We start from the raw sequence: 72,089 nt of genomic DNA on the forward strand, positions 1-72,089 counted from the left end.
ACTGTACACTTTATTATGGAAATCAAGTGACTAATATCATAAGGGGTGTCTTCACATAACAGTGAATCTAACTTTAAATAGAATCAATCATTATTTACCTTTTACTTTATTTTGTTAAACAAAAATCTTAAAAACTAAAAGTTGTTCTGAAAGAGACATTTTCTAGATAGAGAAAGGACCAGGCCCTGGGTCATGTAGTGTAAGCCACCAGGAGCAGTCCTATGGTTCATAGGATTCCCTTCCTCCTCCTCCCCCTCCTCCTTCTCCTCCTCCACCTCCTTCTCCTCCTCCTCCTTCTTCCTCCAATGACTTTGGGCAAGAAAGAGGTAAGTTTTATTTTTAAAGGAATTTACATTAGCTATAGATATGGAAAATGGGGAAAAGAGGAGAAGAACTTTCTGGGATAGGTGAGTAGTCCCTAAGAAAGAAGTAATTTTTACATCTGGATTGATTGTGGGAATAGTCTGAAACGTTCATGAGTAAGCAGAATGCAGTGGCCCGTGGCTGGTGGGATATTTTATTAAAGATAATTGCTGAAATAGCTGCCTGAAAGTTTATTCAAAGTTTCAACATACATTCAGGAGTATGAGCAGTATTTCCTTGGTTTCTGCCTGTGGTTGCTCACTGATTAACTTCAAGTCTCTTCCTCTCATCCTCTGGCCTATTGTAATTTAATTTAGGACATCTGAAAAAACATTTCTCTTATCAACTTAATGAATTAGAGGGCATTTGTTGGACTTTGCCCCCCTATCATGGTCATGCTAGTCTACTTATCATCACCTACAGGCCTGGTGCATGAAATTCGTGCATGGAGGTATGTGTGTCCCTCAACCCAGCCTGAACCCTCTCCAATCTGGAACACTTGAGGGATGTCCCTCTCACAATCCAGGACTGCTGGCACCCAACCTCTTGCCTGCCTGCCTGCCTGATTGCCCTTACCTGCTTCTGCCTGCCAGCATGATCACCCCTTAATCATTCCCTTGCCAGCCTGGTCAACCCTAACTGCCCTCCCTTGCTGTCCTGGTTGGCCCTAACTATTCTTCCCTGCAGGTCTTGTCATCCGCAACTGCCCTCCCCTGCTGGCCCAGTCACTCCTAACTGCCCTCCCTTTTCAGCCTGGTCGCCCCTAACTGCCCTCCCCTGACAGCCCAATTGCCCCTAACTGCCCTCTCCTGTCAACCTGCTCACCACTGACTGCCCTCCTCTGCAGTCCTGGTCCCCCCAAAACGCCCTCCACTGCAGGCGTTGTCCCTCCCAACTGTCCTCCCCTGCAGGCCTGGTTGTTTCCAACTGCCCTCCCCTGCAGTCCTGGTCACCCTTAGCTTCCCTTCCCTGCTAGCCCGGTCACCCCTAACTGCCCTCCTCTGCAGGCCTGGTCACCCCCAACTGTCCTCCCCTGCTGGCCTGGTCCCATCCCCTTCACCAATGTCCTCCCCTGCAGGCCTGATCACTTCTAAATGCCCTCCCCTGCTGGCCTGATTGTCCACAACTGCCCTCCACTGCTGACCATCTTGTGGTGGCCCTCTTGGTCCACATGGGGGTGGCCATCTTTGACCACATGGGGGAGGTCATCTTGTGTGTTGGAGTGATGGTCAATTTGCATATCACCTCTTTATTATATAGGATTATTATTGACAAATTATAGGTAAAGAATAACTATGGAGAGCCCTAGCTGGCTTGGCTCAGTGGATAGAGCATTGATCTGCAGACTGAAGGGTCCCAGGTTTGATTCTGGTCAAGGGCACATGCTTGAGTTGTGGGCTCAATCCCCAGTAGGGGGCATGCAGGAAGCATCCAATCAATGATTCTCTCTCATCATTGATATTTTTATTTTTCTCTCTCTCCCTTCCTCTCTGAAATAAATAATAATAATAATAATAATAATAATAATAATAATAATAATAAAGAATAACTATGGAGAATTTCTCAGTGAAAATGAAGTGAACTTTATAAGTAGGAACAAAACTTTCCCTATAAATTATATTATGACTGATAATATTTCCTTTCATAACTATTTTCATGTCCTATCAAATCTTTTGCCATGGCAAATTCAAATGCTTCTTTTTCAATGAAGAAGTTATGATCAAAGATCCTTTTGGACTCCCCCCACCTCAAAGGATTCACACAGCAAGGAAAGAAACTCTTATATGCATTTTGACTTTTGATTCCTTTGGCTCTTCCCCCACTCCCCTTAGTTTATATTCTTTCTTCCTTCCTTCCTTCCTTCCTTCCTTCCTTCCTTCCTTCCTTCCTTCCTTCCTTCCTTTCTTCCTTCCTTTCTTTCTTTCTTCTTTCTTTTTAAATCTAGAGCCTCTATAGTGCTCATGGAACTTGGCTCTGGGGCCTAGATATCTTAATAACTTACCTATGCTTCCTGTCTCTCAGGAGGATATCCTCCCAGAAGGTGAGGGAAACCTCAATGCTGCAATTATTTGAAAAAGTTACACTGTTTTGCTAATATCAAAGCCATTATAGATAGCTGCTGCTGGTATTTTGGCATATTATTAGAGATTCCAGATGGCTCATGGCCTCTACGTACATATTCAATACAATCTATTTTCCTTCTTTAAAAGCATTCAAGCATCCAAGAATGCAAGAGATAGGCAATCCTGCAGATTGAGTCCTCAGGCTCACTTTACATAACTATAAAATATAATTTCTGTGTTTATTTCAGTTTCTATCAGAGTATCATTTGGAAAATTTACTTTGCCTCTCTTCTGCAAAGGACTACAACATTTTTCAAGGAATAACCACTAAAGGAAAGAACAGTTAAGTAGAGCCATGAGGAAGAGAAGTCACTTTTTTCTATGGGAAGAGTATAACACTGAGATAATGAACATGCATTTGTAAATTTGTAGGGGGAGTGGTTCATTTTATCTTAAACTTAATGATTTTTTAGTACTTCTAGTCAGAACTTAGTTATTAATTATATTTATGTTTATCCTTTCTAGAATTAAAATAATAACAAGAGGTGAACATTGGAGTTCTGTTGCCTCATCTTACAGAATCTGACAAGTTATTAAACAACATAAGGTAAAAGTAAATTTTAAAACATGTGCGTTTTTGACAAATAATAAGTCACAAACTGACTGCTTGTTTATTGATGACTCTGGGAAAACTCTCTTTTCCAGGAAAACTCTCTTTTTCAGTCATAAACTTATTAACATTAGAATGAGTTTGATAGGAATAAATCTTGAAGATTAAAATGATCTAATTCTTGTGCCTAGGCATTTTTAAAAGAATATAGATAAAATACATTATTTTTCAAAAAATATTCAACAACTACTTCAGGCTCTTTTCACTGCTGAGATATTGTATACCTCTTCAGACTCTAAGTAAAATCTATTTAACATCTTGTTCCTTTATAATGCAGTTATTTGCATGCTTAATATTTGATGTAATTTGTGAATAACAAATGTATAACAATAAGTCACCATATCATTTTCCTGTTAGTCCTCTTTTGTCCAGGCAAAATATTACACTTCTCTCAGATTTCTTTATTCTTTTAAAACTTTTAATAGTTGCCCTGATTCCTTCTCTCAACTTAGAATGGTTTATCCAAAAAAGCTTATATAGATGGTATTAATTTTCAACCTAATTAGCACTGATTATTTTGGTGTGCATTGTGGGATTGAGCATGACAAGATATAATAAAATGGCTATAATAATGGCTAATATTTATACATTATTATTTTATTATATACTGAGTGCTTTGTCACCAATGGTGCTAAGTGATTTACTTGCAGTATTTCATTATATACTTTAAGGGTTATGTTAGTTTTATTCCTCTTTTATATGAGGATACAGTGGTATAGTAACTTGGTAAAATCACATCCATTATTTAAGTAAGTAATATATTAAGTTATATAAGCAACATAAGCAAGTTATGAAGATCTTGTCTAAGGTCCCAGTTTGAAAATGAGAGCAGCAACACTGGAACTTAACCTCTATGTAAACCTAAACCTGTGCTCACCACTTCAGTATTACAACCTTCAAGTTTTTCTCTGATTCTGCATGCTCAAATATAATTCAACTTTTATCTACATGATAAATATGCAATTATTAATTGCCATTTGTAAGGCACAGAACATAATGCTGACAATATATGAAGGACAAGTTGAAGTTTTGATCATACAGAAGTTATTGTCAAGTAAAGAATTATTAATATTTAACATTAAAATGTGGTGATAATAGCTTAGTAGGGAGCATGATGTATACAGAGATATTTTAACCCAGATTAAAGAATGGAGGAATGTATTTTGAAGATAATAAATTTTAACAGAACTCTAAAGTTGAAGTAGAAGTAAGTCAGTAAAGGAACATGAAGTGCTTGTTATCAAAGGTGGTATCTTGCAGTGAATAAGAGTGTGGATTCCAGAGCCAGGCCTCTAGGCTTAATTCTGAGTTCAACCCTAGTACGTGGCTTCCAACAGATTTCATTTCAATGTTTCCTTATCTGTAAACTGGGGCATATAATGGTACTTACATCATATTATTGTTGTATGGATTATAAAAACATTTAGAAGAAGTGTTCAGAATATAAATGGTGCCACATATATGTTTGCTATCATTATTATTGCATGAATCATGCATATAAAGGCATTAGGGGAGAGAGAGTGTGTCCATATTGTTAATACAAGGAATTCAAATTCTTAGTTGAGCTGTCTAGTAAATGAATTACTGATGGCTATGGAATTTATGTCCGGGTAAATAAACATGCAACCAACAATATATGTATATTTTGTTCAGTATTCATTCTAAAGAATTCATTTTTATTTAGACTGCCTATAGGCCTCTTAAAAACTATGAGCCATGGACTGAGGAAATGAGGGAAATTGTGTCTATGAAAAGGCTTTGGAGGCTCATCTGGGAGAGAAATCTTAGCAAGGGAGTGCTAATAATTTTTATGTTTGGCTGTACACAACTTTTATCTTACTAGAATATAAGTTACATCAGAATCTAAAGTTTCCATTACTCACAAAAAGTCATTGCATCTTGTAAGTAATTTTTAAATTCAGTGCTTACTTTACCTCTGCTGGTACTCTAAATTAAGCCTTTAAAATTAAATTTTGTGAAACTAGACTATTGCAACCGCTAATATATCGAAAGCCAAACGTCAAAATTGCTTTTCCAAATGTCATTTATTAAATCACTAGAGGCCCAGTGCACGAATTCATTCACCAGTGGGGTCTCTCTGCCTAGCCTGTGGGATTGGGCCGAAACAGGCTCTCCGACATCCTCCAAGGGAATCCCGAATTGCAAGAGGGCAAGGCCAGGCCAAGGGAACTCACTCAGGCAAGGTGCATGATTGGGGCCGGAGAGGGACACGGGAGGTTTCCAGCTGGGGAGGGACCATGGGAGGGCGCCATGGTGTGTCTGGCCCATCTTACTCAGTCCGAATTGGCCGGACCCCAGAGCATGTGCCCCCTGGTGGTCAGTGCACATCATAGCGAATGGTTAAGCAACCTGAGCACATCATTAGCATATTACACTTTGATTGGTTGAATGGATGACAGGACTACCAGACACTTAGCATATTAGGCTTTTATTATATAGGATTTGTTCTCTCTCTCAACCAGTGCTTCATGACATCAAATTTATACATAGATAATGAGTCAGAAATATACAGAGAAGTGATAGTTGCAAATGTGAAAGGCATTTGGATGGAATGACATTATGTTATCCTCACAGGAAAGGATCTAATCCCAGTTCTTATAGGAATTAGAACAAAAATTAACCATTTGGTTAATTATCAGTTGGAATTGCCTATATGGTTAAAATGAATAATGAGTATAAAATAGTTTTGTGAATCCTAATATTAAACAGATTATTTGTATCTAGGATCAAAGCCAAGGGTTAGTTTATTTATTTTGCCTTGTGCCTCTCAGCAGGTTTCTGCCATGGGTGACAAGGGAACAAGCAACCACACAGAAGTGACTGACTTCATTCTTATAGGCTTCAAGGTCCGCCCAGAGCTCCACGTTCTCCTCTTCCTGCTATTTCTATTTGTATATGCCATGATCCTTATAGGAAATGTTGGGATGATGGCCATTATTATGACTGATCCTCGGTTGAACACACCAATGTATTTCTTCCTAGGTAACCTCTCCTTCATTGATCTCTTCTACTCAACTGTTATTGCACCCAAGGCCATGATCAACTTCTGGTCTGAGAGCAAGTCCATTTCCTTTGCAGGTTGTATGACCCAGCTCTTTCTCTTTGCCCTCTTCATTGTGACTGAAGGATTTCTCCTGGCAGCCATGGCTTATGACCGCTTCATTGCCATCTGCAACCCACTCCTGTACTCTGTCCAGATGTCAACACGTCTCTGCACTCAGTTGGTGGCCGGTTCCTATTTTTGTGGCTGCATCACCTCAGTTCTTCAGACCTGCATGACATTTACTTTATCCTTTTGTTCTTCTCGGGCCATTGACCACTTTTACTGTGATTCTCGTCCACTTCAGAGAATATCTTGTTCTGACCTCATTACCTATAAAATAATTTCTTTTTTCTTAGCCAGCATCATTATCTTGCCCACTGTCATAGTTATTATTGTTTCTTACATGTATATTGTGTCCACAGTTCTAAAGATACACTCCACTGAGGGACGTAAGAAAGCCTTTTCTACTTGCAGCTCTCACTTAGGAGTTGTGAGTGTATTGTATGGTGCTGTCTTTTTTATGTATCTCACTCCTGACAGCTTTCCTGAGTTGAGTAAAGTGGCCTCCTTATGTTACACCCTAGTCACTCCCATGTTGAATCCTTTGATTTACTCTCTGAGAAACAAAGATGTCAAAGAAGCTCTAAAAAAAATTCTAGAGAAGAAAAATACTGTTCTTTGATTATTATTTCTCTTCCACTAAAGGTGCTGTGGCTATTCCTTGCATGCTCCTTATGGCCATTAAGGAAAGTAATTCTCCGGAACATCCTAAAAGTGTTATCAGTAGCATTTTCAACAGAGACTACCCTTCCCATTATTACTTTTTTCTTTGCTTCTGAGACATTGTTAATTTTGAACACCCTGATTGCAGGAGATGTCCTGGATGTTAGAGAAGCATTCTTCAAGATAAACCCTCCCACTGATTTCAAATAATGTTTTATTTCACAGAATTGTTTTCTGTTTATTTTTATGGCATGCTGCTTTAAAGTCTTTATATTTTCTTATAATGTTTAAATAATATTTTGTCTGGTGTTTGTCTTTGGAATTGTTCCTCCACTTATACAATCATTGATAATTGACAATAATGCCCAATTTATTTTTTTAAATAAAATATTTCTCAATTTTATAACTAGTTCCTTTACTGTGTTAAGTGGTCATTGAAATTTCACTTTGAATCAAGTATTTTCTATGTGTTATACTGTGAGAAAAGAGTAATAAGAAGGAATGGATAACAAGTAATCTTCACTATATACATTAACTTATATAAAACTGTATATTGAGTGTGGCAGGTATTGTGGAGTGCTCTGAGGCACTACTAGTTGCTGAATTCTAATATAAAGAACTAAAGTGGGAGATAAAAATTTGCAAGCATTTTTGAGCAATAATTCCTTCGATTTATAGCTTCATATTTTTTGTGTTAATTATTGTAAGAAATTATTTCATATTGGTATAGAAGCAAGCCAGTCATCAAAATAGAATGTGATCCAAATTTACTCATCTATATCTTTGACGGTTTATTTATTTTATGTTCTGGTTTTATAATACTAGTAGTCTCAGGTATAAATCATCTCATTTTTTAGGGAGTTTATAATTTACTGTGAGAGTTACATCCTTAGACAGACAATTAAAACCCAGAACTGTGTGTGCCAAAGGTAATAGAGATTGCAAAGTTGGGTGCTTGAGAGCAGGTGGTTGGTAATCAAGGAAAATCGTTAGGTCACTTTGAAAAATGTATTTAAAAGGTCATAAAAACACTGTCAGTGAAACTGCCATGTCAGTTTATATTATTGATTTATGCTTAAAGTATGTCAGTGTAAATGAAAAAAGACTGAGTTGAAAAATTCAGGTAAAATACACAGAACATGTTAACTGATTAACAGGAGGACAGTATACTGAAAAAACTGTCTCTCAAAATTTTTTAACTTGAATGGTGTGTGTGGTGATGGTACAAACAGAAAAACAGTAAAGGAATTCTCACTGAACTAGGAATAGGGAGGAATTTCCTCAACTTGATAAAAACATCTACAAAAACCCCAAGATCATATTTTAAAAAGCTAAGATAATCTTTAATTGTGAGAAACTGGAAACTTTCTAAGTAAGATTAAGAACAAGCAAGAATGTCCTCACTCACCACAACTTTCAACATCCTATTGGAAGTCTTACTAATATAATAGACAAAAAAAGAAATAAGTGTTGTGGGTTGAATTATATCTTCCTAAACTTGTATGTTGAAACCCTAGCCCTCCAGAACTGCATCTTGTGATTATATTTGGAGATAGGGCCTTCAAAGCGGTAATGTAAACAAGGCTCTTGGTGGCTCTAGCACAATCTGACTGGTATCTTTATGAGGAGGAGATGATGACACACAGGGAGACATCAGGGGTGCCTGTGCACTGAGGAATGCCAATGTGAAGAGGGAGCAAACAAAGAGAGAGGCCTCAGAGGGAAACCAAATCTGGGGGCACCTTCATCTTGGACTTCCAGTTTCCAGAATTGTGAAAGAACAAATTTGTTTTTTAAGGCATCCAGTCTGTGGTATGTTGTTATGGCACTTCTAGCAAACTAATTAAAAAAAAAAAGTATACAGAACGGGAAGGAAGAAATAATACTGACTTTATTCACAGATGATAAAATTGTGTGTGCAAAAAATCTGAATAAGCTGACAACAAAACTCCTGAAATGAATAAGGGATTATAGTAAGATTGTAGGATATATGGTTAATATGCAAAAGTCAATAGCTTTCTGTGTGCTAGCAATGAGTGAGTGGAATTTAAAATGAAAACACAGTTACATTTGTATTAGAACTCCTCAAAAATAAAATACTCAGGTATAAATCTCACAAATAATTACAGGATCTACAGGAAAACTATAAAATTTTAATGGAATAAATCTAAGAAGACCTAAATCTAAATGAAGAGGTATTCTATGTTTATGGAGAGAGAGAGACTCAATACCAAGTTGTCCGTTCTTCCTAACTTGATCTATACATTCAATGCAATCCCAATCCAAATCCCAGCAAGTTCTTTTGGATGCTCAGAAACGTTAGATATTGAATCTAAAGGTTACTGGTATATGCAGAAGAACTAAAATAACCAATACAATACTGAAGGAGAAGAACGGAATCAGAAAAGTGACATAACACAACTTCATGACTGACCATACAGCCACATTAAAACAGTGTGGTATTGGTGAAAGAGTAGAAAAATAGATCAAGGAGGCAGAACAAAGGGAATAGAAATAGAGCCAGATAAATATAGTTAACTGATCTCCAATAAAGGAGAAAAGATAATACAATGGAGAAAAGATAGTTTTTTCAACAAAGCGTACTGGAACAACTGGGCATCCACATGCAAAATGTGAACTAGATATAAACTTTATATCATTCCCAAACATTAACTCAAAAGGATCATAGACCTAAAAGTAAAACAAAACTATAAAACATCTAGAAGATTCCATAGAAGAAATCTAGATGATGTTGGGTATGATAATGCCTTTTAGATGAAATACCAAAGGTATGATCCAGGAAAGACATACTTAGTAAGTTGGAAAGACATTGTCAAAGAATGACAAGGAATGACAAATATTTTCAAAAGACATATCTAATAAAGAATTCAAAAATATGCAAGGGAACTCTTAATACTCAACTATAAGAAAACAAACTACCTGATTAAAAAAATAGACCAAGCCCTCAATAAACACCTCACCAAAGAATATATACAGAAAGCAAATAAACACATGGAAAAAAGTGTTCTATATAACATGCCATCAAGGGCATGCAAATAAAACAACGAGATACCACTATACACCTATCAGAATGGCCAAAATCCAGGACACTGCCATCACTGAATGATGACAAGCATGTGGAGAAACAGGAACTGATGGGAATTGAAAATAATACAGCCACTTTGGAAGACAATTTCGCAGTTTCTTGCAAAACTAAACATAATGTAACTATATGATTCAGCAATTATGCTGCTTTGCATTTACTCAAAGGAGTTAAAAGTTTATGTCCACACAAAAACCTTCACAGAGGTGTTTATAGCAGCCTTATTCACAATTATCAAAATTTGGAATAACCAAGATTTACTTCAGTAAGTGCATAAATAAATGTAGTATATCTAGACAATGGAATATTATTCAGCACTAAAAAGAGCTATCAAGCTGTACAAAGATGTGGTGGAAACTTAAATGCACATTGCTAAGTGAAAGTGTAAAACTGAAAAAATGACCTATTGTATGATTCCAACTATATGACCATTCTGGAATAGTCACTAGGGATTGTGGGGTGTAGGAAGAGTTAAATAGGCAAAACAAAGAAGATTTTCAGTGCAGTGAAAAGACTGTATGCTTTTTAATCCACTCATCTACAGTTGGGCGCTTGGGCTATTCCAGACCTTAACTATTGTAAATTGCACTGCTATGAACATGGGGGTGCATATATTCTTTCTGATTGATGTTTCGGGTTTCTTAGGATATATTTTTAAAAGTGGATCACTGGGTCAAATGGCAGTCCCATATTTAATTTTTTGAGGAATCTCCATACTGTTTTCCACAGTCTGAATTCCTACCAGAGTATACTAGGGTTCCCTTTTCATTATATCCTCACCAGCTTTTTTTCATTTGATGATAGCTATTCTAACAGGTGTGAGGTGATACCTTGTTGTTTTAATTTGCATCTCTCTGATGATTAGTGATTTTGAGCATTTTTTCATATATCCCTTGGCCTTCTGTATGTCCACTTTGGAGAAGTGTCTATTTAAGTCCTTTGCCCATTTTGTAATTGGATTGTCTTTCTTCCTTTTGTTAAGTTGTATGAGTTCCTTATATATTTTAGAAATTAGCCCCTTATCAGATGTATCATTGGCAAATATGTTCTTGCATGCTGTGGGCTCCATTTTAATTTTGATGATTTCTTTTGCTGTGCAGAAGCTTTTTATTTTGATGTAGTCCCATTTGTTTGTTTTCTCCTTAGTTTCTCTTGCCCTAGGAGATGTATCAGTAAACACATTGCTATAAAAGATGTCTGAGATTATGCTGCCTATGGTTTCTCCTATGATTTTTACGGTTTTACGACTTACATTTAAGTCTTTTATCCATTTTTAGTTTATTTCTTGTGTATGATGTAAGTATATTTACACCATGGAAAACAATGCAGCTCTAAAAATGAAGACTCTCTTACCATTTGAGATAGAATGAATGGACCTGGAGAGTACTAGGTGAAATAAGCCAATCTGTGAAAGACAAGTTCATATGATCTCACTCATACATTGAATCTATGAACAAAATAGATCCAGAGATATAGAAGCATAAAAACAGACTGATGAATCTCAGGGAAAGCTGGGGTGGGTGGGTGGGTGGGGAGAGATTAACCAGGGAACTTACATGCATAAATGCATAGCCCATGTAAACAAACAATAGTGTAGTGAAGGCCTGGGAGGGATGGATGTGGAGGGTCCTTGGAAAAAAAACAACGGGGGACATCTGTAGTACTTTCAACAATGAATATATTTTTTTTAGAAAGAAAATGCTCCATATAATACCATAATTATGGATACATGTCATTAGGCAATTGTCCAAACATATAGAATATACAATTCCAAGCGTGAACCCTGAAGCAAACTATGGATTTTGGGTGACGATAATGTATCAATCAGGCTCATCAATATTAGCAAGTGTATCAATCTGGTGGAGGATGTTTATAATGGGGAAAGCTATACATGTGTGGGGTCAGGGCATATGCAATATATATCTGTACCTGCCTCTCTTTTGCTGTGAGCCTTAAACTTTTCTAAAAAAGTAAAGTCTTAATTTTAAAAAACAAAAATAAAAAAATGAGATACTACTACATTCCTATTAGAATGGCCTAAATCTGACCATGCCAAATGCTTGCAAGAATGTGGATCAACAAACAGGGATCTTCATCAGCGCTAGGTGAATTCAAAATGGTATAACTACTTTGGAAGACAGTTTGCGGCTTCCTACAAAATTAGGCATATTCTTACAATGTGATTCATCAAATACCTTTCTGGTATTTACTTAAAGGAGTTGAAAACTTATGTCCTCACAAAAAGCAGCACATAGTTTATAGCAGCTTGATTCATAATTGCCAACACTTGGAAGTAACCAAAATATTTTTCAGTAGGTAAAAAATAAATTGTGGTACATCTAGACAATGGAATAATATTCAGCACTAAAATGAAATGAGCTATCAGCTTTGAAAAGACATGGAGGAACCATAAATCCATGTTATTAAGTGAAAGAAGCCAACCTGACAAGGCTACATACTGTATAGTTTAAACTATATTACATTCTTTCAACTCCTAGTATTTCTTTTTTTAAAATTTCTTTATTGATTAAGGTTTCACATATTTGTCCTCATCCCCCCATTTCTATCCCAAACCTCTCCCAACGCATGCCCCCACACCCCCGTTGTCCATGACCACTGGTTAGGCTTATATGCATGCATACAAGTCTTTTGGTTGATCTCTCCCCCTTACTTCCACCCTCCACTACCTTCCCTCTGAGGTTCGACAGTCTTATAGATTCTTCCCTGTCTCTGGTTCTGTTTTTGTTCATCAGTTTATGTTGTTCATTATTTCCCCTAGATGAGTGAGATCATGTGATACCAGAAATACACTTATAAGAACCGAAAATGAGAAAAAACAATAATGCTTATGCTGAGAGGCAAATGAATCAGTCTGTAGTGAGTTTCTTTCTGGGCCAACAGTTCTTTTGAGTCCCAATTTCAATGTCAAACAGTTCCTTATGTGTACATGTCAGCAATGATATTTCAGTTCTGGATGGTGGACAAATGGTGGTAATGCAGGTCCGACCCTCTCTGGTTTGGTCCTGGGCAACCTGCAGCGAAGCACAGCTGCTGACTGCTAGTATGGCAAGGTGTTGTCAGCATCTTCCATCACTGGACTGTTTCTCTTCTGTCTTTATGGCTGGAGCAGTCCTGTCAATTCCTCTCTGTTGCAGGAATCCACATGGTCTTGGAGTTGTTTTCTGAAAATATACAAACATATTCTCGACCAAAAGTTAATAAAGGAATATTTTCTATAAATTTGACTTGGGATCCTTTTTCTTTTTTTGCCCTAACGATTTTCCTTTGGCTTATTTTGACACCATGGTGTTTTTCATGGGTGTCTCTTGCTGTTAGCATTACAAATGAAAGTTAATTTTCTAAAGTAAAAATTTTCTAGATGTAACTTACTTATAGGATATTTTTCCTTACATGATATTCTTCTACTATTCCCCCTTTTTTGATTTAAATATTAGGAGGCTTTTGGAAATTTTATAATATAGTTTTGATAGCTTTTAAATTTTAATTTTTTGCACTAAAATATGATGATTGCTTTAGGTTCATTACATGTTACACAATTTTACCATGAGATGAACTACCAATAAAAATTTTAGTTAACACTTTAGGAACAGCTTTTTGTCCAGTACCATTAATTTTTCTAGAATATTGGCTTATTTCAATTAGCCAATTTAAATTATTCTGAGAACTTGACTACTATTTTACTGTCAAATTTAATACTCTAACAACAATCTTTTTTACCCTGTAAATATCAGTGGAAAGGATTTTTTGACTTCTTGAGTAGGCCCTGAGCATTCCTGGTGCTAGGCTGGATTTAGATATCAAAAACCCACTTCCCCACACCATGGTACAAGACAACTCAAGCAAGTCTCATTGTAGTGAGAGAGCAGCTGCTGTCGGCCAAGTCTCTGTCTGTTACCTGGGTCCAGATTTGAGCTGGGCATGGGAAGTGAAGCAGCCCTGGGGGCAGGAGACTTACCTCAGAAGGGGTGAGGGTTCAGGCCCCTGCAAAGTTGGGGGGGGGGTGAGGGTCTGTGCCCCACCTCTCTTGATCCCTAAGTTCTCTCCTGATGGCCCCTCTGCGACTGTGCCTGTCTTAGGTTGTTCCTTCCCTGAGGAATCTTACCCATCTCTGGCTAACCAGCCATCCTACGGGGCCAAGCAGGGTGATGTGAGGTTCAGTTCTGTCTCCTTGGTAGTCTATGCCCCCATGTCCTCCACACCCAGCACCTGCCTTGGGATCCCAGCACTGATCACAGATCTTGGGGAACCCAGGTTTCTACTCCAGGGAGGGCTCAGCTCACCCCACTGGGCGAGAGACAGATCCATGGTACCAGCCACCACGAGGCTTCAACCTTGACATGAACAAAAAGCTCAGGCCACAGATGTGGGCAATTGGATTGTGAGAAGAGGGTCTCTCTTGGCCAAAGGGGCAAGAGGGGCCAATATAAAATGCTCAGGTGCCTTATCAGGGGCACCTCTACACAGTGGAAGGGATTAAATTTTTTCATGTCCTTTTTAAATTGCTGCCAGACATTCGAAGAATTGGTTTGTAAGTTTGTTTGGGAAAATTGTACATTATGCTGTTGTAATTCTAAAATATCAAGAGATGGGTTACCTTTGTCTTCAAACACCAAAAAGATGATTTTTTTATTGATTCCCAAGGGTGCGAGGTACTATTATAGGTAATGGGGATAATACAAATCTGGGAAAAATTATAATGACATTGTAGAGTAATATCATGTAAGGATATTCTTTGCTCTAGGCCATGGCAATTCCATTTCAAACTGGCTGTCAATTTCTTTTTGTATAGACAGGGTCTTAGTTACATTTTCTGCACCTCTCCCTGGAGCAAGTAGTGATAGTCCCTTATTTTGGAGTCAACACAAGCCTGAAACCTCTCTTGAATTTTACACACAAAGGAGCAGTGGTTTGATTTTGTGTCATACAAAAATGAAGCTGGGTGGCGATCCCTGTGTAATTATACTTCCTTGCCCCACCCATGGTCATCCTGGATGACCAAGGTGTTTGGTATTATTGGTGACTACATTAGGCGGGGGATCAGCCCACATAAGGGCTCTTACCCATGAAGGGTCAGGAACATAAGCCCAAAATACTTCCCCATTTGTCCCAGGTAATATTACCATACAGCTGATGACTGCTAGCATGGCAAGAAAGACGTTCTCAGGCATTCTTGGGGTTCTGGTTACCTCATAATTTCTTTTCTATTTTTTTTTAATTTTTATTTTTTTTGTGCGGCCAGTTAGCTCAGTTGGTTAGAGCGTGGTGCTAATTTTTATTATTATTATTATTATTATTATTATTATTATTATTATTTACATATGTGTCCTTATTCGCCCATTACCCCCACCCCTCACACATGCCCCACACCCCTGTTGTTTGTGTCCATTGATTAGGCTCATATGCATGCACACAAGTCCCTTGGGTGATCTCTCTTCCTTACTCCCACCGACCCCCTCCTTCCCTGAGGTTTGAGGTTCTGATTGACGTTTCTAAGTCTCTGGATCTGTTCTTGTTCATCAGTCCATACTATTCATTATATTCCACAAATGTGTGAGATCATTTGATATTTATCTTTCTCTGCCTGGCTTATTTCACTTACCATAATGCTCTCCATCTCCATCCATTTTGTTGCAAATGATAGGAACTCCTTTTTTACCACAACGTAGTATTCCATTGTGTAGATGTACCACAGTTTTTTAATCCAGTCTTCTGCTGATGCGTATTTGGGCTGTTTCCAAATCTTAGCTATGGTGAATTGTGCTGCTATGAACATAGGGGTGCATATATCCTTTCTGATTCGTGTTTCTACTTTCTTGGGATATATTCCTAGAAGTGGGATCACTGGGTCAAATGGGATTTCCATTTTTAGTTTTTTGAGGAAACTCCATACTGTTCTCCACAGTGGCTTCACCAGTCTGCATTCCCACCAGCAGTGCAAAAGAGTTCCTTTTTCTCCACATCCTCGCCAACACTTGTAGTTTGTTGATTTGTTGATGATAGCCATTCTGACAGGTATAAGATGGTACCGCATTGTTGTTTTGATTTGCATCTCTCTGATGATTAGTGACTTTGAGCAGGTTTTCATATGTCTCTTGGCCTTTCTTCTGTCTTCTTTCGAAAAGTGTCTTTAGATCAGTTGCCCAATTGTTTTATTGGGTTATCTTCTTTTTATTAAGTTATATGAGTTCTCTGTAAATGTTGGAGATTAAACCCTTATTGTTGGTATCATTGGCAAATATGTTCTTCCATGCAGTGGGCTTTCTTGTTGTTTTATTGATGGTTTCATTTGCTGTGCAAAGCTTTTTATTTTGATGTAGTCCAATTTGTTTATTTTTTCTTTAGTTTCCATTGGCTTAGGAGCAGTATCAGTTAAGAAGTTCCTTCAGCATATGTCTGAGATTTTGCTGCCTGTGGATTCCTCTAGTATTTTTATGGTTTCCCTTCTTATGTTTAAGTCCTTTATCCATTTTGAATTTATTTTTGTGTATGGTAAAAGTTGGTGGTCTAACTTCATTTTTTTGCATGTTTCTGTCCAATTTTCCCAACACCATTTGTTGAAGAGACTGTCTTGACTCCATTGTATGTTCATGCCTCCTTTGTCAAATATTAATTGGGCATAGTGGTTTGGGTTGATTTCTGGGTTCTCTATTCTATTCCATTGATCTATATGTCTGTTCTTGTGCCAGTACCAGGCTGTTTTAAGAACAGTGGCTTTGTAATACAGCTTGATATCTGGTATTGAGATCCCCCATACTTTGTTCTTCTCCTCAGGATTGCTGCATCTATTCGGGGCCTTTTTTAATTCCAGATGAATTTTTTGAAGGTTTGTTCTAGGTCTGTGAAATATGCCTTTGGTATTTTAATGGGAAGTGCATTGAATTTATAGATTGCTTTGGGTAGTATGGACATTTTGATGATGTTGATTCTACCAATCCATGAACATGGTATGTTCTTCCATCTGTTTATGTCTTCCTCTATCTCTTTTTTTTCAGTGTCGTGTAGATTTCCACGTATAGGTCCTTTACCTCCTTAGTTAACTTTATTCCTAGGTATCTTAATATTTTTGGTGCGATGGTAAATGGGATTGCTTTTTTAGTCTCTCTTCCTATAAGTTCATTATTGGTGTATAGAAATGCCATAGATTTCTTGGCATTAATTTTGTATCCTGCTACAATGGCAAATTCATTTATTAAGTCTAATAATTTTTTGATGGAGTCTTTAGGGTTTTCTATGTACAGTATCATGTCATCTGCGAATAAGGACAGTTTTACTTCTTCTTTTCCAATTTGGGTGCCTTTTATTTTTTCTTCTTGTCTGATCACAATGGCTAGTACTTCCAGCACTATGTTGAACAGGAGTGGTGAGAGTGGGCATCCCTGTCGTGTTCCTGTTCTTATGGGAAATAGTTTTAGTTTTTGCACATTGAGTATGCTGTTGACTGTAGGTTTGCCATATATGGCTTTCATTATGTTGAGGTATGATCCTTCTATTCCCACCGTGCTTAGAGTTTTTATCAAGAAAGGGTGTTGGATTTTGTGAAATGCTTTTCTGCATCAATTGATATGACTATGTGATTTTTATCTCTCAATTTGTTTAAGTGATGTATCACTTATATTGATTTGTGAATATTGTATCATCCTTGCATCCCTGGGATAAATCTTACTTGGTCATGGTGTATGATCTTTCTGATGTACTGCTGGATTCGATTTGCTAGAATTTTGTTGAGGATTTTGGCATCTATGTTCATGAGGGATATTGGCCTTTATTTCTCTTGCATTGTATTATCTTTATCTGGTTTTTGGTATTAGGGTGATGCTGGCTTCATAGAAGAAGCTTGAAAGTTTTCCTTCCTCTTGAATTTTCTGGAATAGTTTGAGGAGGATAGGATTTAGTTCTTCCTTGAATGTTTGGTAAAACTCCCCTGTGATGCCATCTGGCCCTGGGCTTTTGTTTGCTGGAAGCTTTTTGATGACTGCTTCAATTTCTTCCATAGTTATCAGCCTATTGAGATTTTTAGAATCTTCCTGAGTAAGTTTAGGAAGGTTGTATTTTTCTAGGAATGTGTCCATTTCCTGCAGGTTTTCTAGTTTTTTAGAATAGAGTTGTTCATAGTATTTTTTAACAATCCTTTGTATTTCTGTGCGGTCTGTTGTTATTTCACCTCTTTCATTTCTGATTTTGTTTATCTGGGTCCTCTCTCTTTGCTTCTTGGTGAGCCTGGCTAGAGGTACATCAATCTTGTTTATCTTTTTGAAGAACTAGCTCTTGATTTTGTTGATCTTTTATATATATATATATATATATATATATATATATATATTTGGTCTCTATGTCATTCATTTCTGCTCTGATTTTATTATTTCCTTCTGCTCACTGTGGGCTTTTCTTGTTGCTCTCTTTATAATTCTTTGAGTTGTTGAGTTAAATGATTTATTACTATTTTTTCTTGTTTTTTGTGGTAGGCCTGTATAGCTATAAACTTCCCTCTCAGTTCTGCTTTCACTGTGTCCCATAGATTTTGGATTGTTGTGTTTTCATTGTCCATTGTTTCCAGGATGTTTTTTACTTCTCCTTTGATCTCATTGGTAACCCAATCATTGTTTAATAGCATGTGATTTAGCCTGCAATGTTTGAATATTTTTGATTGTCTCTATTGTAGTTAATTTCTAATTTTATGCCATTGTGATCTGAGAAGATGCTTGATATGATTTCACTCTTCTTGAATTTGGAGAGACTTTGCCTGTGTCCCAAAATGTGGTCTATCTTTGAAAATGTCCCATATGCACTTGTGAAAAATTTGTATTCTGTAGCTTTGAGGTGAAATGTCCTGAAGATGTCAATTAATTCCATCTGATCTAGTCAGTCATTTAGGATTGCTGTTTCTTTGCTGATTTTTTGTCTAGTGGATTTATCCAGTGATGTCAATGGGGTATTAAAGTCCCCTACTATGATTGTATTGTTGTCAATCTCTCTTTTGATATCTTCCTGAATTTTTTCTTTTTTTGTATTTTGTATTTTTTTGTATTTTCTTTTTTTGCATTGGGAGCATATATGTTCACCAGAGTTACATCCTCTTGTTGTATCGATCCCTTTAGTATTATGAAGTGGCCCTCCTTATCTCTTGTTATGACCTTCACTTTGAGGTCTATTTTGTCAGATATAAGTATTGCTACCCCAGCTTTATTATCATTTCCATTTGCCTGAAAGATATTTTTCCATCCATTCCCTTTCAGTCTGTGTGATTCCCTGGTTCTGAGTTGGATCTCTTCTAGACAGCATATGTATGGGTCATGTTTCCTTATCCATTCAGCCAATTGATGTCTTTTGATTGGAGCATTTAATCTATTTATATTTAATGTTATTATGGATAGGTATTTTTTGTAGCAATATTTGTTCTTTATGCCTGTGTTTCTTCTTCCCTTTTTATTTATTCTTTTTACAATAGTCCCTTTAGCATTTCTTGCATTGTTGGCTGGTTGTCAGAAACTTCTTCAGTGTTTTTTTTTTTTTTTTTTTTTTTTTTTTTTTGTCTGTGAAGCTCCTGATTTCCCCTTCAATTTTGAATATAAGCTTGCTGGATAGAGTATTTTTGGATTCAGTCCCTTGCCTTGCAAAGCTTTGTATACTTCATTTCATTCATTTCTGGCCTGATGTGTTTCTGTTGAAAAATCATTTGATAGTCTATTGGGAGTTCCTTTATTGATAACTTTCTGTCTTACTTCTTGTAGCCCTTAAGATTCTTTCTTTGTCATTAATGTTTGCCATTGTAATTACAACATGTTTTGTTTGGGGTCTTTTTGTGTTCTTCTTGTTTGGGACTCTCTGTACTTGTGTGAATTTTTTCTTCCCCACATCAGGGAAATTTTCTGTCATTAGTTCTTCAAATAGGTTTTCCAATTCTTGCTCCTCTTTTTGCCATTATGGCATTCCTATTATAAATATGTTACTTTGTTTCATGTTGTCCCAAAGCTCCCTTCGGCTCTCCTCCTGCTTTCTAATATTTTTCTCTAATTGTTGTTCAGATTGGGTGTTATCTGCCATATCTTCTAACTCACTAATTTTGTCCTCCACTTTTTCTAGTCTACTGTTGAAACCTTCCGTCATGTTTTTTACTGTAGCTATATCATGCTTGATTTCTTCTTGACTCTTACATATGTTGTTGATTTTCTCATCCATCCAGTTTATGAACTGTATGACCATTACTCTGAATTCTTCTTCTGACATATTGCATGCCTCCATTTCATTTAGTTCCCATTCTGGTGATTCCTCCTTTACTTTCCATTGGGGTTCTTTTTTTGTCTCCCACTTCTTGCTATCACTGGTCTGAGGTTTGCTGATGGATGCACAAGTTCAGTGGTGATGTTGTGGGCTTGGCGGGCAGGGAGCACAGTCCCAGGCTCACAGGAGGGATGCAATTGGCCCGGGGCCCACGCCACGGCCTGGTGGGCATGGAGTGCAGTCAGAGGCTCAGGTGCAGGACATGCAGGGCCAGGCCCGATGCCATGGTCTTGGTGGACGTGCTGGGCTCAGGGCTCATGCTGTAGGCTTGGCAGGTGGGGGAGCACAGTTAAAGGCTAATCTGTGTGAGGTATGTAGGTGTGGTGTCGGGGGCTTCAGTTCCAGACCCATAGGATCCAGCATCCGGGGAGACTAAAGTCCTGGTGTCCATGGGTCTGCAGCTGAGGTAACAGGTCTTTGGCAAGAGTGCCTAAAAGGTCTGGGTTGGAATCTGAGGACAGTCTGGGTGGTGGTGAGGCTGGGCACCTAGTTACAGCAGCTCTTCCCTTCAAGATGGCGTGGTTTCTGTCAGAGCCATCTGCCCCAGGAGTGATTTCAGTGGTAGCAGGGGCTCCCCATCTAGAATAACATTCTTCAGGGTCTAACTGTCTCTCTCTCTCACACACACACACACACACACACACACACACACACACACACACACCCCACACTCCCCTTTTGCTCCCTCACTCACTCACATTTCTTCCTCACTGCCATCTTGTTGGCTACCATCTTCCTCTAAACAATAGACATTTATTGTCTCACAGTTCTGAAGGCTAGAAGTTGGAAACCAAGGTATTAGCAAGGTTTGTTCATACCTTTCTTTTAGCTTCTAGTATTCCTAACAATCTTTGGCATCCTTGACTAATGGCACCATAGATATGATCTCTGTCTCAGTCATCACATGGCATTCTCCCTGTGTGTCTTCATGTCATCTTTCCTCTGTGCATATGTGTTTCCATGTGTCTTTTTATCTTTTTTTTATAAAGCTATCAATCATATTGATTTAAGGGCCCACCCTAGTCCAGAATGACCTCATCTTAAATAATTCTTAAATAATTACATTAACAATGACCCTTTTTCCTAGTAAGGTCACATTCCCAGATACTGGAAGATAGGACATGAAGAGATAATTTCTTTGTAGAGAGACAATTGGACCCATAACACAATCATATATATATATGATTTTTTCTTAAATATTTATTGTTGAGATTATTACAGATGTACCCCCATTTCCCACCTCCACCCAGTTCCTGCCCCACCACCCTATTGTTCCTGTCCACAGGTAATGCTTATATGCATGTAAGTTCTTTGGTTAATCTCTTCCTGTCCTGTCCACCCCCCCCCCTTCCTTTTGATATTTTTCAGTCTGTTCCATGTTCCCATGCCTCCGGTTCTATTTTATTTATCAGGTTAGTTTGTTCATTAGATTTCATATGTGTTTCTTTTGTTCAATTGTTGATAGAGAGTTTGTACTCCATATTCATTGGTAAGTCACATAAGTGATAGGGAATGTGAGATATAGCATATGAAAATTTAGGAATGTGCAACTCTGTGATCCAGTGAGCTGGGTCTTGTTTATCTATTCCTTCCAATGTGAAGTAAAATTTGCTGGATCATTCACCCCCTTAGTAGGAATAGTTAAATACTTTTTTTTGAATTTTGGAGGCAATATAAAATGCTTCTTAAGTGTGTGTACATCCATTATGCACTCATAAAATCGCACTGTTCTTCAGCTGATTCAGACTTTGAAATAAGCAGCATTGTCACTTGGAACTTATGAAGAAGAATACTCAATGATGCTCAGGGTTCTGGTGTAATATTAGATGTTTTGTGGAAACTGGCAAACTCTGATTGGAAAGTCAGAGTGGTGGCATCTAAGGATAATAGAGAAAAGCAAGTCTTATTCAGGTTCTTTTGAGAAACAGCTTGTATGTTGGGCCCTGGTAAAGACTGTATTCTTTATTATGGAAATCAAGTGACTAATATCCTAAGGGGTGTCTAATTCATCAGCCCTGCAGTTGGGGTTACAGAGAAACATTGTGTCATTAAGTGAAAGTTGTATATATGATGTCTGGCTTGAATGTATCTTAAGGTCATAAGTAATTTTATGGGCAATTGATTCATATTTTCAGTGTACCTATTCCTGCAGCATTGGAACCATTTTCCAGCCTACATTTATGATCATGTGGCTAATTCCCTACTATGAGCAGCTGGAAATGGACTCCTGAAACATACTAGTCCAATTCATGGTTGTTCTTTAAAGGATTCTGGTAATGAAAATATCGTTAATGGACATAATTTCCAGATGCATTGCTTGATGATTTAATTTTTAACTAGTACAGATTGATTATTTTTATACTGATATGGAGCAATTTTAAAACATATTTTTATTGTATACTGTGACTATTGAGAAATTATTAATGTAATACATAATCAACTGGATAAACAACTTTCAAACAATTAAAAAGTGAACCAGAGTGTGGGGTGGTTGTAGTGTGAAAGGAGTCAATGGGGGAAAAATAGACTTCTGTAATACATTCAACAATAAAAATAAAATTTTTAAACAGTGACTCTAACTTTAAATAGAATCAATCATTATTTACCTTTTACTTTATTTTGTTAAACAAAAATCTTAAAAACCAAAAGTTGTTCTGAAAGAGACATTTTCTAGATAGAGAAAGGACCAGGCCCTGGGTCATGTAGTGTAAGCCGCCAGGAGCAGTCCTATGGTTCATAGGATTCTCTAATGAGTTTGGGCAAGAAAGACGTAAGTTTTATTTTTAAAGGAATTTACATTAGCTATACATATGGAAAATGGGGAAAAGAGGAGAAGAACTTTCTGGGATAGGTGAGTAGTCCCTAAGAAAGAAGTACTTTTTACACCTGGATTGATTATGGGAATAGTCTGAAAGTTTCATGCGTAAGCAGAATGCAGTGGCATGTGGATGGTGGGCTATTTTATTAAAGATAATTGCTGAAATAGCTGCCTGAAAGTCTATTCAAAGTTTCAACATACATTCAGGAGTATGAGCAGTATTTCCTTGGTTTCTGCCTGTGGTTGCTCACTGATTAACTTCAAGTCTCTTCCTCTCATCCTCTCGCCTACTGTAATTTAATTTAGGACATCTGAAAAAAAATTTCTCTTGTCAACTTAATGAATTAGAGGGCATTTTTGGACTTTGCCCCCCTATCATGGTCATGCTAGTCTACTTTTTATCACCTACTGGCCCGGTGCATGAAATTCGTGCACGAGGGTGTGTGTGTCCCTCAACCCAGCCTGAACCCTCTCCAATCTGGACCCCTTGAGGGATGTCACTCTCACAATCCAGGACTGCTGGCTCCGAACCTCTTGCCTGCCTGCCTGATTGCCCCTAACCGTTTCTGCCTGCCAGCATGATCACTTCCTAACCACTCCCTTGTCAACCTGGTTGCCCCCAACTGCCCTCCCCTGCTGGCCTGGTCCCCCCCAACTGCTCTCCCCTGCAGGCCTTGTCCCTCCCATCTGCCCTCCCCTGCAGGCCTGGTCACCCCTAACTGCCCTTCCCAGCCAGCTTGGTCACCACTAACTGCCCTACCCTGCAAGCCTGGTCACACGCTACTGCCTTCCCCTGCAGGCCCAGTCACCCCCAACTGTTCTCCCCTGCTGGCTTGGTTCCCCCCACTCCAATGCTCTCCCCTGCAGGCCTGGTCACCCCTAACTACCCTCCCCTGCTGGCCTGATTGCTCACAACTGCCCTCCCCTGCTGACCATCTTGTGTCCACATGGGGGTGGCCATATTTGACCACATGGGGGAGGCCATCTTGTGTGTTGGAGTGATGGTCAATTTGCATATTACCTCTTTATTATATAGGATTATTATTGACAAAATATAGGTAAAGAATAACTATGGAGAGCCCTAGCTGGCTTGGCTCAGTGAATAGAGCATTGACCTGTAGACTGATGGGTCCCAGGTTTGATTCTGGTCAAGGGCACATGCTTGAGTTGCGGGGTTCAATCTCCAGTAGCGGGCATGCAGGAAGCATCCAATCAATGATTCTCTCTCATTATTGATATTTCTATTTCTCTCTCTCTCTCTCCCTTCCTCTCTGAAATCAATAATAATAATAATAATAATAATAATAATAATAATAATAAAGAATAACTATGGAGAGTTTCTGGGTGAAAATGAAGTGAACTCTATAAGTAGGAACAAAACTTTCTGTATAAATTATATTATGAAGAATAATATTTCCTTTCATAACTATTTTTATTTCCTATCAAACCTTTTGTCATGGTTAATTCAAATGCTTCTTTTTCAATGAAGAAGTTATGATCAAAGATCCTTTTGGACTCCCCCCAACTCAAAGGATTCACACAGCAAGGAAAGAAACTCTTATATGACTTTTGACTTTTGATTCCTTTGGCTCTTCCCCCCATCCCCTTAGTTTATTTTCTTTCTTTCTTTCTTTCTTTCTTTCTTTCTTTCTTTCTTTCTTTCTTTCTTTCTTTCTTTCTTTCTTTCTTTCTTTCTTTCTTCTTTCTTTCTTCTTTTTAAATCTAGAGCTTCTATAGTGCTCATGGAATTTGGCTCTGGGGCCTAGATATCTTAATAACTTACCTATGCTTCCTGTCTCCCAGGAGGATATCCTCCCAGAAGGTGAGGGAAATCTCAATACTGCAATTATTTGAAAAAGTTACACTGTTTTGCTAATATCAAAGCCATTATAGATAGCTGCTGCTGGTATTTTGGCATATTATTAGAGATTCCAGATGGCTTATGGCCTCTACTTACATATTCAATACAATCTATTTTCCTTCTTAAAAAGCATTCAAGCATCCAAGAATGCTAGAGAGAGGCAATCCTGTAGATTGAGTCCTCAGGCTCACTTTACATAACTATAAAATATTTCAGTTTTATCAGAGCATCATTTGGAAAATTTACTTTGCCTCTCTTCTGCAAAGGACTACAACATTTTTCAAGGAATAACCACTAAAGGAAAGAACAGTTAAGTAGAGCCGTGTGGAAGAGTAGTCAATTTTTCTATGGGAAGAATATAACACTGAGATAATGAACATGCATTTGTAAATTTGTAGGGGGAGTGGTTCATTTTATCTTAACCTAATGATTTTTTAGTGCTTCTAGTCAGAACTTAGTTATTAATTATATTTATGTTTATCCTTTCTAGCATTAAAATAATAACAAGAGGTGATCATTGGAGTTCTGTTGCCTCATCTTACATAATCTGACAAGTTACTAAATAACATAAGGTAAAAGAAAATTTTAAAACATGTGCGTTTTTGACAAATAGTAAGTTACAAACTGACTGCTTGTTTATTGATGACTCTGGGAAAACTTTTTTCCAGGTATAAATGTCTTCAGTTATAAACTTATTAACATTAGAATGATTTTGATAGGAATAAATCTTGAAGGTTAAAATGATCTAATTCTTGTGCCTAGGCAAGATTAAAAGAATAGATAAAATACATTATTTTTCAAAAACTATTTCACAACTACTTCAGGCTCTTTTCACTGCTTAGATATTGGATACCTTTTCAGACTCTAAGTACAATCTATTTAAAATCTTGTTCCTTTATAATGCAGTTATTTGCATGTTTAATATTTGATGGAATTTGTGAATAACAAATGTATAACAATAAGTCACCATATCATTTTCCTGTTAGTCCTCTTTTGTCCAGGCAAAATATTACACTTCTCTCAGATTTCTTTATTCTTTTAAAACTTTTAATAGTTGCCCTGATTCCTTCTCTCAACTTAGAATGGTTTATCCAAAAAAGCTTATATAGATGGTATTAATTTTCAACCTAATTAGCACTGATTATTTTGGTGTGCATTGTGGGATTGAGCATGACAAGATATAGAAAAAAGGCTATAAAATGGCTAATATTTATACATTATTATTTTATTATATACTGAGTGCTTTGTCTCCAATGGTGCTAAGTGATTTACTTGCAGTATTTCATTATATACTTTAAGGGTTATGTTAGTTTTATTCCTCTTTTATATGAGAATACAGTGGTATAGTAACTTGGTAAAATCACATCCATTATTTAAGTAAGTAATATATTAACTTATATAAGCAACATAAGCAAGTTATGAAGATCTTGTCTAAGGTCCCAGTTTGAAAATGAGAGCAACAGCACTGGAACTTAACCTCTATTTAAACCTAAACCTGTGCCCACAACTTCAGTATTACAACCTTCAAGCTTTTCTCTGATTCAGCATGCTCAAATATAATTCAACTTTTATCTACATGATAAATATGCAATGATTAATTGCCATTTGTAAGGCACAGAACATAATGCTGACAATATATGAAGGACAAGTTGAAGTTTTGATCATACAGAAGTTATTGTCAAGTAAAGAATTATTAATATTTAACATTAAAATGTGGTGATAATAGCTTAGTAGGGAGCATGATGTATACAGAGATATTTTAACCCAGATTAAAGAATGGAGGAATGTATTTTGAAGATAATAAATTTTAACAGAACTCTAAAGTTGAAGTAGAAGTAAGTCAGTAAAGGAACATGAAGTGCTTGTTATCAAAGGTGGTATCTTGCAGTGAATAAGAGTGTGGATTCCAGAGCCAGGCCTCTAGGCTTAATTCTGAGTTCAACCCTAGTACGTGGCTTCCAACAGATTCCATTTCAATGTTTCCTTATCTGTAAACTGGGGCATATAATGGTACTTATATCATATTATTGTTGGATTATAAAAATATTTAGAAGAAATGTTTTTATGGATTATAAAAATATTTAGAAGAAGTGTCCAGAATATAAATGGTGCCACATATATGTTTGCTATCATTATTATTGTCTAGGCAGAATCATGCATATAAAGGCATGAGGGGAGAGAGTGTGTGTCCATATTGTTAATACAAGGAGTTCAAATTCTTAGTTGAGCTGTCTAGTAAATGAATTACTGATGGCTATGGAAATTATGTCCAGGTAAATAAACATGCAACCAACAATATATGTATATTTTGTTCAGTATTCATTCTAAAGAATTCATTTTTATTTAGACTGCCTATAGGCCTCTTAAAAACTATGAGCCATGGACTGAGGAAATGAGGGAAATTGTGTCTATGAAAAGGCTTTGGAGGCTCATCTGGGAGAGGAATCTTAGCAAGGGAGTGTTAATAATTTTTATGTTTGGCTGTATACAACTTTTATCATAGTAGAATATAAGTTACATCAGAATCCAAAGTTTCTATTACTCACAAGAAGTCATGGCACCTTGTAAGTAATTTTTAAATTCAGTGGCTTACTTTATCTCTGCTGGTACTCTAAATTAAGCCTTTAAAGTTAAATTTTGTGAATCTAGACTATTGCAACCCCTAATATATCCAAAGCCAAACGTCAAAATTGCGTTCCAAATGTCAGTTATTAAATTATTAGAAGCCCAGTGCACGAATTCATGCACCAGTGGTGTCCCTCTGCCTGGCCTGTGGTATTGGGCCCAAACAGGCTCTCCAATATCATCCAAGGAGTCCTGAATTGCAGGAGGGAAAGGCCAGGTCGAGGGAACTCACTGGTGCACGATTGGGGCCGGGGATGACACGGGAGGTTGGCCAGCTGGGGAGGGACCATGGGAGGGCGCCATGGTGTATCTGGCCCATCTTACTCAGTCCTATTGGCTTGACTCCAGAGCATCTGACTCCTGGTGGTCAGTGCACATCATAGCGAATGGTTAAGCAACCTGAGCACATCATTAGCATATTACACTTTGATTGGTTGAATGGATGACAGGACTACTAGACACTTAGCATATTAGGCTTTTATTGTATAGGATTTGTTCTCTCTCTCAACCAGTGCTTCATGACATCAAATTTATACATAGATAATGAGTCAGAAATATATAGAGAAGTGATAGTTGCAAATGTGAAAGGCATTTGGATGGAATGACTACATTATCCTCACAGGAAAAGATCTAATCCCACTTCTTATAGGAATTAGAACAATAATTAACCGTTTGGTTAATTATTAGTTGGAATTGTCTATATGGTTAAAATGAATAATGAGTATAAAATAGTTTTGTGAATCCTAATATTAAACAGGTTATTTGTATCTAGGATCAAAGCCAAGGGTTCGTTTATTTATTTTGCCTTGTGCCTCTCAGCAGATTTCTGCCATGGGTGACAAGGGAACAAGCAACCACACAGAAGTGACTGACTTCATTCTTATAGGCTTCAAGGTCCGCCCAGAGCTCCACGTTCTCCTCTTCCTGCTATTTCTATTTGTATATGCCATGATCCTTATAGGAAATGTTGGGATGATGGCCATTATTATGACTGATCCTCGGTTGAATACACCAATGTATTTCTTCCTAGGCAACCTCTCCTTCATTGATCTCTTCTACTCAACTGTTATTGCACCCAAGGCCATGATCAACTTCTGGTCTGAGAGCAAGTCCATTTCCTTTGCAGGTTGTATGACCCAGTTCTTTCTCTTTGCCCTCTTCATTGTGACTGAAGGATTTCTCCTGGCAGCCATGGCTTATGACCGCTTCATTGCCATCTGCAACCCACTCCTGTACTCTGTCCAGATGTCAACACGTCTCTGCACTCAGTTGGTGGCCGGTTCCTATTTTTGTGGCTGCATCACCTCAGTTCTTCAGACCAGCATGACATTTACTTTATCCTTTTGTTCTTCTCGGGCCATTGACCACTTTTACTGTGATACTCGTCCACTTCAGAGAATATCTTGTTCTGACCTCTTTATCTATAAAATGATTTCTTTTTTCTTATCCAGCATCATTATCTTGCCCACTGTCATAGTTATTATTGTTTCTTACATGTATATTGTGTCCACAGTTCTAAAGATACACTCCACTGAGGGACGTAAGAAAGCCTTTTCTACCTGCAGCTCTCACTTAGGAGTTGTGAGTGTATTGTATGGTGCTGTCTTTTTTATGTATCTCACTCCTGACAGCTTTCCTGAGTTGAGTAAAGTGGCCTCCTTATGTTACACCCTAGTCACTCCCATGTTGAATCCTTTGATTTACTCTCTGAGAAACAAAGATGTCAAAGAAGCTCTAAAAAAAATTCTAGAGAAGAAAAATACTGTTCTTTGATTATTATTTCTCTTCCACTAAAGGTGCTGTGGCTATTTCTTGCATGCTCCTTATGGCCATTAAGGAAATTTATTCTCCTGAACATCCTAAAAGTGTTATCAGTAGCATTTTCAACAGAGACTACCCTTCCCATTGTTACTTTTTCCTTTGCTTCTGAGACATTGTTAATTTTGAACACCCTGATTGCAGGAGATGTCCTGGATGTTAGAGAAGCATTCTTCAAGATGAACCCTCCCACTGATTTCAAATAACGTTTTATTTCACAGAATTGATTTCTAATTATTTTTTATGGCATGCTGCTTTACACTTTTCATATTTTATTATAATGTTTAAACTATATTTTGTCTGGTGTTTGTCTTTGGAATTCCTCCTCCTCTTATACAATCACTGATAATTGACAATAATGCTCAATTTATTTTTTTAAATAAAATATTTCTCAATTTTATAACTAGTTCATTTATTGTGTTAAGTGGTCATTGAAATTCCAATTTGAATCAAGTATTTTCTATGTGTTATATTGAGAGAAAAGAGTAATAAGAAGAAACGGATAATAAGTAATCTTCACTATATACATTAACTTATAAAACTGTATATTGAGTGTGGCAGGTATTGTGGAGTGCTCTGAGGCACTAGTAGTTGCTGAATTCTAATATAAAGAACTAAAGTGGGAGATAAAAATTTGCAAGCATTTTTGAGCAATAAATTTTTCGATTTATATCTTCACAATTTTTGTGTTAATTATTGTAAGAAATTATTTCATATTGGTATAGAAGCAAGCCAGTCATCAAAATAGAATGTGATCCAAATTTCCTCATCTATGGCTTTGACGCTTTGGTTATTTTATTTATTTTATGTTCTGGTTTTATAATACTAGTAGTCTCTATTATACATGATCTCATTCTTTAGGGAGCTTACAATTTACTGTGAGAGTTACATCCTTGGACAGACAATTGAAACCCAGAACTGTGTGTGCCAAAGGTAATAGAGATTGCAAGGTTGGGTGCCTGAGAGCAGATGGTTGGTAATCAAGGAAAATCGTTAGGTCTCTGTGAAAAATGTATTTAAAAGGTCATAAAAACTCTGTCAATGAAACTGCCATGTCAGTTTATATTATTGATTTATGCTTAAAGTATGTCAGTGTAAATGAAAAAAGACTGAGTTGAAAAATTCAGGTAAAATACACAGAACATATTAACTGATTAACAGGAGGACAGTATACTGAAAAAACTGTCTCTCACCATTTTTTAACTTGAATGGTGTGTGTGGTGATGGTACAAACAGATAAACAGTAAAGGAATTCTCACTGAACTAGGAATAGGGAGGAATTTCCTCAACTTGATAAAAACATCTACAAAAGACCCAAGATCATATTTTAAAAAGCTAAGATAATCTTTAATTGTGAGAAACTGGAAACTTTCTAAGTAAGATTAAGAACAAGCAAGAATGTCCTCACTCACCACAACTTTCAACATCCTATTGGAAGTCTTACTAATATAATAGACAAAAAAAGAAATAAGTGCTGTGGGTTGAATTATATCTTCCTAAACTTGCATGTTGAAACCCTAGCCCTCCAGAACTGCATCTTGTGATTATATTTGGAGATAGGGCCTTCAAAGCGGTAATGTAAACAAGGCTCTTGGTGGCTCTAGCACAATCTGACTGGTATCTTTATGAGGAGGAGATGATGACACACAGGGAGACATCAGGGGTGCCTGTGCACTGAGGAATGCCAATGTGAAGAGGGAGCAAACAAAGAGAGAGGCCTCAGAGGGAAACCAAATCTGGGGGCACCTTCATCTTGGACTTCCAGTTTCCAGAATTGTGAAAGAACAAATTTGTTTTTTAAGGCATCCAGTCTGTGGTATGTTGTTATGGCACTTCTAGCAAACTAATTAAAAAAAAAGTATACAGAATGGGAAGGAAGAAACAATTCTGACTTTGTTCACAGATGACATAATTGTGTGTGCAAAAGATCTGAATTAATTGACAACAAAACTCCTGAAATGAATAAAGGATTATAGAAAGGTTGTAGGATATATGGTTAATATGCAAAAGTCAATAGCTTTCTGTGTGCTAGCAATGAGTGAGTGGAATCCTATCTAATAAATGAGTAATATGCAAATTAATCATCACTCCACTACACCCACAAGCCCCACCCACCCACGCCCACCAGCCAATCAAGAAACGAGTATGCAAATTAACCCCAACCAAGATGGCTGCGGCCACTGAGCAAGCAGGAGGGAGGCTTGGGTTTCCCCGGCGATGGAGGAATCCAAGCTTTCTGCACACCCTGCCTTGCCCAGGCCTCCACTTAAGGCTACAAAGTTTCAATAATAGAAGATAAATAAATAGTAACAGAAAAGTCTGCTGCCACGGAGCAAGCAGGAGCCTTGGCTCCACTCCAGGCTACAAAGTTTCAATTGTAGAAGATAGATAAATCCCAGATACCAGGGCTCCATTTGGGTCGCTGGGGTGTGTGGCCAGCCTGTAAACCATCATAGGCCCGTCTCCCAGGCCACCCCATGCCCTAAGGGAATCCCCACCCTGATCTGGGACACCTTTCAGGGCAAACCAGCTGGCCCCCACCCATGCATCAGGCCTCTATCCTATCTAATAAAAGAGTAATACACAGATTGACCATCACTCCAACACACAAGATGGCTCTCCCAATGTGGTCAAAGATAGCTGCCCCCATGTGGACACAAGATGACCAGCACTAGATGGCCAGCAGGTGAGGGCAGTTGGGAGGGACAAGGCCTGCAAGGGAGGGCAGTTGGGGGTGATCAAGCCTGCAGGAGAAGGCAGTTAGGGGTGACCAGGCTGGCAGAGGAGGGAAGTTGGGGGTGACTGGGCCTGCAGGGAAGGGCAGTTAGGGGAAAACAGGCTGGCAGGGAGCAGTTAGGCAACAATCAGGCTGGAAGGAGACTGGTTAGAGGGTGATTAGGCTGGCAGGCAGAAGCAGGGGCAATCAGGAAGGCAGGCAGGTGAGCAGTTGGGAGCCAGCATTCCTGGATTGTGAGAGTTACATCCTAAACAGTCAGTCAGACATCCCTTAGAGGGTCCCAGATTGGAGAGGGTACAGGTTGGGCTGAGGGACAGCCTCACCCTTGTACGAATTTCGTGCACCAGGCCTCTAGTTTGAAATGAAAACACAGTTACATTTGTATTAGAACTACTCAAAAACTAAATACTCAGGTATAAATCTTACAAATATGTCCAAGATCTACAGGAAAACTATAAAACTTTAATGGAAGAAATCTAAGAAGACGTAAGTATAAATGGAGAGGTATTCTATGTTTATGGGGAGAGAGACTCAATACCAAGCTGTCCATTCTTCCTAACTGTAGGGAGCGGTTATAGGGTTAAGCCTCTGACTGACCTGTGGCAGGGTCACAAACAAGTTCGTTTGGAAGGCAGACCCCTCCCAGCATAATTAAGCCTGATCCTGTAACTGATCCCTAGATCCTTCCTGGGTAGCTAGTGGGCTGTGGGAGGGGCAGCAAGTGCTGCCAAAAGAAGTGAAACTTACAAGAACATTGTTAATTGCCTTGTTTGTCCCTGATTATAAATAAAGCCTCAGCTTTGCAGTCTGGATCTGTTCTGTGGCCTCAGCCAGGCACAGAAAGATCCACCCAGCCCCAGCTTTCAAATCTATCTCTGTGTCTCCTCTCTTTATTTCTAATATTTCTCAATCCCTGCCCGCCTCCACTTAGAACCGGTTCGTTCATCTCTCTTTCTGCACGGGACGGAAAAGGGAGATCCCCGCCATGTCTGGCCCCCGCCGCATCAGGCCCCCGCACTAACTTGATCTATACACTCAATGCAATCCCAATCCAAATCCCAGCAAGTTCTTTTGGATGCTTAGAAACGTTAGGTATTGAATCTAAAGGTTATTGGTATATGCAGAAGAACTAATATAACCAATACAATACTGAAGGAGAAGAACAGAATCAGAAAAGTGACATAACACAACTTCATGACTGACCATACAGCCACATTAAGACAGTGTGGTTTTGGTGAAAGAATAGAAAAATAGATCAAGGAGGCAGAACAAAGGGAATAGAAATAGAGCCAGATAAATATAGTCAACTGATCTCTAATAAAGGAGAAAAGCTAATACAATGGAGAAAAGATAGTCTTTTCAACAAAGAATACTGGAACAACTGGGCATCCACATGCAAAATGTGAACTAGATATAAACTTTATATCATTCCCAAACATTAACTCAAAATGATCATAGACCTAAAAGTAAAACAAAACTATAAAACATCTAGAAGATACCATAGAAGAAATCTAGATGATGTTGGGTATGATAATGCCTTTTAGATGCAATACCAAAGGTATGATCCAGGAAAGACATACTTAGTAAGTTGGAAAGACATTGTCAAAGAATGACAAGGAAGGACAAATATTTTCAACAGACATATCTGATAAAGAATATGAAAATATGCAAGGGAACTCTTAATACTCAACCATAAGAAAACAAACTACCTGATTAAAAAATAGACCAAGCCCTCAATAGATACCTCACCAAAGAAGATATACAGAAAGCAAATAAACACATGAAAAAAAGTGTTCTATATCACATGTCATCAGGTCATGCAAATAAAACAACAATAAGATACCACTATGCACCTATCAGAATGGCCAAAATCCAGGACACTGACATCATTAAATGCCAACAAGCATGTGGAGCAATAGGAACTCTCTTATGTAGCTGGTGGGAATTCAAAGTAGTACAGCCACTTTGGAAGACAATTTGGCAGTTTCTTGCAAAACTAAACATAATGTAACTATATGATTCAGCAATTATGCTGCTTTGCATTTACCCAAAGGAGTTAAAAGTTTATGTCCACACAAAAACCTTCACAGAGGTGTTTATAGCAGCCTTATTCATAATTATCAAAATTTGGAATAACCAAGATTTACTTCAGTAAGTGCATAAATAAATGTAGTATATCTAGACAATGGAATATTATTCAGCACTAAAAAGAGCTATCAAGCTGTACAAAGATGTGGTGGAAACTTAAATGTACATTACTAATACAAATTGTACAACTGAAAAAATGACCTATTGTATGATTCCAACTATATGACCATTCTGGAATAGTCACTAGGGATTGTGGGGTGTAGGAAGAGTTAAATAGGCAAAACAAAGAAGATTTTCAGTGCAATTAAATGACTGTATGCTTTTTAATCCACTCATCTACAGATGGGCACTTGAGCTGTTCCAGACCTTAACTATTGTAAGTTGCACTGCTATGAACATGGGGGTGCATATATTCTTTCTGATTGATGTTTCGGGTTTCTTAGGATATATTTCTAAAAGTGGAATCACTGGGTCAAATGGCAGTTCCATATTTAATTTTTTGAGGAATCTCCATACTGTTTTCCACAGTGGCTGTACCAGTCTGAATTCCCACCAGAGTATACTAGGGTTCCCTTTTCCCTAAATCCTCACCAGGTTTTGTCATTTGATGATAGCTATTCTAACAGGTGTGAGGTGATACCTTGTTGTTTTAATTTGCATCTCTCTGATGATTAGTGATTTTGAGCATTTTTTCATATATCCCTTGGCCTTCTGTATGTCCACTTTGGAGAAGTGTCTATTTAAGTCCTTTGCCCATTTGTAATTGGATTGTCTTCCTTCCTTTTGTTAAGTTGTATGAGTTCCTTATATATTTTAGAAATTAGCCCCTTATCAGATGTATCATTGGCAAATATGTTTTTGCATGCTGTGGGCTCCATTTTCATTTTGATGATTTCTTTTGCTGTGCAGAAGCTTTTTATTTTGATGTAGTCCCATTTGTTTGTTTTCTCCTTAGTTTCTCTTGCCCTAGGAGATGTATCAGTAAACACATTGCTATAAAAGATGTCTGAGATTTTGCTGCCTATAGTTTCTTCTATGATTTTTACGGTTTTACGACTTACATTTAAGTCTTTTATTCATTTTTAGTTTATTCTTGTGTATGGTGTAAGTATATTTACACCATGGAATACGATGCAGCTCTAAAAACGAAGGATCTCTTAATGTTTGAGAGAGCATGGATGGGCTTGGAGAGTACTATGTAAGGTGAAATAAGCCAATCTGTGAAAGATAAGTTCACATGATCTCACTCATACGTTGAATCTATGAACAAAATAGATCCAGAGATATAGAAGCATAAAAACAGACTGATGAATCTCAGGGAAAGCTGGGGTGGGTGGGTGGGTGGGGAGAGATTAACCAGGGAACTTACATGCATAAATGCATAGCCCATGTAAACAAACAATAGTGTAGTGAAGGCCTGGGAGGGATGGATGTGGAGGGTCCTTGGAAAAAAAACAACGGGGGACATCTGTAGTACTTTCAACAATGAAGATAATTTTTTTAAAAAAGAAAATGCTGCATATAATACCATAATTATGGATACATGTCATTAGGCAATTGTCCAAACATATAGAATATACAATTCCAAGCGTGTACCCTGAAGCAAACTATGGATTTTGGGTGACGATAATGTATCAATCAGGCTCATCAATATTAGCAAGTATATCAATCTGGTGGAGGATGTTTATAATGGGAAAGCTATACATGTGTGGGGTCGGGGCATATGCAATATATATCTGTACCTGCCTCTAAAAAAGTAAAGTCTTAATTTTAAAAAACAAAAATAAAAAATGAGATACTACTACATTTCTATTAGAATGGCCTAAATCTGACCATACCAAATGCTGACAAGAATGTGGATCAACAAACAGGGATCTTCATCAGCGCTAGGTGAATTCAAAATGGTATAACTACTTTGGAAGACAGTTTGCGGCTTCCTACAAAATTAGGCATATTCTTACAATGTCATTCATCAAATACCTTTCTGGTATTTACTCAAAGGAGTTGAAAACTTATGTCCTCACAAAAAGCAGCACATAGTTTATAGCAGCTTGATTCATAATTGCCAACACTTGGAAGTAACCAAAATATTTTTCAGTAGGTAAAAAATAAACTGTGGTACATCTAGACAATGGAATAATATTCAGCACTAAAATGAAATGAGACATGGAGGAACCATAAATCCATGTTATTAAGTGAAAGAAGCCAACCTGACAAGGCTACATACTGTATAGTTTAAACTATATTACATTCTTTCAACTCCTGCCTCTCTTTTGCTGTGAGCCAAGAAAAAAAGAAGAAAAAATGAGATACTACTACATTCCTATTAGAATGGCCTAAATCTGACCATACCAAATGCTGACAAGAATGTGGAGCAACAAACAGGGATCTTCATCAGTGCTAGGTGAATTCAAAATGGCATAACTAATTTGGAAGACAGTTTGCGTCTTCCTACAAAATTAGGCATATTCTTACAATGTGATTCATCAAATACCTTTCTGGTATTTACTCAAAGGAGTTTATAGCAGCTTGATTCATAATAGTTTATAGCAGCTTGATTCATAATTTCCAACACTTGGAAGTCATCAAAATTTTTCCATCTAGACAATGGAATAATATTCAGCACTAAAATGAAATGAGCTATCAGCTTTGAAAAGACATGGAGGAACCATAAGTCCATGTTATTAAGTGAAAGAAGCCAACCTGACAAGGCTACATACTGTATAATTTAAACTATATTACATTCTTTCAGCTACTAGTGTTTCTATATTTTTGTTCTTTTTTGCTTTTTAAACATTTTTTAATGATTTTGCTGGACTATTTTGTTGAATTCTGTTTGCTCTGAGAAGCCTCTGATGTCACTTTTCTGATGCAGCTATACTGCTGTCTTCCCCTAATCATTTTGTTGAGTGGTGTGCCTCTGTAGGTTTTTCACCCAGCAGATAGCCTCCACTAATCTTTTTTTTAAAACAAGGCAAAAATTATTTTATTAATTAAATACACAATCCAAAATTGACATTATAGTCATGAATACTCAAATGCTAGTTTCAGAATAAATTATGCAAAAATGTAAAACACATAAGAAAACAATAATATTGTGCCAAAACCAGTTTGGCTCAGTGGATAGAGCGTCGGCCTGTGGCCTGCAGACTGAAGGGTCCCAGGTTCGATTCCGGTCAAGGGCATGTACCTTGGTTGTGGGCACATCCCCAGTAGGGGGTGTGCAGGAGGCAGCTGATCGATGTTTCTCTCTCATCAATGTTTCTAACTCTCTATCCCTCTCCCTTCCTCTCTGTAAAAAATCAATAATAAAAAAAAGAAAACAATAATATTGTATCAAATAGTTTTAACACATTGCACATAATTTTTTTTCAAGAAAAATGATTTTAAATATAACAATATTACCAAAACTATACTAACAGTATAATATTACAAAAGTTGTAGGAACTATTAAAAATCTGCAAATAAGAGTATCAGTTCTCTTATTTTCTAAAATCTTTTTTTCCTCTGGCTCTATTTTTGTTCATCAGTTTATGTAGTTCATTATATTCCACAAATGAGTGAGATCATATGATATTTCTCTATCTCCAACTAGCGTATTCAATTAGCATAATGCACTCCAGGCCTATCCATGCTGTTGCAAATGGCAAGAGTTCCTTCTTTTTTACAGCAGCATAGTATTCTATTATGTAGATGTACCACTCTTTTCAATTCACTCATCTGCTGATGGGCACTTAGGCTGTTTCCAAATCTTAGCTATGGTGAATTGTGTTGCTATGAACATAGGGGTGCATATTTCCTTTCTGATTGATGTTTCTAGTTTCTTGGGATATATTCCTAGAAGTGGGATTACTGGGTCAAATGGGAGTTCCATTTTTAATTTTTTGAGGAAACTCCATACTGTTCTCCACAGTGGCTGCACCAGTTTGCATTCCCACCAACAGTGCACGAGGGTTCCTTTTTCTCCACATCCTCGCCAGCACTTGTTGTTTGTTGATGTGTTGATGATAGCCATTCTTACAGGTGTGAGATGGTACCGCATTGTCGTTTTGATTTAAATTTCTCGGATAATTAGTGACTTTGAGCATGTTTCATGTGTCTCTTGGCCTTCTGTATGTCCTCTTTTGAAAAGTGTGTCTATTTAGGTCCTTTGCCCATTGTTTTTTATTGGATTGTTTATCTTCCCTTTGTTAAGTTGTATGAGTTCCCTGTAAATTTTAGAGTTTAAACCCTTATTGGAGATAACATCTATATAATTAAAGCCCAAATGATTGTTATGGTGGAACAACCAAAATGACCGGTTGCTATGGTGCGCACTGACCACCAGGGGGAAGATGCACAATGCAGCAGCTGCCCCCTGGTAGTCAGTGTGCTTCCACAAGGGGAGCGCTGCTCAGCCAGAAGCTGGGCTGATGGTTGGTAAGCACAGTGGTGGTGGCAGAAGCCTCTCCTGCCTCCATGGCAGTGCTAAGGAGCAGCGAACTGAGTGGTAGGGAACAGAGAGCAGGCGGGCGGTAAGGAGTGAGGGGTCCCAGACTGCGAGAGGGATGTCCAACTGCCAGCTTAAACCCAATCCCCAGGAGCAGGCCTAAGCCAGCAGGTGGACATCCCCCAAGGGGTCCTGGACTGCAAGTGGGTGCAGGCTGGGCTTAGGGCCCCCCCAGTGCATGAATTTCATGCACTGGGCCTCTAGTTGGTATATATGTTCTCTCATGCAGTGGGTTTTCTTGTTGTTTTGTTGATGGTTTCTTTTGCTCTGCACAACTTTTTTATTTTGATTTGTCCCATTTGTTTATTTTCTCCTTAATTTCCATTGTTCTAGGAGCTGTATCAGTAAAGATATTGCTACAACATATGTCTGATATTTTGCTGCCTGTGGTTTCCTCTAAGATTTTTATGGTTTCCCATCTTACATGTAAGTCCTTTATTTTGAATTTATTTTTGTGTATGGTGTAAGTTGGTGGTCTAGTTTCATTTTTTTTTCATGTATCTGTCCAATTTTCCCCAACACCATTTATTGAAGAGACTGTCTTGATTCCATTGTATGATCTTGTCAAGTATTAATTGAGCATACTGGCTTGGGTCGATTTCTGGGTTCTCTGTTCTGTTCATTCGTCTATATGTCTGTTCTTGTGCCAGCACCAGGCAGTTTTGAGAACAACGGCTTTGTAATATAGCTTGATATCTGGTATTGTGAACCCTCCAACTTTGTTCTTCTTTCTCAGGATTGTTGCAGCTATTCAGGGTCCTTTTTTATTCCAGATAAATTTTTGGAGAGTTTGTTCTAGGTTTTTGAAATATGCTGTTGGTATTTTAATGGAGATTGCATTGAATCTGTAGATTGCTTTGGGTAGTATGGGCATTTTAATGATGTTGATTGTACTAATCCATGAACACAGTATCTTCTTCCATTTGTTTATGTCTTCCTCTACCTCTTTTTTCAATGTTCTATAGTTTTCTGAGTACGGGTCTTTTACCTCCTTAGTTAAGTTTATTCCGAGGTATCTTAATTTTTTTGTTGCAATGGTAAATGGGATTTAAAATAAAATTCTCTTACTCATTATTGGTGTGTAAAAAGGCCAGAGATTTCTGGGTGTTAATTTTGTATCCTGCTACATTGCTGAATTCATTTAATAAGTCTAATAGTTTTTTGATAGAGTCTTTAGGTTTTTCTATGTACAATATCATGTCATCTGCAAATAATGACAATTTTACTTCTTCTTTTCCAATTTTGGATGCCTTTTATTTCTTCTTCTTGTCTGATCACAATGGCTAGTACTTCCAGTACTATTTCAAACAGGAGTGGTGAGAGTGGGAATTCCTGTCTTGTTCCTGTTCTTAGGGGAAATGATTTTAGTTTTTGTCCATTGAGTATGATGCTGGCTGTGGGTTTGTCATATACTGCCTTTATCATGTTGAGATATGCTCCCTCTATTCCCACTTTGCTGAGAGTTTTATTAAAAAATGGGCGCTGAATTTTGTCAAATTCTTTCTCTGCATCTATTGATATGATCATGTGATTTTTGTCTTTCAATTTGTTTATGAGATGAATCACATTTTTGATTTATGAATATTGTACCAGCCTTGCATCTCTGGAATAAATCCCACTTGATCATGGTGTATGATATTTTTAATATATCCACTAATCTTGGAAAGATTAGTAAGATATATATAACCCTAGCTAACTTAACAAAGGAAAAACAACAACATAATTCATAAATATTAGGAATGAAAACTAATGTCACTGTAGATCCTCCTGATATTATAAAAAGAATATAGTAAATTATTCTTACCAAAAATTTGCTTCTTAAATTAAAATATTTTAAATGAAATAAGTTGGTATGCTAAAGAGAGATATAAATTTTAAAATATCTATTAAAGAAATTAAAATTTTATTAATAATCTTCCCACTGGCTTCACCAGTGTTTACTTTCAAATGTTTAAGAAAGAAATGTGACCATTTTTACATAAACTCTTTCAGGAATAGTAATAAAGGAACTACTTCCTAACTATATGAATCTATTATAAGTCCTTTATAGATGTTAAAATAAAAAAATTGTAGATACATCTCTTCTATATATTTAACATAAAAATTCAAAATGGTATATTAACAAATAAAATACGTCAATATAAGAAGAACAGTTAAATCTTTCTGAAGTGATGTTTATCCTACAAATGTAAAGGCCATTTAATATTTATAAAAATAATCAGGATGCTTCAACACCTACTCATGAAAGTTACTGTAATATTTGCCTTCCATGGCCAAAGCAAACAAACAAACCACAAAAACGCCTCTGGAGAAAAAATATTTTCTATTTTTATTTTTAAAGGTAATTACTCAATTAAATTATTTTTTTCCATCACCATTTATCTCCTCTATGCCCTCTTCCACCTCCCCCCCCCCAAACAATCACCACTCTGCTGTCCATGTCCATGAGTTCTTTCTCTTTAAAATTTTTTTACTCAATCCCTTCATTTCTTATCTCTGCTGGTGTATTTATAGTACAGATAAGACACAAGTTTCTAAAAGTAAGGGTAATAATCCATTTAAATAAAATCTCATGAATGTTTATCTGTGTAAATCATGAAAATAAAGAATCAGGTGATTCTCATTCAAATGTGTGTGTGTTTTTTTTTTAATTATTTTGTTTTGTAAGTAGAAGGTTAGTTATCACGTTTTCTAGAAAGTTAGAGAGCCCTATTAACTTTCTAAAAGTTTGGTGAACTTACTAATTGATAATTCCTTTCTTTCTCCCTTTCTTCCTCCCTCCCTCCCCCCACCCCCACTCCCCCCCCCCCCGCCCCACCCCCGATCTCTCTTTTGCATTATGATACAAAAGACATTACTGTTGGGAAAGACCTTAGTCTCTATCTTGTAAAGGGAATGCCCACTGCTCTGATTTCCATCCCCATGGAAAAATTTCTCTCTGAACCCATCCCAGGTCTATTTGTTGGGTTAATCAATAAAAAAGTACAGTAAACTTCAGAAAGACAGAGAAAGAGAAGCTAAATTTTTTGCTAGTACTTCTTCAGCTTAGGAATTCTGAGTCATGATCTGAGGAGTGAAGAAATGTAATACATGTTGCAGAACAACTTTCTGTTAAACAAAGGTTTGATTCTTTTCATATTTTTGTTTCTTCATGAATGTTAACTAAGGTAAGAAGTAGTGTCCATTCTTGAAAATATCTTATATTTAATTTGTTTATTTTCAACACTCTTCTCTTTTTAGATAGCATCAATTACATATTTCCCTCCAATTTTTCTCTTTAAACTAGAAACTTGCTTATGTAAAATATGAATTTAAGGAGAACATGTATTTTTGTAGCTAATAGGCCCTATCAGAGTTTATTTTTGAGCATTCTTCAGCTTTTTAAAATTAATCAGTCAACAATGCTATTAACTTTTAATTTTTTCAAAAAAGAAGATATTGAATTGATTCTAATATATAACCAAATTGATTCTAATGTACTTCCATAGTTCCATCTTATTTTAAAAGAAAGTCCAAATTAGTAAAATTATAGCAACAACAACAACAAAAATTGCAAGAGACATTTTATAGTTTATATCACATATAATTTTATTATACTTATATAATCTATGGATAAATTTACATATATACTGAATTCTCAATTTTATAATTATACAACTGTAACATATTTTCACAAATTTACTGCTTGTGAATTTTTTACATTGTATGACAGATTATTGAATAATAAACCACTATGCTAGTCAATCTTACGACTATAAATAAGGCTCTTAAGTCTTTCTTGTCTCAATTTTCCTACTTATAAAATTATAACAAAAATTTTTCTCTACCTTTCCAATGTATGTTATTTAAGGACATTGTATAGTCATAATAAGTCTAAATAAATATAATGCAAGTTTGTTTAAATACATATTTCTTCCCTTTTCTTCACTTGTAACTATCTTTACATTGTTCTGTGAGCCTTCTGTCCTTCATAGGCACAGATGTCTGTATTTTTGAAAAGACAGGAAAATCTCTGCCCAAGATCTTACAATTCTCCACTTGCATTCCTATCTGCAAAATTCAAAGAAAACAAAAGAGGGAAGGAAGGAAGGAAGGAAGGAAGGAAGGAAGGAAGGAAGGAAGGAAGGAAGGAAGGAAGGGGAACAATAAAAGTCTGGTTTCATTGAGTTAGGAAATATAAGAATCACTTCTGTTTTTAGCAGATAAACTGTGTCACTAAGAGGGTATATCTCTATAGAGATAAAAATAATGGAAGAAATAAGGATATGAGGTTAATGTGTAAAAAGATGATGCTTTTAGCAGGATCTGAAATCTTTTTCCTAATGTAAGAAAGACAGATACGGCGTTTATGTATTATTTTTCTGTAGTAGATTAAATAATTATTTAAAAATAAAATGAAAGACCATCAATTGAACCAATTTTTACTTTAAATATATTCTCAAGTGGATTACAATATCCATGAGAAATGTCTTTCACTAAAGGAGGCAGCTTTCAATGGCAGTAAACTCATCAAGAAAGAAAAATAAAAGAAACTCTTTTTTTCAGATGTTTTCCTGGAATTTTCATTTCTTCAAAGCACAATTAGAGGGAAAATCTGCATTACTTGCAAATAGGTATATCTAAAAAGGCTAACCAGACTGAATTTTTCACTAGGAAAACTTTTTAAAAATAGTAATTATTCTTTTAGAACATTTATTTTCCAATTACAGTATATATTCAATATTATTTTTATTAGTTTCAGGTACACAGCATAGTGGTTAGACATCATGTACTTTACAAAGTGATTCCCCCTGATATTTCAAGTACTCAACCACTGTACATAGTTATTGCAATATTATTGACTATATTCCCTATGCTGTGCTTTACTCTCCCATGACTATTTTATTATGCCAATTTGTACTTCTTAATCCCTTTACCTTTTTCACCCAGCCCCTCAACTCCTCTCCCCACTGGCAACTATTAGTTTGTTTTCTGTATCTATGAGTCTATTTCTATTTTGCAGTAATTCATTCTTTATGTTCATTGGTGTTTTGTAAAGTATTGGGAACAATATGATATGAAACTTTTTTTTCATGCTGATTCCTAGTTATTTGTACTAAAACAGTATTCTGGTCACTTATTTCTTTCATTTTTACCATCTCCTCAGTTCCATCTATATCTCAGCTATGAAGAATGAGCTAAATAGGAATTACTCAGAGGTGACTGAGTTTATTCTACTAGGGTTCAGAATCCCTTCAGAACTACAGATCCTCTTATTCCTAGTATTCTTGCTGATCTACATGGTCACTGTGGTGGGAAATATCAGCATGATAATTGTCATTAAGAGTGACTCCAGACTTCAAATACCTATGTATTTCTTCCTTAGAAACTTGTCCTATTTAGATCTCTGCTACTCAACAGTCATCGCTCCCAAAACTTTAGCCAACTTCTTATCTAAGGAAAAGACAATTTCTTACAGTGGCTGTGTGGCCCAGTTTTTCTTCTTTGCCCTATTTGTCACAACTGAAGGCTTCCTTCTGGCTGCCATGGCATTTGATCGATTCTCCGCCATTTGCTCCCCTCTCCTTTACCCTGTGCACATGTCCCAGAAAGTCTGTGTTCACTTGGTCACTGGAGCCTATATCTGTGGAAGCATCAACTCCATAGTCCAAACGAGTTTCACCTTCAGTTTGCATTTCTGTGGAGAAAACAGATTGGACCACTTTTTCTGTGATGTCCCAGCCCTGATCAAGATCTCCTGTGTTGACACCTTTGTAAATGAGATTGCACTGTTTATTCTCTCTGCTCTCATCATCATCACCACCACAACAGTCATTCTGGTTTCCTATGCTTATATCCTCTCCACTGTCCTGAAGATCCCCTCAACCCATGGCAGGAGTAAGACCTTCTCTACCTGTGGCTCCCACATAGCAGTGGTGAGTTTATTCTATGGGACGGTGTTCTTTATGTATGCCCAACCTAGAGCCATCTCCTCACCAGAGCAAAACAAGATTGTAGCTGTGCTCTACACACTTATAATACCAATGCTAAACCCTCTAATATATAGCTTGAGAAACAGAGATGTGAAAGATGCTGTGAAAAGTATATTATGCAGGAAATGATTCTCTCACTGACTTTTGTAAAATCATTATATAGCACACAAATTTTGTTTCTAAGGGTTCAAGTTATATTTGTTCTTGTAAAATTATTATATCAAAGATATTTTTTAATATATTTTATTGATTTTTTACAGAGAGGAAGGGAGAGGGATAGAAAGTTAGAAACATCGATGAGAGAGAAACATCGATCAGCTGCCTCCTGCACACCCCCTACTGAGGATGTGCCCGCAACCAAGGTACATGCCCTTGACCGGAATCGAACCTGGGACCTTTCAGTCGCAGGCCGACGCTCTATCCACTGAGCCAAACCGGTTTCGGTTCAAAGATATTTTTTATATGGCAACAAATATTTTACTATTTTATAAAATAATGTTTCTAACAATATAGGTCTATATATAATTACTTTATTTGCTTAGGATATATAAAATCATGTGTTCATAATTTATGATGTGCTAATATTTTCATTTAAATTTTACTTTGATTAAGAAGTAAATATTAAGAGCTGTTATTTCATAATAATTAAAATGATATTGGTCTGTGCAAATTATTTTTTAATTTTTTCATTCTACAAAGCAACTAAACTGATATTTGTTTGGAAAGGATAACACCCCATTGTGTAGATGACAGAACAGAATGGTAATGATTACATAGAACACTTTCCAATAAAAGGTCTAATCTTTTTTAAATATCCAGGTTTATATTCTGAGGACTATCATCCTTAGAATTACAATTCCTATAAAAAGGATCCTGTAATATATTATTAGAGAGGCAATATTTCACATGGAAAATGTGTCAATAACATTCTACTAATTTTTATTTTCTCATTTTCTTTTGAATATAAACTGATCTATATATATAAAAGCTTAATGTGTAAAGTGTCCCCTTGGGAGTTTGTCCAACCAGGAGTTTGATCGCTCATTATGACGTGCGCTGACCACGAGGGGGCAGCACAGAATGAAGGGAGGCCCTGGCCAGCAGCCAGCAACTGCTAGGGACCTTACCCATGCACAAATCTCATGCATTGGGCCTCAAGTACATTTTATAAGATGATATATAAAGGACAGGTACTATATGCCATTTATCATTTTTATGACTATTTTCAAATGAGGAAATTGACACACCAAGTGAATATTAACTCATGTATAAAATACTCATGCATTTCTTTTTATTTTAATTTTTAAAAACTATGTTTTTATTGATTTTAGAGAGAGAGAGGAAGGGAGAGAGAAAAACATGTATGGGCTGTCTCCTGCACAGTTCTTACTGGGGATTGAGTTGGAAATTCGGGCATGTACTCTAACAAGGGATCAAACCAATAGACCTCTCCATGCATAGGACAACATTCAGCCACTGAGACACACTGGCCAGAGCTTCATGTATTTCTTTACTTCTCAAATCAGACCTATCATGAAGGGAACATTATATACAAACTGGAAGCCCAGTGCACAAAATTCGTGCATGGGAGGGTTGTCTCTCAGCCCGACTTGCACCCTCCCAATTTGGGACCCCTCGGGGAATGTCCCACTGCCAGTTTAGGCCTGCAGGGATCAGGCCTAAACCAGCAGTTGGACATCACTCTCACAATCCAGGACCCCTGGCTCCTAACCGCTCACCTGCCTGCCTGCCTGATTGCCCCTAACCACTTCTACCTGCCTGCCTGATCGCCATCTAACTGTTCTCCTGCCGGCCTGATTGCCCCTAACTGCTCTCCCCTGCCATCCTAATCACCCACAACTGCCCTCCCCTGCTGTCCTGATTGCCCACAACTGCCCTCTCCTGCTGGCCTGATCACCCCCAACTGCCCTCCCCTGCTGGCCTGATCGCCTCCAACTGCTCTCCCCTGCTGGCCTGATCACCCCTAACTGCCCTCCCTGCTGGCCTGATGGCCCACAAGTACCCTCACCTGCCATCCTGATCGCTCCCAACTGCCCTCCTCTGCCGGCCTGATAGCCCACAACTGCCCTTCCCTGCCACAATCTGCCTCCTCCACCGGGCCCCGCCTCCACTGTGTGTGGCCATCTTGTGACAGCCATCTTGTGATGACCATCTTGTGACGATATGAGGGCATGATGTGTGAGGGCGTGATGACCACCTAGGCCAGTGATGGGCAACCTTTTGAGATTGGTGTGTCAAACTTCGCCAAAACCTGAGCATAACTCGGGTAGTGTGTCACTTTGAGGAAAAAACATTATTTCGCAAATGTTTCATCCTCAGGAGCAGCAAATGCTTCATCCTCGGCAAGCGGCCGCCTCAGCGGCTGTGTGTCATCAGAAATGGCTACGTGTGTCAGTGCTGACACGCGTGTCATAGGTTCGCCATCACTGACCTAGGCTATTATTGGTATAGATTGAATGTATAATTTAAATTAATATATTTTATGAGTATAGAAATTATATATTAGAAGCATTAAGTAATGTGCTTAATATTACATTGCCAGTAACAACTAGAGCGAGTTTTGGAACACAGACCTTTCTGACTTCAAAGCTGCAGAGGTAAAGATTATGTGGCAGTGACTCAAAGAGAGCCCTTTCCAAGGGCTTAGTATCTTTTTGACTTATGTAAAAAATTTCCTTCCCTTTTAACACCTTAAAATCAGTAACCAAATGAGTTTAAAAATATGAGGAAACAGATTAAAAAAATAAATAGAATGGTATGACCCAGACAAAGATGTGCAGAACTGCTCAGCAGTTCTGGAGGGTTCTGGTTCTGGAAGCAAATCCTGGAGCAGCTACAGTTAGCTGCCACCTGGTGGCTACTCTCCGCTCTAACTAAATCTACTAGAATGGGACTTCAGAACAATAGTTAGGAATTAAAAGTATTTCCTAGTTACTTAGTTTTCATCCTCTTTCTATTGTCCTGAGCAGGGGAGATTGGTTAGAAATAACCCTACATCTTTTTGTCTTCTGAGCTGTGATTGTCTGTTGTCAGCACTGTTTACCCTCCTCATCTTTTGTTCTTTTCCCTCATCAACAATGTCTTGTACGATCTCATTCCCTGTTTCAGAAAAGGGATGAACAGAAAATGGGAAGTATTTACCAATTACATCTGAATTTGTCTTATTTTGAGATGCATTGTCACAGGATTTTCCTAAATGTTATTTAAAATTGTGTGCATGTTCATCATCTGACAAAGCATTATTTTATTTCCTCATATTACTCATGGCACATTTTAAACTCAGGTTTGCTTGTCTTAATATCATTAAAAGATGTAAAAGTTTTTTTTCTCCTATTTTGTTTTGAAGAAGGTATTGTATAATATTGAAATTATTCCCTCCTTGAAGTTTTGCAAGAACTGAGGGGAGTTGACATCTAGACAAGGAGTTTTTATTATGGGAAGAGTTTTAGTTTGTGTTTCAATTGCTGTAATGATTATTAAAAATGGTGGTAATCAAAATATGCAACAGCTTGCTCAATAATAATTATATGAAAATGCTTATATATCAATAAGTAAATCAATAGTACAAAATAGCATCCTTTAGTACCTCCATACTAAACTGCTTAGCTAGTGAAGTTTTTAACACAAAACATTCCAAAAGTTTCCAAATCCTTTATTGATTATTTTTATAATTTTTTTGGAGGAAGTCTTTGGTTTGTCATGTTATCAGTAAACGCTATCTGCGCCACAGTTTGATGTGAAGGGACTAGGCTAGACCAAACCATTACTATAGTTTTCCCATTAAATGGAAAGTCATTAAATGATGTCGTGTTTGAAAAAGTGAAACTTTCTATAAACTTGTTCTTAATTCTTAATCCTCTTCAGGCTTCTGCTAAACCAATATTAGTTATATTTAAAAAAATTCTAACTCCTTGTTTAATTCCTGATCTTCAGAGGAAGTCATTCAGTCTTTAATTATTAAGGATGATGTTACCTATAGATTTTCATAGATACCCTAAATCAGGCTGAGGAAAATTGATGAGGTGTTATCAGGAATGAATGTTTGGTTTTGTCAAATGTTTTTTCTGTACCTATTGAAACGTGACTTTATATATATGTATATATACACACATATATAAATGTATATACACATATATAAATATATATAAATATTTATATTCTCCTTTTTGGTTTGTTAATATAATAAATTACATTGATTTATTTTTGAATGTTAATCAGCTTTGCATTCCGGGATAAGGTGGTCTTTTTCTTTTTGATTCTTTGTTAAATTGAATTTACTAAAATTTTACTTAGAAATTTTGTGTCTGTGTTCACAATAGATATTGACCTGTAGTCTTCTTTTTTTTTGTTCTGTTTCTGTCTGTTTTAAAAAATATATATTTTATTGATTTTTTTACAGAGAGGAAGGGAGAGGGAGTTAGAAACATTGATGAGAGAGAAACATCAATCAGCTGCCTCCTGCACACCCCTCACTGGGGATGTGCCCGCAACCAAGGTACATGCCCTTGACCGGAATCAAACCTGGGACCCTTGAGTCCACAGGCCGACGCTCTATCCACTGAGCCAAACCAGTTAGGGCGTGTTTCTGTCTGGTTTAATACCAATTTTATACTGGCTTCATTGATTAAATTAGGATATATTCCCTCCTTTAAAATCTCTTGAAAAAGTTTATGTAGAATTGTTATTAAGTTTTCACTTAAATGTTTGGTAGTGACTCACTAGTGAATCAAATTAGAATTTTTATTTGTAGGATAGTTTTTAACTACAATTTCAATTTAAAAAATATATTTTTATTGATTTCAGAGAGGATGGGAGAGGAAGAGAGAGATAGAAGCATCAATGATGAGAGAGCGTCATTGATGGGCTGCCTCCTGCATGCCTCATAATGGGGATTGAGCTCGCAACCCAGGCATGTGCCCTTGACTGGAATCTAGGGACCCTCTGTCCGCAGGTTGATGCTCTATCCACTGAGCCAAACCAGGTAGGGCTACAGTTTCAATTTTTAAAATTGCTCTCAATTAAATAAACTGGGACAATCATTGGGCTTACAACTGTGAAAAGTTGACCTCAGAGGAGACATTTTAAACTGGAGCCAGAGTAACAACTTTAGATAAATTGCCTTGTATATCTTATTCCTTGAAACTTTGGGATATTTGAACTAGGAAAAATAACCTTTGGATTGGACCAAACCAACACAGTCCTACAAATAACTGTTTACAAAGCTAACAGGAAAGCAGACATCCTGACCACAAGGACTAATGAATATGAACTCTTTTTGTGATGACAGAATCAATAACCAGCCTTGTATAGCTAAAGAGTAACTCAGGTTGTTAGCATTAATAGACATTTCTTTCTTTTATTCATGGAATTATTTCCTTCCTTTTCTCATAAAAACCCCTTGCTCTCACCCTGTAATTGGGACACTATTTGAGTTTCTGTCTGAATCTGAGCTCCCTGAATTGCAACTCTCTCTCTCTTTTTTAAAATCTCAAATAAACACTCAATGCCTCTCATTTTAGCTTTTTATTTTTAGGTTAACACCACCACGTTTCTTTCCGTCTTTTAGGAATCACTGTCCTACATTGCCTACTATTTACTATCCAATATATACACAACTATATATACATCAGAGAGGAGAAGAATAGTGGGGGGAGGGGTGGAGAAATAGAGAGTGAGAGGACCTTATCACTTCATCTTGGCCAGAATCTGATGTCCTATCTTTTTTATTTTCCAAGCTAAATTAAACATCTTTTTCAATCTGCCTGAATAGCAGGAAGGCAGTTATTTTAGTTAATATTTTTGTGAATTATACATTTAACTAGAGACTTCCATATGTATGGTGGTAATGTGCCCATTTGCCCCGTGCTTCTCATGGAACACTGAAGAGTTACTGATGACAATTAAAATCTAAATTTCCTATGGATAAAAATGTTCTACTGTTGATTTGAAGTTGCCTGCAAAGGCTCTATAATGTTCAAGGAAGAAAGTTATGTATTTCTGTTCTTCCTTTTGAAGAATAGTTTCACTCCTTAAAAGCCAGATTCTCTTAGAGATGACACTTTGATTCTTAAGATCACTTCTCTTAGTTCTCAGCATTTCCTAGTCCATCCTCAAGAATTCTCTTTGATTCTATGTCATTATGATTTGGGTGACTATCATTCATAGACCAAGAACAATTCCTTATTTCCTTTCCAGGAATCACCACAGCAAAAGTATTATATATATTTCCTATTTTGAAAATCTAAAGTCTAATCATCTCCTCATTTGAGTCCAGGATGCTTAGGTCTTTTTACCCAATAAGTGTTATTAATTCTCTTTTCTGGACAGGAAAGCTACACTAATGATGTTTAGTAGTCTCCACACTGCCACTCGTACACTATTGGAGAGACAGCTGGCTTCATACCTTATTAGCAATCTACTCTCTGCAAACCAATTGAGGTTTTACATTTTGTTTTGTTGCAAGAGATTACAACTTTCCTCTTTTGTGGGCATGCTCTTTTAGTCCCAATTTTACTTCAACTATTGCTATTTGAATTGTAGTTTAGTTTTCCATAGTATATGTGAGATAAAATAATGTTAGTTTACATATATAGTACTGTGTTTTACATATATTAATTTATTTAATACACATAACAACTCTGTGAGAAGTTACTATTGTTATCTTCCATTTGCAGATGAGGAACACATGTAATTGGAAAATGAAAAAAATGAGAGGAGATTGTGGAAAGTATATGTGAAAATAAGAAACTTAAATATGCTTAACACCTGTCTTAGGGAGAGATTATAAGTGCTGGTAGAGTTAGGTATATAAATATTTAAAGATTAATAGATTTAAGTAAAAAGTAAAAATAAGAACAATTTGAGACAGAGTACTTGGTGGCTATTATAAAGTATTTTATAAAATACTAGAGGCCCAGTGCATGAAATTCATGCAAGAGTAGGCCTTCCTTCCCCCGACTGCCAGCACTGGCTTCCCTCTGGCACCCTGGGATGTCCAGAAGGACATTCGGTCTAATTAGCATATTATGCTTTTATTATTATAGATGTTTTGTAGTATACACATATATAAAATAAATAATAAAATAAATATAATACTAATTATGTACAAAGTATTTGTGATATTAGTTGGCTAATGATGCATATTAAAAGATACTAAGTTGACGTGCTCTTTGTTTTCTTTGTCTAATTATCCTTGACTTAGTAGGTGTATTACTTGTCATTTTTTTTCCTGCTTATTTCAATTTCTGTTAGGAATTGTATTTGGAGTTTGATATAAATTATAAAACCTACCCCTCATATAAATGCACAAAATGTTATTTATAATTATTGGGGTTTCATAAAATCTTAGATGCTTCTATAAATATTTTAGAGATAGACTTCATACTGTATCTAAAATATACTTTATACTTGTATGCCATTCTTTAAAAGGCTTTTAGAACCCAGGATAAAACTTATATAAAAAAGTGGAAATGTAAAGAGCCTAATTTGCATAGCCAGCATTTAGTGATCTAGTTTTAGTATCCATTGACATCAGAAAAATAAGAAATGGGTTAAATTTATTACATATTTGTGTTGAATAAAGATAGAAATTCCTGGAAGTCATATTTGTGTAATAATACAATGAAGGGTTAAAAAATAGCCTTCCAGATGAATCTTTATAATTAATAAAGACTTTCATCAACTTTGAGTAAGAATATTGTTATTCCGGCAGGAAGCAATAAGACAAAATTCAGTGGTCTTCAAACTTCTACATAGGGACTGATTTCATTAGAGTCAGTTAGGAATCTTAAAATATAAATGAATGCTTCCCTCAAATTAGTGTTTCAGGTTTCTTTGAATATATTTCCAGAAGTGGAATTGCTGGGTCATAAGGCAGTTCCATTTTTTTAGGTAACTCCATATGGCTTCCACAATGGCTGCACCAATCTGCATTCCCACCAACAGTGCATGAAGGTTCCCTTTTCACCACACCCACAGCCAACATCATACCCAATGGGCAAAAACTACAAGCATTTCCCTTAAGTTCAGGAATAAGACAGAGATGTCTGTTTTCACCACTCTTACTCAACATAGTACTAGAAGTCCTAGCCACAGCAATCAGACAAGGAGAAATAAAAGGCATCTAAATTGGAAAGAAAATAGTAAAACTGTCATTATTTGCAGATGACATGACATAAGTGGAACAACAAATTGACGTTTCTTTCTCTAGCTCTCTCTCTCTCAAATAAATAAATAAATAAAAATTTAAAAAAATGTTTCATTTGTTTGCATTTATTTTAGGATAATTAATATTAATTTATCTGCATGCTTGTTAATTCTCATTATTTGGGGGAACTATATAAAATATACTTATGAAAATATCAAAGGCATTTTTCATCAAAGTTATTGTGTGGTTGATGTCTTGCATTTCCATTTTTTATAATTCCTATCTTTATGCTGAAATTAATTTTATTATTTAGTCTGTTATAATCCTATATAATAAGAGCCTAATATGCTAAGTGTCCAGTCGTCCATTCAACCAATCAAAGTATAATATGCTAATGATATGCTAAGGCTGATCAACTGCTCACTATGATGTGCACTGACCACCAGGGGCAGTCAATCGGTCCACCAGTTGCTATGACATGCACTGACCACTAAGGGGCAGACACTCTGACCGGTAGGCCGATTGGGATTGAGCGAGATGGGCCGGACATGCCCTGGAGCCTTCCCGCAGTCCCTCCCTGGCTGGCCAACCTCCCACGTCCCTCCCTGGCCCCAATCATGCACTGGTGGGGTCCCTTGGCCTGGCCTGCACCATCTTGCAATCCGGGCTGAGGGACCTGCCCCACTGAGTACACGAATTTTGTGCACTGGGCCTCTAGTTAATTATAATAGAGTATTACAAGTCTGTTATTTCCATTACAGCCATTGACATATTAATTGTAGGTATTTAAATTCTTTGCCACACATGCCCAGGTTGCAGGCTTGATCTCTAGTGGGGGGTATGCAGGAAGCAGCCGATCAATGATTCTCTCTCATCATTGATGTTTCTATCTCTCTCTCCCTCTCCTTTCCTTTCTGAAATCAATAAAAAATATTTTTAAAAAGCTACTATATGATTCCACTTATATAAGGTACCTAGAGTAGTCAAATTAGTAGTTTGAAAATAGTAAAAAATAGTTCTCTTAAAAGTCACTACTCCCCATAATGTTAATATTTTACATAACCATGGAAGAATTATCAAGAACAAAAATTTAAACAGTATCTTCACTATACTTTATGACTAGAGACAAAAGGATTAGACCAATTGATGTGATCTAAGTAGGAAAAAGTGATTTTCACAATTTTATTTTTAATTTAAAATATTTGATTCATATTCTTTATCATTGTGAAGATCTAAACATGCTTAACAGTCTTTGATTATTGATTTACTTGCTAACAAATTATAAATTTTACAAATATGAGGGGATTGTTCATGAACTTTTCTAGTTGTTAACTTTTTACTTACTTTAAGAGAAAGTTATCTGTATGCTATGTATTTCTAATTATTATTATCTGGCTCAATTGCCTAATTTATTATCATTTTTGGTAACTATTCCTCATGTACTAAAGAAAAAATCTATATTTCAGTTTGGGGATATGGACATGCACACATATTATATATATGTGTGTGTATTTATATACTAGAGGCCCGGTGCACAAAATTCATGCACGGGGCAGGGGTGTGTGTGTGTGTGTGTGTGTGTGTGTGTGTGTGTCCCTCAGCCCAACCTGCACCCTCTCCAATCTGGGACACCTCAGGGGATGTCTGACTGCCTGTTTAGGCCCGATCCTGGTGTGGGATCGGGCCTAAACGGGCAGTCAGACATCCCTGTCACAATTCAGGACTACTGGCTTCCAACCGCTCACCTGCCTGCCTGCCTGATTGCCCCTAACCGCTTCTGCCTGAGAGCCTGATCACCCCCAAACCACTCCCCTGCCAGCCTGAGCGACACTTAACTGCACCCCTGCCAGCCCGATTGCCCCTAACTGCTCTCCCCTGCCAGCCTGGTCGCCCCTTACTGTCCTCTTCTGCCAGCCTGGTCACCCCCAACTTCCCTCCCCTGCTGGCCTGTTTGCCCCCAACTGCCCTCCCCTGCAGGCCTGGTCGCCCCTAACTGTCCTCCCTGCAGGCCTGGTTGCTCCTAACTGCCCTCCCCTGCTGGCCTGTTTGCCCCCAACTGCCCTCCCCTGTAGGCCTGGTCCACCCCAACTGCCCTCCCCTGCAGGCCTGGTCGCCCCTAACTGTCCTCCCTGCAGGCCTGGTTGCTCCTAACTGCCCTCCCCTGCTGGCCTGTTTGCCCCCAACTGCCCTCCCCTGTAGGCCTGGTCCACCCCAACTGCCCTCCCCTGCAGGCCTGGTCCCCCCAAACTGCCCTCCACTGCCAGTCTGGTTGCCCCTGACTGCTCTCTCCTGCAAGCCTGATTGCCCACAACTGCCCTTCCTTGCAGGCCTGGTCCCTCCCAAATGCCCTCCCCTGCTGGCCATCTTATGGTGGCCATTTTGTGTCCACATGGGGGTGGCCATCTTGTGTGTTGGAGTGATGGTCAATTTGCATATTGCCTCCTTATTATATAGGATATTCTTGCCTGTGTCTATTATATCAAGCTTGTTAATTGAACTTCTTTACATTTTTCTGATTTCTTGTGTGCTTTATTTTTCAATATTTAGGTGAGATATGTGATGATTTACTATGATGGTGTGATACCATTGTAATAAATCTAGTTAGAAATAACTGGAAGGAACAAAGAGAAGACCAAATATTATGGGCATGCCACTTGTGCAGCTTTGCCAGGAAGCTGCAGTTCAACACTCCCCAGAAAGCCACTGGTCTATTCTTCACAGAACACTGGGTAAGGGACTGGACAGGGTAGAGAATAGATGCATGCCCAGTAAAGTCTAGGAAAAATAGGGAAGGCACCTTTCTGTCAGTCACACCTGGGAACAGATTGTTGACCAAAGTAGGCATGCCTACTCCAGGCGTGGGAAGATTTGAGATGTTTAATCCCCTGAATAAAGGAGCTTAGTCTTTTGTGTTTTGGGGACTCTTGGCTCCCCTGCATTCACCCACATGACTCACAGCTCTGTGGACACCACACACAATGGACTAATGGACTGCAACTAGTATTATGCTGTACTGGACTCAATTCCAACATGGAAAGGAAACTCTGGACACTGGTTGTGCTTCTAGCTCTACTGAATCCACAGCTGCACATCTTCCAGGACTGGATTAAGGGACATGGGACTTTTGAAACTCAGGGATGTAATTCCATGAAAATAAAACTTTTTACCATATCTTGCCCTCCCGTGGGAACCTCCAGAAATGCTTATTCTAGTGGTACCCCAAGAACCCCACTCTCACTAGCAAAGGAGAAAGGCAATCTACACATTTCTCTGATAACATGTAGATGTGGCAATTTGTTCTATAATATGCTTCCTATATATTGAAGCTATTTTATTAGTAAAATACAATTTGAGAATGATTTTATTTTGCCTTTAATTTAATTTTCATCAAATTACTCAGCTTTAGTGAAATAAGCCAGTTAGAGAAATATAAGTACCACTAGAGGCCCGGTGCACGAAATTCGTGCATGGGGGGTGGGGTGGGGGGTGTCCCTCAGGCCAGACTGCACCCTCTCCAATCTGGGACCCCTCGAGGAATGTCCAACTGCCCGTTTCACAATCCAGGACATCCCTGGACATCCCTCTCACAATCCCTCGGACATCCCTCTCACAATCCATGACTGTTGGCTCCCAACTGCTCACCTGCCTGCTTTCCTGATTGCCCCTAACCACTTCTGCCTTCCAGCCTGATCACCCCCTAATCACTTCCCTGCCAGCCTGATTGATGCCTAACTGCTCCCCTGCCAGTCTGTTTGCCCATAAATGCCCTCCCCTGCAGGCCTGGGTCCCACCCAACTGCCCTTCCCTGCAGGCCTGGTCACCCCCAACTTCCCTCCTCTGCTGGCCTGGTCACCCCTAACTGCCCTCCCCTGCAGGCTTGATTGCCCCCAACTGCCCTCCCTTGCAGGCCTGGTCCCTCCCAACTGCCCTCCCCTGCTGGCCATCTTGTGCCAGCCATCTTGTGTGTTGGAGTGATGGTCAATCTGCATATTACTCTTTTATTAGATAGGATAGAGGCCTGGTGCATGGGTGGGGGCCAGATGGTTTGCCCTGAAGATTATCCCAGATCAGGGTGGGAGTTCCCTTGGGGTGTGGGGCAGCCTGGGTGAAGGGCCTGTGGTGGTTTGCAGGCCGGCAAAGCACCACTGCTGCCATGCTGGTGAGCTCACAGCTGCTATTCCAAGTCCCCCTGGTGACCCAAGCAGAGGCCCTGGTATCTGGGATTTATGTATTTTATACAATTGAAACTTTGTAGCCTGGAGTGGAGCCAAGCCTCCTGCTCACTCCGTGGTCGGCAGCCATTTCTTTTGGGATTTATGTTTCTTCTATAATTGAAACTTTGTAGCCTGGAGCGGAGGCCTAGGCCAGCCAGGGCTGCAGAAGCTTTGCTTCCTCCATCACCTGGGGCAACCCTTGCCTCCTGCTCTTTCCAGCTCAGTGCTGTCACCATTTCTGTTTGCATTTGTTTACCTTCTATAATTGAAACTTTGTAGCCTTGAGTGGAGGCTTAGGCCGACAATGGCAGGCAGAATGCTTGGCTTCTTTTGTTACCGGGGAAATCCAAGCCTCCCTCCAGCTCTCTGTGGCTGTAGCCATCTTGGTTGGGTTTATTTGCATATTTGCTCCTGATTGGCTGATGGGCGTGGCTTGTGGGTATAGCAGAGTTAGAGTCAATTTGCATATTACTCTTTTATTAGGTAGGATGTGATTTTACTCATATGTGGAATTTGATGAACAAACCCAACTAACAAGCAAAATGGAGACAGACTCATAGATAGAGAGCAGTCAGACAGCTCTGGTGGTGGTGGGGGAGCAATGTTGGAGGATTGGAGGGATTGAGCAAAAAAGAAAAAAAAAAGAAAGAACTCATGGGCACCCACAACAGTGGGCAATTGCGGGTAGTGGTGGGTGGAGGTAGAAGAGGGTTTAGGGGGAATAAATGGTGATGGAAAAAATAAATTAAAATAAAGAAAAAAACTTAACAAATATAAGAATATTTATATTGTAAACATATTTTTATTAAGTTGGTGCCTTTATATATGCATTTTAACTAAATGAGAAGTTAACAAAATGCTTGACTAATGATTTCCTTGGTAATAAATGATAAATTTTGCAAATATGAGGGAACTGTTTATGAACTTTTCTAGTTGTTGATTTTTTATGTACTTTCAGAGAAAGTTATCTATATACTAGAGGTAGGAGAATTCAGGTAGCTCTTCATCCTTGCCAATACTTATCTGTCTTATTAACATTACCCAATCTAATATGTGCAAAGTGATATTACAGAGTGATTTTAGTTTTCATACTAATAATGTCAAGTAGTACATTTACATAAATTTATTGGTCATTTTTAGGTGATGTGCTTGTCTTTTAATTATTGAATTATAGGAATTCTTATATATTCAGGATAAAAGTATTTTGTCAAGAAACCTGAATTGTGGAAATTTTTCTTAATCCATATTTTTCCTTTTCATATCAAAAATTAAATTTTGCATATTTAAAATTTTGATAAAGTAAAATTTATTATATTTTCTTTTATGGTTAATACTTTCTAAAGGGAATTAACTGGGATGGGACTGTTGATTTAAGTAAGCATATAACTTTAACAATATTTTGAAATTGGTTTCTAAAGAAATTAAACATTTTGCATAGCCACCAGCATTGCGTGAAAGTTCAAGTCTCTCCAAATCCTTATCAATACTTGGTATCTTTAGTGCTTTTAATGTTAGTCATTATAGTGGATGTTTTATCTCACTGTGATTCAATTAACTTTTTGCTGATGATTAGTCATCTTAAAAATCTATCATCTGATTATTTAACATTCATATATCTTATCTGATAATGTTTCTGTTAAATTGTTTTTTGCCTATTTTTTAGACTTTCAATTGTTGAACTGTAAACTTTTTAAAAAAAATGTGCTATGGGTAATTGTCTTTTTAAAAAATTGGTTTTTCTTTAAAATGAAGAGGCAATCATAAGGTTCATTTTTCTACTGTAACTTCTAAACTAGTTTTGAAGGCTTTTGCAATGGAAAGTTCCATAAATCTTTTCTAGCTATGAAGGCTTCACAAAAACCATTTCCTACATTAGAGGAGACTAATTTGAAAGACAGTAGCTATTTGAATACACAAACTGGTAGGATTGTTAATGATGTGTTATTTAAAAAAATAGTCAAATGAATTATAATGGCTTTTGATGTAAAGTAGAACTAAGTTAGGTGTGTTTGGGCAAGAATGAAATGCTTAAAGTTAGAAGTCACCAGGAAACTGTCAATCAATCAGGGTCAGGGTCATATTAAATTTTGCTCAGGACATTATCAGTGGTGGATTAATACCATTGTTTTGGGTATATAATTATTCTTAACCTTATTCCAAAAATGATTTGAGGAAACCAAAAATAAAAAATACAGTAGTATAACATTAATAAAGATAAATATAATTGGATAAGGTAGGTAGCACAATAGGTAAAATATAGATACCCAGGTTTTGGGCTCGATCCCCAATGGGGAGTGTGCCAGAAGCAGCCGATGGATGATTCTCATCATTGATGTTTCTATCTCTCTCTCCCTCTCTCTCTTTATGTTTCTGAAATTAATAAGAACATATTTAACCCTTTGCACTCGCTTGCTTTTTTCTCGATTCCTGCTACCGATGCTAACCGTGTCGAGTCACACTCGACATCCGAGTGCAAAAGGTTAAAAAATAAATAGAAGCAAAGTAAAAATAAATATAGAAGAGTTCCACAATGAGATATCACCTCACACCTGTCAGAATGGCTGTTATTAACAAATCAACAAATGACAAGTGCTGGTAAGGATGTGGAGAAAAGGGAACCCTAGTAAACTGCTGATGAGAATGCAGACTGGTGCAGCCACTATGGAAAAACAGTATGGAATTTCCTCAAAAAATTTAAAATGGAACTGCCATTTGACCCAGTGACTCCACTTCTAGCAATCCTATATAATAAAGAGGTAATATGCAAATTGACCACCACTCCAACACACAAGATGGCCTGCAGGGGAGGGCAGTTGGGGGGGACTGAGGCCTGCAGGGAAGGACCTTTGGGGGGGACCAGGCCTGCAGGGGAGGGCAGTTAGGGGGGACCAGGACTGCAGGGGATGGCAGTTAGGGGCAATCGGGCCTGCAGGGGAGCAGTTAGGCATCGATCTGGCTGGCAGGGAAGTGGTTAGGTGGTGATCAGGCTCTCAGGCAAAAGTGGTTAGGGGCAATCAGGCAGGCAGGCAGGCAAGCAGTTGGGAGCCAGCAGTCCTGGATTGTGAGAGGGATGTCCAACTGACCTCAAGGGGTCCCAGATTGGAGAGGGTGCAGGCTGGGCTGAGGAACACACCCCACCCTGTGCATGAATTTCATGCACTAGGCCTCTAGTATATCATAAGAATCCTGAAACACCAAGCAGAAAGATTATATCCACCACTATGTTCATAGCCGCACAATTTATAATAGCTAAGATCTGGAACAGCCCAAGTGCCCATCAGTAGATGAATGGATGAAAAAGCTGTGTACATTTACATCATGGAATACTATGCAGAAGTAAAAAAGAAGGATCTCTTATGTCAGTGTTCTTGTTCCAGACTTACAAAGGGTTCAGCATTCTGGAGAAAGGGGCTGATGCATAGATTCAAGAAGGAGTCCAAAGACGAAAGATAATTTTGAAAGGCATTGGGGGGTCAGAGGATCTTCAGCTAAAGGAACTGAAGACTACCCTCCTTGACTCGGGACCTTGCTTTTATTAACACAATTTGTCCTAAGGCAAGGTGGAGATAGTATACTTCAAAGGGTAGGGTACAGAAGCATTGTCAGTTTAGGGAATAGCCTACAGCTGTTCAGGTGTTTGGCCAACAGGAGGCAATAAAATGCCCTGAGCTGTCTGGCAGCAGATGATAATCCTATTCAGGTTTTGGGGAAGTGCTGTTTAGCTGTTCCAATAGGTAATCTACATATGTGGCTCACCCTTGTTGAGCTGCCCAAGTTTCACCAACTTTGTGATGAAACTCTTGGTAATTATTACATGCTGGAATTGGTTCCCCACATTATTATCCTTTGAAATAGCATGGAGAGACCTGGAGAGAATTATGCTAAGTGAAAAAAGCCAGTTAGAGAAAGACAAGTATCACATGATCTCACTCATTAGCCATTTCAGATGGTGGATAAAGAAAAGTTGAATTTATTTAAGGAAAAGGGATGGGATATGGCATATCCAAAGGGAAGAGCTGCACAGCATCAAGCCAAGGAGACATTGGGTTGATGATGGCAACACCCAGGAACTGGAGTTTTCTCCTTATATGAAGTCACTGGTGGGAAGCCCTTGTCATCAGTGGGTCTGGGGGCTGAGGTGGTGGTCTTGAAATGTGGATGGAATGCAGCTGTGTGATCAGGTGTCTTTAGGACAGTTTCAGTTCCTTGTATGTTCTGATTACTGGTGTTCAGCATGTTTTCCTGGTCTTTTGTTCTCCTGTGGTAGGAAGCTTACAAATGGCCATTAAGGATTGCATTGCCCTATAGTCCTAACACTCTCTATTCTATTACATTTAATCTATATGTCTGTCTTTATGAAAATGCCACACTGTTATGAGTACTGTAGCTTTGCAATAAGTTTTAAGATAGCGTGAGTCCTTCCTCCAACTTTGTTCTTCTTTTTTCAGTATTTTTTCCTTTATATAAATTTTAGGATGGATTTTTCAAATTTTGAAAAAAGTCTCTAGAATTTTTTAAAATTTAATGGCTCCTTCATTTCATTTATAAATATGGTTCAAACAATATTTGATGATGAACATGATATTCGCCATTTGCCTCTTGTTTTCTCTTTAAAATATATTTTTAAAATTTTATTTTTCAATTACAGTTTATGTTCAGTGTTATCTCACATCTGTCAGAATGGTTATCATCAATAAATCCACAAACAAGTGTTGGTAATGTTGTGGAGAAAAGAGAACCCTTATGTACTATTCATGGAAATGCAGATTGGTGCAGCCACTATGGAAAACATTATGGAGGGTTCTCAAAAAATTAAAAATAGAACTGCCTTATGAACCAGTAAATTCCATTTCTGCGTATATGTCTGAAGAAATGCACAACACTAATTCAAAAGTCACTAGGATTTTTACAGTAAATGCATTAAATCTGTAGATCGCTTTGGGTAGTATTTTCACCTTCACATTATTAACTCTTCAAATCCATGAACATATCATATGTTTCCATTTTTTAAATTTAAATTCCCTATTGTTTAAAGTATTACATAAGTCTCCTTTTTCCCCCATTGACCACTCCCCGGCTGCTCCTACCCCCCAGCACATACCCTCCCCCCTAGATCCCCGTCTGTGTCCATTGGTTATGCTCATATGAATGCATACAAGTCCTTTGATTGATCTCTTACCCCCTCAACCACCACCTTCCCTCATAGGTTGTTCTATGCTTCTATGACTCTGGTCCTATTTTTGTTCATCAGTTTATGTTGTTCTTTATATTCCACAAATGAGTGAGATTATGGCATATTTATCTTTCTCTGACTGGCTTATTTTAATATTCTCTCTTTATCATTAATGTTTGCCATTGTAATTACGATGTGTCTTGGTGTGAGTCTTTTTGGGTTCATATTGTTTGGGACTCTCCGTGCTTGTGTGACTTTTTTTCTTCCCCAAATCAGGGAAGTTTTCTGACATTATTTCTTCAAACAGGTTTTCTAACCCTTGCTCCTCATCTTGTCATTCTGGCACCCCTATTATACATATGTTGCTTCGTTTCATGTTGTCCCAAAGCTCTCTCAAACTCTCCTCCTGCCTTTTGATTTTTTTTGTCCAATTGCAGTTCCGTTTGGGTGTGTTTTGCTTTCCTGTCTTCTAATTCTCTAATTCGGTCCTCCACTTCTCCTAGTCTACTGTTGAAAGCTTCCATATTGTTTTTATTGTAGCTATATCACTCTTTATTTCCTCCTGATTCTTACATAGGTTGTTGATTTTCTCATCCATCCAGTTTATGAACTTTATAACCCTTATTCTGAATTCTTTTTCTGCCATATTGCATGCCTCCATTGCATTTAGTTCCCTTTCTGGTGATTTTTCCTTTTCTTTCATTTGGGTTTTTTTTGTCTCCCCATTTTTGCTCTCACCAAAGGATCTCGGTGTCGTGTCGTGGGAGGCCTGTGTCTGCAGCAGTGGGGTTGGTGGCAGGTTGCATAGTCGTGGGCGGCAGCTGCTCCTCAGGTGGTTGCGAGTGGCTGCTGCTCCTTGGGTGAGGGATCATGGGGCAGCTGCTCCTCGTTCGGTGGCGGGCAGTGGCTGCTCCTCAGGTGGTCATGTTTGGTGGCTGCTGGAGAGGCTGCTGGAGCTGTCACAGAGCCCGGGGCTGCTGCGTAACTCTTGAATGCTTTCCCGGGGCTAAAGCGTCTAGCTGGTGGGGTGGAGCACCCTCAGGAACTCAGGAGCCCTCAGCTGGGGAGGATGGAGTCCCAGTGTCTGTGGGTCAGTAGCTGAGGTAGCAGGTCCCTGGCTGGAGTGGCTGTAGGATCCCACGTGGTATCTGAGAGCACCCTGGGTGGAAGTGAAGCTAGGCTCTCAGTCACAGCAGCTTTCCCCTTCAAGATGGCACCTTTGTGTCAGAGCCAGCGCTCTGGGAGAGATTATAGCAGTAGCAGAGGCTGCCTGGCTATTTGAGCCTGGTCCACCAGCCCCCAAAGGTCCTGCAAGATCTAGCTGTCCCTCACTCAGACACATATACACACCACATGTCCACACACTCCTCTTTCGCCCCTCACTCACACTCTCTTCCTCACTGCCATCCTCCCAGCCACCATCTTGGAATCTGTTTCCACTTTTTTATGTCTTCTTTAATATTTCAGGAATGTTTTAGTTTCCATTTTACAGGTTTTTCATTTTCTTGATTATGTTAACTTTAAAGTATTTTATCCTTTTTCATTATAATTGAAATTATTTCTTAATTTTCTCTCCATGTCATTCATTTTTAATTTACAGACATGCATGTTGACTTTATATATTTTCTAATTGAATTTATTGGGGTTATTTTGGTCAATAAAATTATATAGATTTTAAGTGTACAATTCTATAATACATCATCTGCACATTGAATTATGTGCTCATCATCCACATGGTCTCCTTTGGTCACAATTTATGCTCCATTTACACTCTTTCACTCACCTTCTTCCCATGAGATTTTTTTCATAATCCCTTCAACAATTTCATCTTTATATTTTGTATCTTGATATATTTTTATTAGCTCTAAGAGTTTTTGTGTGAAATATAGGGTCTTCTACATAATAATTTATGCCATCCATAATCAGATATATTTTTTCCTCTTCTTTTCCAATTTGGATGTCTAAGACTTCAGTACTATGTTGAATGAAATTGTCAAAAGTGGCCATTCTTGATTTGTTCCTGATATTAAATGGAAAGAATTCAGTCTTTCTCATCATAAAGTATAATTTCATCATTAAGCATCTCTGTTTTTCATATATGGCCTTTGTTATAAGATACTTTCCTTTTATTCATAATTTGTTGAGTGTTTTTATTGTGAAATATATTAAATTTTGTCAAATGTTTGTTCTGCATCAATTGAGATTATCATACTTTTCTCCCCTTTATTCTTTTAATGTTGTGTATTACATTGATCCACTTTGATATGTAGAACCATCCTTGCATTCCAGGAATAAATCACACTTGATCATGGTATGTAACTCTTTTAATATACAGCTGAATTCTGTTTGCTTCTCTCTTTTTTTTTTGCAATAAAAATGCGTTCATTGGAAAATACAAGCAACATGGTATTAGAGATAGATATGGATTTAAAAATGGTTTAAAGTTCTTGAATATGGATCAAAAATAACTTCTACTTTTACTATTTTTAAAATTAAGATATGTTCGGTTGCTTGTTTATTGTTGAGAATTTTTGCATCCATTTCTTTTTTAGTAAATTTGGAAGGTTTTTTTCTTTTAAGGAAATTAAAAGTTTTATTTATTTTATTGAATTTTTGACACTAATTTGTTCATAATATTCTTTAATAACTGTGAATTTGCATTGGTGCCCTCTTATTTTTTATATTGGTTAATTTGTGTCTATATTTTTTTCATAGAAACTTTTGTGTAGATATTATTTTGCTTGTGCTTTTTTCCTGTTTTTCTATTTCTTTTTCTTCTAATTACAATGCTTTCTCCTATTATCTTTATTATTTCATTCCTAGTGTCTATTTTGCATATTGGTTTTTTCTTATTTTCTTAAGGTAGAATCTTAAATATGTTTTTTGTTATCTTATCTATACATCCATCACTATATATATTCATTTAAGCCCCACTTTAGCTTCATCTCAGTAATTTTGATTTTTCTTTTTTATAATCATTCAGGATAAAATTACTCAGTTGAATTTTTTTTCTTTTTTCACTCTTGCTTTGACTTCTTAAAAATATATATTATTTAATTCAAACCCTAGCCAGTTTGGCTAAGTGGATAGAGAATTGGGTTACAGACTGAAATGTCCCAGGTTCGATTCCCAGTCAAGGGCATGTACCTGGGTTGCAGGCTCCATCCCCAGCCCTGGTAGGGGCACAACTAATTGATGTGTCTCTCTCAAATTGATGTTTCTCTCTCTTTCTGTCTCTCCCTCTCCCTTCCACTCTCTCTAAAAACCAATAGAAAAATATCCTCGGGTGAATTTTTTAGATGCCTTATTATTATTTTTAATTTCTAATTAATTAATTATTTACCTATTGTGGATTGAAGAAGAAATAGTTGAAGAAGAAAAACATGGTAATTTTTGAAGGTACACTTAATGATAACTTGTGTTTGACAGGCAGGGTTGTAAAATTAGAATGAATATCTTAAAGCTATTGACAAATCTCTTGTTTTAGACGTGTTTTATTTGTTCTAAAATATGATAATACCTGGTCTTTTGAGTTGAAAATGGTTCAGCGTAAGGACTAGAACTGGAAATGGAGTATATATTAATTTGTATGTGTTTTAAAATTTGGTCTTTAAAATAATCTGCAATATAAAACTGATATTCTAAGATTTTTAAATGAGAAATACCCCAAACATAAAATGATTAGTCCATGGTTATACTTCTTATTGGTACCAATTCACCCCTAGAATCCAACTCTTCTTATTCTAAATTTTATATTTTTTATAATACTTAACCCATATTTATATTAGATAAGAGAAAAAAATACTTCTTGATAACTAGGGTTTTCCAGCTCTAATCCTGAGAATTTATATAATTGATGAGGAAATTTTTCTGATTAACTTTTTTTTTTTGAGAAGCATAAAATGTTAAATATGTAAGAGGACAAAATTCCTTTAAGGTATCTTTTTCACCTGACGTGTCAATATGACTTCTGGAGTTTATAATCAAAAGAAACTTACAACTTTAATGCAGCAAACCCTGGAGACCAATCAGAAGCTCCCATAGCACTTCTCTAATCACCTTTGTCCTTGGAGAATATTTATACAAATATTTTAAATTAAAAATGAAGTCATCCGCTTGGTAGCATGTTTGGAGCCAGTTCTATACTAATGATTTCCAAATAGTGTGATTCCCACTGGATGGCTAAGTAATACTCCATTTTCAGAGTTAAGTGTGCCAGTTAGGAGATACATCCTAAGAGAGATAGAATCATGCATTTGATGAGGTTAATGAGAAGATCCGACCCCGTTGGTCTCAAGATACAATTGGAGTGTAGAATAGCTAATTTCTTATACTTCCTAAGACTAATTGATCTGGTTTTGCCATAATTAGCTATAGGTTACATCAGCGCAACCAGGAAATTCCCACTGGCGGAATGAAACTTTTGTATCCTGTTATGAATTATCTTAAATAAAGCCCATGTAAAATAACTTTTGACTTTAATCAGTTTCATTGGGCCCTATTAAAAAGTAAAGTCAGTCAAAGAACAAAATTAGAAAGAACCTTAAGAAATCCCTGAATAGGAGATTATAGGGCAATTCGAGCTTGAAATAGTTTTAAATGGTACATTACATTAAATGTCAAAAAAGATAGATTCAGAGACGTTTTTCCTTAAGTTTTTATTCTTTCTTATACAAACAGATACACACACATATGCACTCACAAGAATCTCTAGGGTGAATGTCAACATTATTACAGTAGTTTCCAAACCCCACAAATTAAAAGTAACTTTAATATAGATGCAAACATAATTTTCTGATTCCATCAATGATGAGTTATATCTGCCTTTGACCACGTCTTAAAAATATAAAGAAACTATTTGAAGGAGTAACTTACAGCTTCCATTTCAAACTCATTTTACATTCCTTAATCTCTGGAATTTAGTTTATATTTTATTTACATTTATTATTTGCTTTAGTAGAAATAGTGATCTTATATTATTAATCAGGTTTAATAAACATAACCTAAGATAATGGTAAAAAAATAAAAAGCTCTTTTCTAAAACTGTTTTCCTTATGTACAGACAAATTTGAACCACAGTTTCTTTTATTTCTAGTACACACATGCAAAATGAGATTATGAGATTTTACCCAACATCTTGGAAATTATATATATATATATATATATATATATATATATATATATATATATATATATATATAGTTTGAATGGCAAAATAAAATTAAATAATTTATTTTGAGATGCTTCAAAAATTTTATTGAAATTTTTGAAAGAAGATATTTACATTAGTCAATCAGATAACTAATGTTACAATCTTTACTTCACCCAATTAATATACTTATCATTTCTATTCTTTATTGAAGGTCTCTCTCTCCATTTATACACACACACACACACACACACACACACACACACACACACACACACACACATATAACCTCAGGACTATTGTTTATTTGTTTAGATTGAGTAGTTGTTTTAAATTATATTAGAAACTCTATTATTGTATGATGCACTATTCTCAGCCAGTCCTTTAACAACAGCAGCCACACAAAATACCAATGATTTAACTTCACCATTAATGCTCCTAGGATTGATATCAATTAAATATAAAAAAACACATCACAAGCAAACTGCAATATCAAGTGTTAACAGGATTTGAGTAATGGCTGCTAAAAAAAAAATCCTTGTCCAAATCTTCCCAAAGACATGTATTACACTCAATAATCTTAAAAGAGTTTTCCTCCAGTTACCCACCAAAAGTTAGGTATAGTTCTGGGAAGATAATTATGGAAATAAATTTCTGAGTATGATGTGTAAAATTGGTAAACATGAAAGAAGAGAGTGAAATGGTGGGAATAAGGAATCTGTCTGTAATCTACCTAAAACAATGTAATAGGGTCTTTATACTTATACCTTCAGGAAAAGAAAACAAGGCTCTATCTTTAAAAAATTATCTTTATTGTTGAAAGCATTACAGATGCCCTCCTTTATTTCCCATTAACCCCCTCTACCCCACACCTGCCCCTGCCAGGCCTTCAGCACACTATTGTCTGTGTCCATGTTAGCTCTCAATAAAAAACATAACGTTGTATACCTTCTAATTGAGGCTAATTCCAAACACAAAATAATTAAGCTATAATTCAAATGTTTCTTTTACACTTTCCAGAATCTCATATCATGTCGAGGTGGGAGGTTTCTTATTTTCAGTAAGAGAAGTAGTGTTTTAAATTTTAAAGCTTTTCCCTAAAGTAGATAGCTATTTGTGCTAATAATTTTCAGTTAAATAAGATTATTTTATTTTTTATTATAAGTTATCAGATGATATGACATTATTCTTAAAGAAATGTTTAATTTTAGTTGTTTATTTTATATTATTCATGCATATAAGTAATCCCCTGGAAGACTGAAAATCATATTCTACCTAAAGATAGAGGGTGGGAATAGGAAGGAGGGAGACAATGGAGATTTAATTATTAGACACCTTTTAGTGTTTAATACTTTCACAAGCAAAATATGTTGTAGTATTTTTATGTCATAGAAGTGCCTTAAACTAATTTAATGTAAGAAATAATTCAAATTGAATTCTATCTATATGTGTCCTCACCAATTAGAATAACCAATTAGAATACATTTGAATAGTTTCATCAGTTGAGAATTTCACATTTTTGAAGGCAGTCCATTTTGTTATCAAAAATCTCTGCTTCTTATAGATGTTTTCTTCAGACTGAGTAGGGAAGTGCTTTCCTGTGACTTCCTCCCATTATTTTTAATTCTACCCATTTTATCTTTGAGAATAAATCATTTAAATGTGTAATGAAAATAATATCCATCTTCCCTAATGACAAACCCTAAGGGTCATTGCCAAACATAGCAATCCTATCCACCCTTATGCACTTGCTCTATTTTTCTAACCTAGGTGTTTCAAATGTAGGAATACTTAGGATTTAAAAAATAGTCATTCATTTGTTTATTTAAAAATATTTTTAATGTTTTTTAGGTCATCTTTGAAGGATGGAGATACAGTTTGTGGACCTCTTGGATTGGATAATGTAAAAATTATACATGGCCATGACAGTGTAGAGTAGAAAGCAGCCACCCCTCCTCTCAAGAAGCTTATAAGTTGTTATGGAAAGATATGCCAAGGAGTTATATATGCTATAGAGAACAATAGAATTAGATGACAAAAAATTAGTCATGTGTAATATGTTCTTCATTTGGTATGCACATAAAACACAGTGAAAGAGTAAAGGAGGAAATGATTCTATTTCTTTGGGTAAATTTTAAATAACTTTAATGAAATTACATGTCACATTATCTTGAGAGCTAAAAAGTGTCAGATATTTTTTTTCTTTTTACTTTTTTATTGAATTTATTAGGAGGACATTTTATCTAATAAAGAGGGAATATGCTAATTGACCCTCACACTGTTGCAAAGATGGCAGTGCCCACAGCCAATGAGGAGGGAATATGCTAATTGACTGCCCTGCCTTCAAAGATGGCAGTGTCCACAGCCAATAAGGAGGGAATATGCTAATTGACTACCCTGCCCTCAAAAATGGCAGCCCCCACAGCCACAAGATGGCAGTGCCCAGTCCCCTCAGCCTCTCTGGGGTGTGCCTGCCTCCAGACTCCTCCAGTCCCCTCAGTCCCCCAGCCGCCCAGGGCTGGCCTGAGGTGCAGGCAAGCCTCGGATGGTGGATGCCCAGCTGCCCAGGGCCACCTGAGGCTCAGGTAACCAGGGCCGGCCAAGGCTTGCATTACTGGCAATGGTAGCAGCAGAGGTGTGATGGGGCGTCGCCTTCCCCTGATCGCTGGGTTGCCTCCCACCCCTATGTCTCCTGGACTGTGAGAGGGGGCAGGCCAGGCTGAGGGACCCCCCCCTCCAGTGCATGAATTTTCATGCACCAGGTCTCTAGTTGGTTAATAAAATTATATAGGCTTCAAATGTGCAATTCCATAATGCATCATCTGTATCTTGTATTGTGTGCTCACCACCCAAGTCAAGTCTTCTTCCATCAACATTTATTTACACTATTCTCTCTTTTACAGCCTCCCACCCCCATTCTCCTCTGTTGTGGGGTGTGTGAAAAAGGTGAAGGGATTAAGCAAACAAAACAAAACAAAACAAAACAAAGAAAAAAAACCTCATGGACTCAGATATGTTTTTAAAGTGTCTGACCCAGTGATCCCACTTCTAGGAATATATCCCAAGAAACTAGAAACACCAATCAGAAAGGATATATGCACCCCTATGTTCATAGCAGCACAATTTACAATAGCTAAGATTTGGAAACAGCCTAAGATTTGGAAACAGCCTCAGTGGATGAGTGGATTAAAAAACTGTGGTATATCTACACAATGGAATACTACACTGCTATAAAAAAGAAGAAATTCTTACCATTTGTAACAGCATGGATGGACCTGGAGAGCATTATGCTAAGTGAAATAACAGTCAGAGAAAGATAAATATCACATGATCTCACTCATTTGTGGAATCTAATGAACAACATAAACTGATGAACAAAAACAAATCCAGAGACAGAGAAGCATTGATCAGACTGTCAAACCTCAGAGGGAAGGTAGGGGAGGGTGGGGGTAAGGCAGAGAAATCAACCAAAGGACTTGTATGCATGCATATAAGCCTAACCAATGGACACAGACACCAGGGGGGTGAGGGTATGAATGGGGGTGGGGGGAAATGGGGGAATAAGGACACATATGTAATACCATAATCAATAAAGAAAAAAATAAAATAAAATTGTGAGCAATATTTACATTAAAACTGGATAATATAATTTGTAATCAAACTGTTATCAAGGTAAGAATATAAAAATGACATGAGTAGTTTTTTATTTTGTTTTTAAAAATATATTTTATTGATTTTTTACAGAGAGGAAGGGAGAGGGATAGAGAGCTAGAAACATCAATGAGAGAGAAACATCAATCAGCCGCCTCCTGCACGCACCCACTGGGGATGTGCCCGCAACCAAGGCACATGCCCCTGACCGGAACCGAACCCGGGACCCTTCAGTCCGCAGGCCAACTCTCTAACCACTGAGCCACACTGGTTAGGGCCATGAATAGTGTTTTAAATTAAATGATGTATATTCTTAAAAAAAAAAAAAATCCAGGTAAGACATTCACACCAATCACTATAACTTCTTTCCACCAGGTGGCACTGCTAGGAAGAATTTCAAATGGGCAGTCTAGTAATTCTAACCCTACAGAGTAAAATAAACAGCCTCTGAATAAATTTTTTTAACTGGTAGGATGTGAATATAGTATATGTTATTTCCTTTATTATAAGGCTTTTAATCAGCTGTTAGTAAATTGAATTGATTGTATTGTTTATATTGAAAACATGTATAATTTGGTGAAAACTTACAAGCATGAAAAATTCTATTCTGGGTTATTATCCTTGTTGCCAGATTAATAATGTTGCTAGATCGATCAATAATTGTTAACAAATATTCGGCATCTACTTTCCCCTGTGACAAATGTATGTAGAAACTGAGGAAACATTATTTTTTTGTTTTAATTAAGCATTATTTTTTTAATTAAAAAATTAAAACATAATTATAGTACATTCATGTCTTTCTTGAGAGGAGTCTAGAGACTAACCATATACTTTGGGTCCTGTATTTGGGAAACTTCTCTTGAATCAGGTAACCTGGTTATAAAGATTATTTGTCCAGCTCCTTCCTTTAGAGAACAATAGGAAAACCTCATAAAAATTAAAATCCTTGGGAATCCTGTCAAACAAATGAATGACTCTGAATTATTTATTTTATAAAATCCTATATAATAAAGAGGTAATATGCAAATTGACCCTCGTGCTC

At 37.3% G+C, this 72,089-nt stretch overlaps 3 protein-coding genes across 3 annotated transcripts; all 3 read left to right on the forward strand.

The window, feature by feature from the left end:
- Positions 1-5,900: 5,900 nt before the first annotated feature.
- Positions 5,901-6,842, forward strand: LOC307101013 (olfactory receptor 9K2-like; the record flags this gene model as incomplete). Its single annotated transcript, XM_079773733.1, has 1 exon — positions 5,901-6,842. One exon carries the CDS (start codon positions 5,901-5,903, stop codon positions 6,840-6,842), a length of 942 nt encoding a protein of 313 aa, XP_079629859.1.
- Positions 6,843-28,420: 21,578 nt separating this feature from the next.
- Positions 28,421-29,362, forward strand: LOC307101489 (olfactory receptor 9K2; the record flags this gene model as incomplete). The annotated part of the gene is made up of 1 exon (XM_079774483.1): positions 28,421-29,362. The coding sequence occupies one exon, from the start codon at positions 28,421-28,423 to the stop codon at positions 29,360-29,362; it is 942 nt and encodes a 313-aa protein (XP_079630609.1).
- A 14,524-nt stretch (positions 29,363-43,886) lies between these two features.
- On the forward strand, positions 43,887-44,822 carry LOC307101498 (olfactory receptor 9S13-like; the record flags this gene model as incomplete). Its single annotated transcript, XM_079774491.1, has 1 exon — positions 43,887-44,822. The coding sequence occupies one exon, from the start codon at positions 43,887-43,889 to the stop codon at positions 44,820-44,822; it is 936 nt and encodes a 311-aa protein (XP_079630617.1).
- Positions 44,823-72,089: the final 27,267 nt, after the last annotated feature.

This window comes from Cnephaeus nilssonii (genome assembly GCF_951640355.1).
Source record: "Cnephaeus nilssonii genome assembly, chromosome: 6".
NCBI lineage: Eukaryota > Metazoa > Chordata > Mammalia > Chiroptera > Vespertilionidae > Cnephaeus > Cnephaeus nilssonii.